At 39.2% G+C, this 60,209-nt stretch overlaps 5 protein-coding genes across 11 annotated transcripts; 3 read left to right on the top strand and 2 right to left on the bottom strand.

Moving 5' to 3' along the window:
• The first annotated feature begins 1,298 nt into the window (after window positions 1-1,298).
• Window positions 1,299-15,594, top strand: si:ch73-60h1.1 (calcium/calmodulin-dependent protein kinase type IV). Its single transcript, XM_036522810.1, has 11 exons — window positions 1,299-2,260; window positions 4,922-5,000; window positions 5,080-5,142; window positions 5,363-5,445; window positions 6,252-6,324; window positions 9,901-9,991; window positions 10,197-10,271; window positions 10,754-10,829; window positions 12,335-12,461; window positions 12,830-12,982; window positions 13,615-15,594. The coding sequence occupies exons 1-11, from the start codon at window positions 2,154-2,156 to the stop codon at window positions 14,128-14,130; spliced, it is 1,443 nt and encodes a 480-aa protein (XP_036378703.1). The 5' UTR covers window positions 1,299-2,153; the 3' UTR covers window positions 14,131-15,594.
• Window positions 15,595-16,152: 558 nt separating this feature from the next.
• tspan37 (tetraspanin 37) lies at window positions 16,153-22,916 on the top strand. Of its 2 annotated transcripts, XM_036521830.1 has the most exons (7): window positions 16,153-16,596; window positions 17,970-18,161; window positions 18,468-18,542; window positions 18,928-19,026; window positions 19,602-19,754; window positions 20,562-20,645; window positions 21,103-22,916. In XM_036521830.1, the coding sequence occupies exons 1-7, from the start codon at window positions 16,537-16,539 to the stop codon at window positions 21,187-21,189; spliced, it is 750 nt and encodes a 249-aa protein (XP_036377723.1). In that variant the 5' UTR covers window positions 16,153-16,536; the 3' UTR covers window positions 21,190-22,916. The 2 variants fall into 2 exon arrangements, with proteins under 2 accessions (XP_036377723.1, XP_036377724.1); XM_036521831.1 differs by lacking the exon at window positions 18,468-18,542.
• Window positions 22,917-24,844: 1,928 nt separating this feature from the next.
• LOC118772662 (ELAV-like protein 1) lies at window positions 24,845-36,073 on the top strand. 2 transcript variants are annotated; one of them, XM_036521191.1, is made up of 8 exons: window positions 24,845-24,990; window positions 29,269-29,328; window positions 30,597-30,677; window positions 32,445-32,646; window positions 33,663-33,766; window positions 34,731-34,884; window positions 35,050-35,275; window positions 35,419-36,073. In XM_036521191.1, exons 2-8 carry the CDS (start codon window positions 29,293-29,295, stop codon window positions 35,741-35,743), a joined length of 1,128 nt encoding a protein of 375 aa, XP_036377084.1. In that variant the 5' UTR covers window positions 24,845-24,990; window positions 29,269-29,292; the 3' UTR covers window positions 35,744-36,073. The 2 variants fall into 2 exon arrangements, with proteins under 2 accessions (XP_036377084.1, XP_036377085.1); XM_036521192.1 differs by having other exon boundaries at window positions 32,445-32,622.
• Window positions 36,074-41,545: 5,472 nt separating this feature from the next.
• Window positions 41,546-49,910, bottom strand: LOC118772583 (excitatory amino acid transporter 5-like). 4 transcript variants are annotated; one of them, XM_036521044.1, is made up of 11 exons: window positions 49,659-49,910; window positions 48,432-48,511; window positions 47,723-47,938; window positions 45,877-45,919; window positions 45,491-45,701; window positions 45,025-45,124; window positions 43,439-43,672; window positions 42,976-43,170; window positions 42,474-42,608; window positions 42,102-42,186; window positions 41,546-41,692 (listed from the first exon to the last, which is right to left on the bottom strand). In XM_036521044.1, the coding sequence occupies exons 1-11, from the start codon at window positions 49,908-49,910 to the stop codon at window positions 41,546-41,548; spliced, it is 1,698 nt and encodes a 565-aa protein (XP_036376937.1). The 4 variants fall into 4 exon arrangements, with proteins under 4 accessions (XP_036376937.1, XP_036376936.1, XP_036376935.1 ...); XM_036521043.1 differs by having other exon boundaries at window positions 42,087-42,186; XM_036521042.1 differs by having other exon boundaries at window positions 41,546-41,668; window positions 42,042-42,186.
• A 6,100-nt stretch (window positions 49,911-56,010) lies between these two features.
• Window positions 56,011-59,632, bottom strand: LOC118772941 (zinc transporter ZIP3-like). Of its 2 annotated transcripts, none has more exons than XM_036521628.1 (3): window positions 59,568-59,632; window positions 58,356-58,735; window positions 56,011-57,758 (listed from the first exon to the last, which is right to left on the bottom strand). In XM_036521628.1, exons 2-3 carry the CDS (start codon window positions 58,560-58,562, stop codon window positions 57,021-57,023), a joined length of 945 nt encoding a protein of 314 aa, XP_036377521.1. In that variant the 5' UTR covers window positions 58,563-58,735; window positions 59,568-59,632; the 3' UTR covers window positions 56,011-57,020. The 2 variants fall into 2 exon arrangements, with proteins under 2 accessions (XP_036377521.1, XP_036377520.1); XM_036521627.1 differs by having other exon boundaries at window positions 59,511-59,588.
• Window positions 59,633-60,209: the final 577 nt, after the last annotated feature.

Raw genomic sequence — 60,209 nt, forward strand, 5'->3', positions numbered from 1 at the left:
TTATTAAATGAAAAAGCACAAACGTTCCATATAAAACGTCAGCAGAGCATTATTTTCCAAGCAGCCTTAGACCAAGCCATATATACTTTTCTGTTTGTACTTGGTTGAGTTTATTTTATCGTTATGTGTAATTATTACGTTGGTATTGGCATTTAACTCGAACAGGAAAAACGCTCAGTAAATACGATGTGCAATCCAACGGGAGTCCAGCTGTAATATATAGCTCAAATCTAAAAAGAAAAAATAGATTGCTTGAAAAGTTCAAATACAGTTCACGTCTTCCTGCATTCATCGTCATTGAAGCACTGTGAAAGCATTGTCGTTTTTAAATATGAAACCTCGGCTTACATTAGATTTATAGAGTGACATCAGAGAGTCTCCCATAATATGGACTGTTGAAACTGCTGATTATGTTAAAGCGCAGAGTCTCCCTGATTACATTTTCCCTGATTACAAGAGCAGAAATGAGCGTGGTCCACCCCCCCACTCAGGGTATGGATTTAATACCCCGGCCTGTAGGCTCTAATCCGGAGCGCTTGACTGCGGCCGCATCTGTGCACCTTATTCAGCGCCTAACAACAAGAGGATCTCCGCCTTTCAATATCTGCCATGCCACATCTGGACACGATAGCATGGGCATCCCGAGGACTGGGCTGTATACTAGACAGGCCTTAGTGCGGTGATGAGTGGGAACTATAGGATGCTTTTCCCATATGATCTGTTTATATCCGAGCCATGAACACGCGGTCAAAGCAGTAGCAAAATACATGGTTGTCACTAGTGTAGATGTAAGTGAAACAGTAAGTAAAACTGAGAGTAAAACAATGCCGAAATACATCTTTGTTTTATGTGCTGTTATTGTATTTAGTCCCATCAAAGCCTTGCTAGCTTGTTGTTAAGGGAGCTGTCCGCAGTACTGAAATCTGCTGCACGCAAAAACGAAGTGTTACAGCTACGTATTCAGATTTCACGACAAAGAACTGTATTCATAAAAATGCTGCGATTAATCAACACACTCCATTTTTTACTTTCCCCAGAACTTGAAATTAAGACAAAGGTGTTCACATCTCCTCTCGGGTAGCTCTAAAATTTTACATCCAAGCGGATACAATACATGCTGCGCAGGCGTATGTGGTATACAAGACTACGGACTGCATTAAAGCTTAACATGGTTTTGATGGACTGTTTGGTTTCCAATTGCAACCCGGTTCGCTTTTACACTGAACGTAACGGATTGGCGAAGTCTGTGGAGGGATTACACGCCCCCCCTCCAACGGAGATGGAGGGCGACAGGAGCACATAGAGAGGTAGCGGAGAGTATGTTGGGTGCTGATGGGGATGCTCAAAATCAGGGTACAGTAGTCATAAATCTAGAACAAATTCGTTATTTCATGCTTTACCGTCGTGAGCTGATCTTTAATGGGTGTGACAGTTTCACATCAGGAAGAGATTTTGTCTTCTGCCATTTGTACCATTAATCCTCTTGGAATGCCGAAATGAAGCTGAATAACGCTGTATTTGTTTACGTTGAAGATTAGTGAAACGCTTTGCTGCGTCGCTTTGTTTGCTCAACAATCGACTAAACGTGCACTTCAGTCAAATCGCGGGGTGATTTTGAGAAAGCTGCAGAACAAATACGTAAGCGGAATGGAATTGTTTACTCCTTACGCGGCGCGGCCCTGTGGACGCTGAAGCAACTATCTCAGATGTGAAATTGTGAAAAAGAAAGCGGCGAAGAAGAATTGTTGTGGGGACTAGTAACAAGAGTTCGAAGTCAGTATTAAATCTGTCAATCACATTATGGGTGTCGAGGCTTTAAGAGAATTATTTCTGTAGTTTGTCTGTAGTCGGAGCTGAGCATAGGGTTGGAGGTTTTATTTCAGTAGAGATATGAGGATGGAATAACTTTCAAGACTATTGTCCTGACTGCACTGAGGGGAGAAAAGGGTGTTTTTCCTTAAGATACTCAACATAACGTTATTTACAATGATTTGAAATTCAGGTGGGTTTTGGTGGAGATCTGGACACAAAATAGTGCGTTTCTTGGATTTTTTTTTTATTTGAGTTTCGTTTTACTCGCTCACAAGAGGAAGAAGTGTGCTTTTTTGTTCTGAACAACTAAAAGAACACGGTGTGTTGTACTGCCGGACAACATGCCCACTTCACGCTCCGGCGCCAGCTCAGTGGAATACTGGGTCGATGGATCTCGGCGAGACGTCTCCATAGAGGAGTTCTACACCATGGGCCCGGAATTAGGAAGGTAACGTATGGAACTACCCTTACGTATTTTTTCCTGAGATCTCACTTGATATCACCACAATTTGAATAGGAAACGGGGTTGCAAAATCTGAAAAATTGGACCCCTGTTAACATAACTCACAATATAAGAACACCATTGAGGTGGTCGATCAATTGTCAGTTCTCCTCCGACCAAACGCTGAACACAGGTTTTCCTCCTATCTCTTAAACACCACATAATAGCGGAATGGATCGGGACAGCTACGGCATCCCTTCCACGCTGGGGTTAATGCTGTGCTTTTAACAATATTGCTATATCAGAAAGGAGTTGTGGAAACGCACATTTTCGTTGGCACAATACCCACGTGGGTAGGAAACATGATTGGCTACAAACCACAGCCATCCTTTAATTGATTTCTCTTTTATTTTCAGTCGGTAATTTCTGCGGGAAAGGTAGGCCTGAGTTTGCCTTTGCGGCCAGCGTGTGCATTCTTTACCTGTTATTCATTCGTAACGTTTACTAGGACTAGTTTACAATTCAGATTTTGCTATAGGAATTTGCTACAGGTGACTGGAATGTTACTGATGGCTTTTGCTAGTTTTAGAGAGACATACTGTAGTGGTCTTGCAGAAGCAGGTTATAAATGTGAATTTGTAACCTTCGATTTTGGGAGATCAAGTCAGGAAGTAAAACCTTGACTTTAGCGATACACTAAGACAAATCTGTATGAACTCGCAATTTTTACTCGCGTTTTTCATTGCTGTTCAGTTGAATGTACATTACTCGTTGACGATGAACACGGGGAGAAACCTGCTGATTTGGCCAACCCATTGGAACTGATGCACAAACTCCACTCACTGATGCTTGAGACACTTGAACTGCTGTGGCCAGATAATGGCTTTGAATGAGATTCTGACCCTCATAATGTATATATCATTGAGAGCTGAGAAATGAAGATTGGCATGCTATTTTGAACAGTTTTATGTTTGCATATATGAATTTTTGCATTGGCACATCTAAGCAAAGCAGCCTTCTGCTCCAAAACAACTTGTGGGTGCCTGGTGGGCTATCCTGTGGTAGTTTGGCCCAGAGACCTGGATGTACAGCTCCCTAAAAGACAGGCATCATCTGGGAGGGTGAGATAAGGGTTTCCACCTTCTCTCCCAACCCCATCCCTCCTATCACTGCTATTTACTGTTTACCTCTATGAATATCTGGACAGAGAGATAGTGTCTGCCTGTCCCATGTCTCCAAGTGGACCATTTAAGGAAACAGGATGGAATTTCATCCAAACAGCTTGCCATATGAACATGCCAAAGATGTGGGTCATGCAAACAAAGAATTGACAGAATTGATTTCTCCTGTGTTCCATCGAAACTCGATATTCTGCATCTATTTTGATTTTGCAGCGGTGATGAGCGTTAATCTGTGCATTGCATCAACAGGAAGAGTGTCAGCAAGTTTGACAGCTACTTGAAATAGTTATTCTCTGAAATCGTACATTTAGTTGTTCTGTGTTCCTTCTTCATGCTGGGAATAATAAACCTTTACCACTGATGCCTGCTTATCCATATGTACCTCTTTGCTTTATTCCCAGCTGTGAAGGCTGTTGCACAAGGTCCCTCCAGTCACCCCATATAAGGATGGAGAGGGACATTAGAGGATGTGTTGTGGAAGAAGCGTCCTGGTTACTTAGGAGACGCAAAGCTGTAAGGGTCCAAAGGAGAGGACTGGGGGAGGATTGAATTAGCAGGACAGCTGGAGAGACAGCAATTAATTAAAAACCGGAACTGGCCAAATGTTGGGCGCTTCTTCGGGGATATGGTGTAGAGGACGTGGGAGAACAGGTGGCGCTTATTACTGATGTGACTACTCTCACTGACTGCTATGTGGTTGAGAGCTGCTTCATCAAACACAGAGAGTATAATCTACCTGGTTCTGTTGATTTGTGTTATCTGCTGCTTGTGCCTGAGCAATTCTGAGATAAAAAGCTCATCATGAAAAGAACTCTGGTGTGAAGATTAGCCTGTGTTTTGGTATGCACGGCTTGAGGGTGACTTCTTTTTGTCAGGTTTTTGAGATCATTAACCTAGGAGCCAAATAAAGCTGACTTATATGGGTCAGTGAGAACCAATGTAGAAGCAGAGAATGTGCTCAATCTGTGGAGCGAATGAGAGTCAATGAAGCAGAAATAGCATAAGCTGGGAGCTTTGAGCTGTCCAGGGCAGCACACATCTTCACTCTCTCCTCTCTCCTCGGATAGGCTCAAATAATGAAAATATACATCTGGCTGCAGCATTATCCATAAAGGAGATTTGCAGACCTGACATTGTCCTAGCACTTGTCAAGGCCACATGATGCTGTCCACTGCACTGTCCATGTCTTAAAAAATGCTGGGAAAAGGGATAGCTTTTCAGAGTGAAAGACAATGAGGTCAGGAGATGGTTAGATAATTATTAGGGCACACCTCCTTCCCTCACCCTAATTAGAGGACATTTCCAACATGTAAATTATGTTTTTTCACAGTGCTGTGTTCTCTCAAACATATTCATAATATAATCTTTATCTGTCTTGTGCATGTTCAAGGCTTTACTTTACTTTTTAAACTGTCTGTTAGACATATGTAGCATGCGATGAATAGTTAAATGGTGCATAAATTGTGTTGCTCTGCTTTCTTCCAAGGGGGGCTACATCGGTGGTGTGCCGCTGTGAGGAGAAACAGACGCAGAAGCCATACGCCGCCAAGGTCTTGAAGAAAACTGTAAGGAGTTCTACCATTTTCCCTGACTTCGTTTCACATGAGTAGCACTCCCGTTGGTTTCACTTTATTTCTGTTTCAGATTGACAAGAAGATAGTGCGGACTGAAATCGGGGTTCTGCTACGGCTCTCCCACCCAAATATCGTAAGATGAGTTTTCTTCTCCAGCTAATTTATTTGTCAGACTACTACTACATGCGCCATCAATTTATACTCTAAAATTCTTCCTATTTAGTGAAGAAATTACAACTTAGAAGAGCCGCAGTCCAATGTATGTTTTTCCGTTGTACCTGTAGCCTTGCGTTACAGCCTGTTAAGTGAGTTGTGGAAGATAGTAAACCTCTTTCCATCTGGCTGGTTCTCAGATCCGACTGAAGGAAATCTTCGAGACGGAGACGGACATTGCACTCATCCTGGAGCTGGTGACTGGAGGGGAACTCTTTGACAGGTTCTACCCCCATAAAAATCCATGACAGTCATGACCCATCATCACAGTTGAAGGTCACTGTGCTTTTATGTTAGAGCAGAGGGGGATCAATCCTGTTTTTCAATTCCAGTTCCATTTCCCATTATTTTATAAAAAATCAATTTATGAAACAGCTCTATTGAGACTCGAGTATAAAAGGGACAGGAAATGAAATTTGCAATGACCCCATCTGTGTTGTTGGGAGACGGATTACAACAAGCTGTTTGAAGCGTGGGCCTGATGTATTTGTGGAGTCGTCATAAATCTGGATCAATACTCTTGGCACTGGGTGATGGAGTGGCCAAAGCTTCTCTGATTTGCACTCTACCTGAACACTTACTTACTGTGCCTCATTTGCAGGATCACTCCAGAGCCACTCAAGACCCTAATCACAATCTAAGAGTTACAGAAATTTTTAAATTTGATTGATGTGATTTGATTTGATTTTACTGACTTGATTGAATTTTAAAAAATCTGATCAAGGCTACAAATATCCATTTTTTACCAGTCCTTTTTAATTGAGATTTCACTTACTTGCGTGGTGACTCTCTTGTATCAATTCGCTTCTTGTAAGTTGCTCTGGATAAGAGTGTCTGCCAATTGAATACATGTAAATTTAAATTCCTGTGCAATTTCCTGGCACACCCTGAATGTAAATGTCAGAGTAAACATCCTGATTTATCCCTCGATAACATGCTGTAGTGAAAAAATTGAAAAATGTGACATTGTGGATTTCAGTAGTGTGTTGATGCTGTGGTCCATGTAAACAGTGTCCTCTCTGTTCGTAGGATTGTGGAGAGAGGGTACTACAGTGAGAGGGATGCCGCCCATGTTATCAAGCAGATCCTGGAGGCAGTGGCGGTAAGACGGGGAGCGGGCGGTTTTCTCATGGGCTACTAGATCAATATCATCGACTGTTCTGCAAACAACCATCTCGCGTTACATTTCCGACTGTGTATGCCATACCTGCTTTCTCACATAACAGGCCATTTTGCATGTCTGTATCCTACAACGGAAATTCTATATGCTGAACATCGGAAACAGCAAATTATGCAAAAAATCTCTTGTGGATTGCATGGTGTAAAGTTTCATGTGCCTCAGTGGGTGGGTGTGTGCGTATTTTTCAAGGTGAATGACACTGAGCATTGAGACTTTTGAGCAGGGATGGGGGAAGTATAAAATTAGAGCATGAATGAGGACAAGATTATGTACCAGGAACACCGTTTTAAGGTTTAGATGAAAGCGGTTGCATAGAGGAGTGGCACTTTTGTATGCAAATACAATTACGTTGTGATGCCAGCCTCCAGGGACAGGGTGGTGTGTGTGTGTGTGTGTGTGTGTGTGTGTGTGTGTGTGTGTGTGTGTGTGTGTCAGTTTTTCATCCAGGCAGATGTGTGTGGAGAGCTGCAAATGTGAAATAATCTTCTCGGAAAGCCATTGCAATTTTTCCCTGTTTTAATCTTCTGTCTAAGAGCGCCAGCAGGGATGTGGGTGAGGCTGTTACATAATGACGCTGCGGAGTGTGTGCCTGCCTGCAACAGTGAACCTCTGCAGCGCAGGCCACATGTGTTTCTGTTTCTAATGCATGCTTAACACAGCGCGTGTGGGATACATTTAATCCATGCATGGAAGAACATTTTAATCTGTAGAAAGAGAGAGAGAGAGAGCATATATGCATGTAGGGGGAGATTCATTTGTCTCTGAGAATCTCCTCTCTAAACCCTTTCCCTCAAGTCCTCCCTCAGTACATATAATGGCTCCAAACATACAAGCTGAAACTCTAAGCTCCTAGCAATCTGAAGTAATCACATGCATTACTACTGTGATGTTTGTTCACAAACAAGTATTGAATGTGATGATACATTAAATGACTTTGATCTGCATAGTTGCTGAACTTCCACACAGCATGCCTGTACAAGTCCCATTATGCCCTAACACAACATTATCCAGACGGGTACGTACTCAGAGAAATTAGAATTCTGTGGCTCATGACCAACAATGATGTAACACTGAGACTGTGGTTTTTGTACTCACTACAGGTATGAGTATTTGTAAACACTGTGGACATGGTCTGATGAATATGGTTGGAATTGTGTTTTTATTTTTATTTAAAAAGTTTAAAGTTTGTTTTTTGCATGGGTGAAATCCAAAGGAATACAGAAGTGCCAGTCAGTACTGGACAAATGTTAGCTCGCTAGCTAACAGTATAGTTACTTTGCTCCAAATATTACTAATGCTTTTTGTCATGTGGACTGTGTGGAGACACCATCTAATATACATTTACCCCAGGGAGCACATGTTGGAAAAATAATTCAGAAAATATTACTAGAAAACTCTTGTTATCTGCATACTGTAATGAAAGAGTCAGAAGACCCAAGCTCTGGTACTTTAATAAAGCAGTCCAACAAATCCAAATCAGAATCCAGAGTCAAAAGCCAGAGTCAAAACAGCATGCAGAGCAAAACAGGGGTCCGACTAAACAATCCAAAGCGTAAGACAAAGAACAGGGTCAAAAAAAGACAGGCAAACAGGTCAAAAAAACAGGAACAAAGTAACACGTAGAAACACCGATGAACCCATTCAGTAGAGCAAGCTCAATACCCCACAAGGAGGTACCTGAAACTGCAGTCCTTAAATACCCCAGTGGTGATTAGGTGAATTTGCTGCAGGTGTGGTTAAAACTTAGGTGAAGTGTGGGCGTGGCTGAACAGGGAGTTGGCTGGGGGCAGGTCTGACACATACGTTGTCATTTCATTCATTCTTCTGTTTGTAATTATTGATTATTGATTATTTAACGCTATTTAACGCTATTTGCCTTTTTAAATCTACATTAACACCCATTACGTACATGCAAGTTGGTATAATGTTGATATCAGTGCTTTGAGTGGCAGACCACTTTTTACAAATGTGTATGGTTGGACATAGAATATATAATTTGTACTTGTGAATAACTTTGGAAACCAGATTTTGGAACCAAAACCAAAACCATGTATAAACGTTGTTGTATATACAGTATGTTGTTCAGCAAATACATATAAAAGATATTAATACAAAGCAGAAGTATATTTGCAACATACAAAACAACTATAATTTACATATTCTCAGTACATAGATTGAGCTAAAAAAAAAAACATTTTCTATTAAAAATAATCTCAGTATATTTTTGTATAGGTTTTGAAGTGAGACTTTTTCTTCTGTGTGTGGTAGAAACGGAGTTGAACAAAATGTTGACACTGATATTCTTTTCCCCTTTGTTTCGCCACCCAGTATTGAGAGTCTTCTTTTTGTTGTATTGAAAAAGCCATTACAGCCTAGTACATTAGCACGCAAAACTAATTAACACAGCCTGACACAGTATCATTTAGGAGATTCAGTGACTGGTGAGCCTGTCCTGATTGGTTGAAGCGCGGGAATTCTTAAGAGAGATTGGCTCAAAAGGTCCAAATCAGGCCCGTCAATAGTCACCAGGCAGGCAGTGAATATTTTTCCATTAGTGCTTAACAGCAGTTAAGTCAGGCACTTAGCTGATGGAAGCTAATGGAGGAGCTGAGCCAATCTTAACCACAGGCTCTCTCAGGAAGTCTCTGCTAATTTGTTGTACTGAAATGAAACACTGCCCTGGAAGAGCATGCTAATGGAGAGGGCTTCAATGCCTGTCTGAGAGCGGCCCAGCAGGGCCCAGCAGGGGCTGCTGTACAAACACAGCAAATATTGTGACTGCTGTCTTGGGTTTCACAGAGAGGCAGTGGCTGCCCAACTGGCTGCACTGGCTGAGGTAGAGCGATGAGATCCGGGTGAGTTCCACTGCCCAGCGTAATGCTGCCAAACTGGTGTGTTAATCACTTCTGAGCTGCTGTGTGCTGTTAATCGGTGTGTCAGACTGCTGGGTGACAGTGCATTCACTCGGTCAGTTTTCACACACTTGTGCAGAAGCAGACACAAAAAAAATAACTGAATGAAATAAAAACAACAAACATCATCCACCAATGCAAGAATTCAGAATAATGGGAAAGGATTCTCAGTGCTATGAAATAACCTATAAGCTGTAGAAAAGGCCCATCTGTTGTATCTATTTTGAGTGAGGGCAGGCATTTAAAGTTACAGTTAATCCTGCTTGGCAATGCGCTGATTTAGCCAAATCACACAGGGACCACTGATACTCTTTTATCTGTATCACATTTTAGAGTTTTATGGTTCTGTTTTTGCTGCAACTATCGGACATCAAGACCTCTTCAAACGTGATCTCCACATGAGCATGGCACTGACACAGATTCCACCAGTATGACATTATAAATCACAACGTGTGGCTTACTGGGGAATTGTTAGTCCTCAGAGGGCACAGAATTGCAAACTTACCCAGGTTGTGGGGTGTCTGTGACAGACCCTTGATGTATGACTGTATCTCTAATGGTGTCTGTCTTTGTGTGTGTGTTGCAGTATTTACATGAAAATGGGGTGGTGCACCGGGATCTCAAACCAGAGAACTTACTCTATGCTGACCTATCGCTCGACGCCCCCCTGAAGATAGGTAACTACTTTTCTTTCTTATTGGTATAATTGAATACAGAATGCTTGCACGGTATGGGATACCTGCCTATACTGTAAAGGGGAAGTAATGAGTCAATATACACACTGACACAGATTTGGAGCTGATCCGGAGAAGACAATGTCAAAGTCAGAGCTACAGCTAGCCAGAATGGTTCAGTGTATTTAACACCCTTTTGTATTTACAGCGGATTTTGGCCTTTCCAAGATAATAGATGACCAAGTAACAATGAAGACAGTGTGTGGCACCCCTGGATATTGTGGTGAGCTTTTACCTGAGGATCACAGATTACATATATGTGTACATATATATGTGCATGTGAATGAATTTGCATATATATGCATGTGTGTGTGTTTGTGTGTTTGGTATTTCATTCATAGGATAGTTTTATAGCTGTTTGATGTGTCAGTTGTGCAAATCTTAAGGAAAATTTATTTTGAAGTGCATATATATGTCAAAACAAACAATGATGATTTATTGTGTCAGTATTTCTGTATTATTTAACCATGCATAAGTAGGCATCACCCTTTTTCGCTTGCATCTTCAACTAAACCTTTTTTTCCATTGATCTGGCAGGGTACATACTATCTTTCTTCACTATCAGTTGTAAAAACAGATGTTTGTATAATCATGCATTGAAAGTGAGGGAAAGAAGATGTCCTTTAATGCTAAGAAAGACAATGTTTGCTCATACATTTTTCCTATGAAACTGACAGTTGGAAACTTTTTCTGTCACTCCCCCAGCTCCAGAAATTCTCAGAGGCAACGCTTACGGCCCTGAGGTGGACATGTGGTCCGTGGGAGTCATTCTGTACATATTGTGAGTTGGAAAAAAAAACACTTCAAATCACAGCCTGCTCTGAGATATGTTCAGTTGTACATGGCTTGCTGAAGATCTTTCATGTTGCTTTACAATTCACCAAGAGTCCTTTTCCAAATTCCCATTGCCTTCCTTTCAGGGCTGCAACAATAACCGCATCACTGTCATACTGCGATGTTAGGAGGTGTTGAGCCCGTCGCCGCCATTACCGTCATAACAGCTTTTTTTCCCTTATCTGAGGGTGCTGCCATCCTCATGTAGCTTTTGGCTTGGTCTGTGACCTTGTCTACACATATCCGGATATTTCTGAAAACACACTTTTTTCTATCAGTTTTGAAAAGGATCACGTCCACAGTGCACACATTTTTTTTTTAAATCTCTCCACACGAGAACGAGAAAACAATTCTAAAACACCCAGACCTCTGCACTGAGCATACACATAACATTTAGCGCAACAAGCATCTCACGTCATTGTAACCGTCTGGTCGACTGACCAATGAAATCAATTGAGAGGACTGACACTGAGGAGAAGTAGTTTGCAAGTCTGGTGTTGAAAACTAGTGAGCAACTGCAACTGTCAATAAATAATGTTATGGAGGAAAACATTCAATGTATGATAACCACTGTCTATACCCATGTTTATTAATTATAATGCATAACAAAACTCACATAAAATGCTTTTAAATGTGTGTAATAACTATTCCTTTAGTTTTAAGTTAATCAACCTAATGACAACATAAGGAACCATATAACGTAACACACGCACTACATAGTGTAAAAATAAGTTACGTTGAAAGGGTTAATACAGAAATTTCTGCCTCTGTTACATGGCTCCATTTGAAATTGCCAGCACCTGCTGAGCATAAGGAGTTTAAGAAATTAAAAACTGTGAGTAATTTATATAGCCTATTTTAAAATAGACCTAGTGTCCCCAGTTCTGGGAAATTAAATCCTTTACTGGTTATTGCGAACGAGGCATGAACAAGTCTGCGATGGTTGCTATTTGGTGTAACAGTTCATTAGTCAAAATAGGGGGTGGCCTAGTTTTTCTTTTTTTGATAAAATTCAAGCCTGAATTAGCCTATTTACAATAAAACAAAATAAGTGTAGGCTTTAAAAAAACAAGAAACAGCAAAGCCAATAAACAGTTGTCCTGTCTTTGTTGGTTCTTTTTTAGCGATAGTAGCGCTAGTGATAGTGATAGTACCACTATATCACGTTAAGGGACAAGTATCATCAAATGAATGAATAATTAAACATAGGGGGGTTTGGGTGCAGTATTACCGCAAACCGCAAGGTGGCATTCTCCGAATACCGTGGTAAGGAAATTTCTATGCCGCCGCAGCCCTACATTCTTTCAAATTCCTGAGTGATATGTATTTGATCACTGGCATAAATTCAAGTTCAATTCAACCTCAGAAGTAAAGACTTGAAGATTTCATTCAAGTAGATGTGACAGTCAAAAAAATAAACACAGTAGGATATTCTGTTTTCTTTCCCCTCAGGCTCTGTGGGTTTGAACCCTTCTTTGATCCAAGGGGAGACCAGTACATGTACAGCCGTATCCTCAACTGCGACTATGAATTTGTCTCCCCCTGGTGGGACGAAGTTTCCCTCAATGCCAAGGATTTGGTGAGATCTCCCCTTTGTTCTACTTTGACGTAGAAAACTATGAAACTATGAACTATGAAACTACTTTGAAAACTATGACACAATGCAACATTTTCAACGTGGCACAACATTCCTTACCCCGTTGAAATGAGCTGAATATTTCTAACATCTAAATTGCCATTGCAATCCAAAATTTGAACTTTTGTAATGTAATCCCTCTTCAAATGAGATTGTGAAAATGCAGTCATATGAGGCTGAGTGCGTCACTCTTAGCACCAGTGTTCCTTAGCTGCCCCCCCCCTTTCCTTGCCTGTATGATGCAGTCTTAGCGTGCACCAGTGCTTCTTGGTTCTCTGTGTTTACTCTCTCCCTCTCCTCTTTGAGTGCAGGTCAGTAAGCTCATTGTTCAGGACCCTCATAAGCGCCTGACAGTGCAGCAGGCACTGCAGCACCCCTGGGTGCTGGGCAAGGCTGCCCGATTCTCACACATGGACACCACCCAGAGGAAGCTACAGGAGTTCAACGCCCGTCGAAAACTGAAGGTCAGCAGAGACTTCTGCCGGCATTTGTGGTTATGGGGTGAATTCATTGATGTCAAATAAGGAATGGGGTGGAGTGAAATGCAATGCAATAAATGAAAAAAAGTGAATTTTCTAAATGTCACATTCTTTAAAAATGATATCTTCTGGATACACTATTATTACAAAGCCCTTTTAAACTAACTCTGTCAAATATCGAGATGATTGCTTTGGATTCACATTGACATCCAAAATTACACTCATGTATTTTGTCGTTAGTTTCTTTAACATGATTATTGTTTTGTGCTGGATTGGTCAATACTCTGTCATCCAAAGAGCACCTGGACCAACCTGAGTTACTTAATGTAAACATTTAATGGTTGAATACAGTTACAGTTTTGAGGAGACTGAGGATGTATTCATACAGCAAACCAAGAAGACATTGAAACAATGTATATTTTCCACATAAATTTCTTAAATGAAAATAATTTAAAATTCAGTGTAATCAGTCAAATCTATGTCGTCCACTCTTAAAGCTAACCAAATTGTATGTTGTTAGATATGACACCCCAAAATTTATGTAGCAAGGCAATTAAAAAGCAAGGGTACATAAAATGTGCGCATTTTTGTGACCAATATCTTGTCTCCTGTTGCAGGCTGCTATGAAGGCAGTTGTGGCGACTAGTCGCATGCATGAGGGCTCACGGCGGCGCACGGACAGCTGTGAGGGGACTGGGTGTGACAAGACCTCTCGGCAGAGCAGCATGCAGAAGGAACCTTCCCAAGATTCCCAGAGTCAGCCAAGGCACACTAAGAACACTCCAGAGCTCACTGAGGAAGAGCTCCCCCAGAGCCAGGCCACCTCCAGCCCTCACGCCCTGCCTCCTCACAGCTCCAAACAGCCTTCCACCCCGCCTCGCCTACCGGAGAACGCTGCTAGCCCCATGCCCATCCGGCCACCCCTAAAACCTGAGGGCCTGAAACAATCCTCAGTAATCCCCAAAACTGCTGTTGTCCGACCCCGAACGCCCAGGAAGACTTGCTCTGTGGTAGATCCCTCTGACAAAAGCGAGCCCTCGCCCGTCCTCACCTCTCCACCAAGCCCCAAAAGTCTGAGTAATGGCTTTGTTGTGGGGGTGGAGTCCAGCAGTAAGACAGCCCAGTGCCAGTGAGAGCTGAGCACCAAAGACTTCCTCCCTTTGGTGCCAAGGGCTAAAACATGAGTGTGGCGCTCAGCTAAGACTGTGCTAAGAAGGATTATATGGAAGAGGGAAAAACAGACAGATTGGGTGGGTCAGCTGCTTTCCCCAATTTTTGTTTTATGGGGGCACAAAGAATATTTCAGACCTTTCTTTTTCTTCTTAGTGTAAGACAGATTCCAGCCAAACATTAAAAGCTGTCGGTGACATTTTTGAAGCTCCATTTTAAAACTGTTGACAAGTGTTTGACTTCTTGACTCTGCTACCAACTCATCAGGTTTCCATTTCTCAGCAGTTTTCCTCACCATTGCATCTCAGTCTGCTAACAATGGAGAGAATGGAGAGATCCTCTTGAGATGAGACTTGCTTCGTACTTTCTTGGAAAACCATAAGAATAGACTATTTGAGCTGTTCTTTTTTCGTTTATCTTTCATGCATCTTTCCACTATTAAATATTGGACCTAACTGACGTTATATGCAAATACATGCATACCTACTGTAAATATTTTCCTTTTCATGTTTTAAAGCTTTCAGATAGTATGTGTATTGGGTACTGTATTTGTGAGCTTATCAATATTGTAAAGGTGCACATGTACATTTGTTTTGGCAACAGCTGTTAAGAAAACCTTGCATTTATACTGTAAATATTTAATTCTGTACTTTCCCAAGAGCTGTCATCTGTAACTCTTTATACCCCCTGCATTCCCTTTTTTATTGGTTGAAGATAGTTACTGAGTGATTTGTCCACTAAGACACTTTTATGCTTATGTGCCGCAATTCTGGGACTGTCAGTGGTTGTGCATCATGCTCATGATAAGCTCATATTTTTTCAGAGGAGATATCAGTTGTCCATGTACATTGAATTCAGGACTTTCCCGCACTCTTCACAACCACACTGTCTACCTCTTGGCTGCATTGGGGCTTCCAACTGTGGACAGCAGATTCTGTAAGAATAAAGATAACTCTCAAGCATGATCCAACCTTTCTGCACCCACCCTTAAAAGAACCGTAAATAATTAGTTGTATGGTTTGTAATATCGTTTTTTATCTCACTACCCCTTCGCTTCTGATGTCAAAGGGCTGTTCTCTGTGGACCTCAAATTATTGTTAAAATTAAAAATGATTATCTTTTCAGTACAAAGCAATTGCATCTGTACATTGAAGCACTAGATATTAGAGCAGGATGACATACACTCTTTTGAACATATAATTACTAAACAAGATAGCCTTGTGAGAAAGGTTAGTGAATTGATGACAATGGCGCTAGAAAGAAAACACGACTGCACACATGGCAGTTAGTATATACACGTACAAAATGTAACATGTATAGAAATGCTCAGCAAATATTCACCATTGCTTATAATATGTTTAAGACAAACATGGCAATGTAGATGTTTTTTTTCTTTCAGTGTTCCATGTTTTAATTAATAAATCTAATTATAGACACATTATTGCAGTCCAGTGTATTTTTTGGGGGTAAGTGGGGTGGGGGTCAGCAAAAAGGACGTTTTCAATGTCCTTTTACTTTCTTGGGTAAAGGGCATAAAATAGATGTTCATGGACCCTTCAATAAGCCCATGTTATATTTCTTAAATTCAGGATGTGAACTGATCAGATGAGTAATTACCTCCTCACAACATGAAATCAAGTTGTGGTTTACCTGTAAAAGGCTACAGGGACGACAATAACATGAAATATTAGTATGCTATAAATTAGGCTATAACATTTATAGCCATCAAATTATATCATTAAAGCCTATATACAACATACAATTGATGGTTCCCCTGACAGAACATTTTCAGAGGCTTAATGCTAATTGTAACTTCCCATCTGAGCAACAATCTTGAAAAGCCCTGTTTAGTTAAATGCGCCCTTTCTTTGGATAGATGCAGCTAAATTCAATCAGGAAAGAACAACCTTACCTCTCAGCTAGAGTCAGCGTCAACAGCCCTATCAAAACGTACTTCCGCGTTCATTCATGCCGCGTCTGTTTAGAGCTCAGAGGCAACAGCAAGCCACCTAACGATAGCTAGGGTACTTTATTTCCGTATATTAGAGCAACTAATTTTCATGGACAGGTCTAAATTACAATTGTAGCAGTAGATTTGTAGTAAAACGTAATTATGTTATCAGTTTAGTGTAAATGTTGCTTCAGACTGGATGTCATCGCTTCGATGCTATTTTGCACTTGCTTGTTAAAAAAGCGTTTCGAGTAGACTATAGGAAGCTACCGAAATGACGTTAGGTTACATTAAAAATTAGGCTAAATATAGATAACTCTCATGTAAAGTTTAGAAGCACGGTACAACAACAATTAACAAACGCTTTTAATATCCGTGATCTTTACTGGAAGGAACTAACTGTTCAAGTGTTTGCGTCATGAGCGAAAGAAGAAGAATTTTTAAAGTTGTTCTTCAAATAACATGTCAATTATTCTGGGTAAGGTATATAATCATTTAATTTTACTGTTCCGGTGTTGGTCTTTCATGACGTGAGATGCATAGCGATTATCGTTTGCTTGTTCAGAACATGTCTCGTGATGCGTTGCTTGATAAGGGCTGTTGCGACACCTTTTAAAACTGCAGAATTTATAACATTAGCCTGTATTTCTGTTAGGCCTACGTCTATGCAATTTTATGTGTTTGTTACTTGTGTTTGTGTGTCTTGCGGAGTGGATTTATGGTATTAAACCCTGGTAATGGAACATTTCACTTCTCAGTAAATGGAGAAATTATTTAAAGATCGTACACTAATGTCTAGCGGTATATGAAAATTGTCGTGAAGTACAACATTAGTTAATAATTAGGGCTATAGCTGCTTATGTGTCCTATAGCTAAGAACCACTGTCATTTGGCTGATTGTGAGCTATTTGTGTTAATCACAGGCATGTTGCTGAATTCATGTGACTTTGAAAAGAATATTGCCCCTGTGTCTTTTGAAGCAGGCTAATCTTTCTTTCCGACGGGAAAATTCCCGACCTTGAGAAATGGCAGTAAGAATAAGCGGTGGTGCTTTAAGGAGCTCTTTTAAATTGAAACTCCCGTAAACTGTACACACATGAAATGAGACAAAAGTGAGAGAGACATGCATGTAATTCGGATGCGCAAGTGAAAGAGACATGCATGTAATTCGGATGTCGTGGAAGTGACGTTACTTCACGTCGAATTATATCCAACCTTAATAATCTGTCAATTAATTTTAATAACATGAATTAGTCCGCACCAAGCATAATAATTATAAGATTTTGCGTATTCTAAAAGACGTTCCATCCTCCAAAACATAGCCTACCTAAATAAAAATTTCGGTTTCAGCTTCACTCTGTTGTTTTAAGAAAATGGAAAAGATTATGGTAATTCTAGGACTTTAAAAAGTATCCATCTAATAAAACAGCTTCTGGACACTATGTAAGCAGCACATTCATAGCTCATCTGAGATGTTTCATCTGCCTTTGCTGTAACAAACAGGAACACGTTACAGGAAATATCGCAATTGTCATACAGCCAACAATTCAAAAGTTCATTTTGTGGTCTTAAAGAAGCTACATATATTGATAATCTGACTTGGCTGATGTTTCACCTCCAAAACTAAATCTATGAGTTACCTTGCTGAAGAGGAAAGGTGCAGAGGGACAGCCAGTGAGTCATTAGTTCTCCATATTCTGATCCATATACAGCACAGTTTTGATTCTCATTGGAGCAGTTTTGTGTAACCGCTTTGCTCATTTTCAGATAGAGCAGTATTGGCATAGTCCTGTCCAAAACATGGGCATCTCCTGTCACTTCACCTCTCATTTTCTCCCGCACTCCTGACAGCTTGCTGGGCTGGTAGTGGGCCTCAGCGGTGTTTACCTCCTGCTGAACTTCAAGCACAGCGGAGTCTTCTTTCGCAACATCTACATCATCCTCCCTGCTATACTGGCCATAGTGAGTGCAGTAGCTCTGCTCAGCAGCGGAGGCATTGGCTGCTGGGTATCTGTCAGAGAGTCCAACTGCCTGCAGGCAACAGTAAGTGTAATTGCAATGAAACAATGCATATGTTATTATATATGTGTTATATATGCACATGACATTATACTTACAATAAAGTGCAGGATGATCAAATACTGCTGAGGACAAAAGAACAGGGCTTCATAGTTATAGAGACCTATTAACAGTAAGTACAGAAATGGAGTAACTTTATATGAAATATTAGTCAGATAAAGGTGAACAATGAAATTCACACAGAGAACGTAAGCAATCCAACAAAGATGTTTTACAGTGATATAGAATTATTATGCTCTCCTAAAGTATTTTTTGCTGTCTCCTTTGCAGTTTGTGTATCTGCTCGTCATTGTATTTTGTCTTGAGGCTACAGCTGCCACACTGGCTTATGTAAACATAGGAAAGGTAAAGTGAAAAAATTGTTTTAGTGAATTGATAATCTGACATAAAGACTAACAACATTTTCAATTACCAGCACTTGGCTATTTGGATTAATTAAGTATAAGGATGAATTACGGACACCATTAAACATCTTTTTTTATGTTATACTGGAGTAGTTTCAGTCATGAATTCAGTTACCATAAAATATGGTATGGTCCTTAATGACATAACAGTGCGAATCAAAATAGATAACAAAATAAATATTAAAGAACAGGAAATAAGCAGCAATGCATAGTGTTTTGTCATATGCTATGACATATGAGAATAATTTCTGTATGTGATATTCCTGAATCAAGTATGGTGTCTGTCTGTGCCCTCCAATTCATGAACATATTGCTATCACTTTTAGGTGGACTCAGAACTTGCACCATTCAGAAATATGTTCCAGAATTACAGTGGAAGAAGTCAGGACCCTGGTACTGATGCTGTGAATTCTGTACAAGAAGAGGTGTGTTTGCCTATCATCAGTATCTGTGTATCATTTACAGGCTTAAATGGTCCCATTTTGAAACCAGTGTTACAGTCTGAACTATTGCTGATACACAATGTGATTTTTGATTATATTTGCAAAGACTAGACCAAAATACAATACAAATAGACAGGTGATTATTTTGTGACCCAAGTGTTTATGCTCCCAAGTGGCTCGGTCAGTTAAAGTGCTTGTTCCAAGCAGAAGCTGTGCCCTATGGCCTGGGCTTGAGCCCAGTTGTGTCATCTGCCGAAAATGACAAGGACCCCACAGCAGCGGAACAATTTAGTATTGTTCAGCTGGGGACAGGAGTTCCCTTGATCAAACTGAGATGAGCCCAATGTAAAATAGGCCATTACAAAATTAGCCAAAAGTTAATGCAATGTTAAAAAAAAAACATAATTGCAAACAAATTGTGTCAGACCAGCTATAAACACCTAAGATTGTGTGGAGATCCTTGGGTGGTTCTGTTCACCGATGATGACATCGAATTGAAATCTGACTCCTAATCCACATCTGTGCTGCTATGGCCACAATTTTGTTTTTGTTTGCAGCTGCAGTGCTGTGGAGTGCATGACTACAGGGACTGGATCACCACTGCATGGTTTAAACAAACTGGAAAAATGCGAGTACCTCAGAGCTGCTGCAACTCCACCTTCCACACCTGCAATGGCACTCTGGACCAGCCACACATGCTGTACTCTGAGGTACACTATTATAATGTTCAAGATTGCAGTGTGCTGCAGGAATGTGCTGCACAAATTTCCAAGTAGCTGGAGATCCATTATTTCATTCATTAATGGACCTCAGTTTCTTCAGCTCTCTTTAAGGACAAATGGATTCTGTTAAGTTTAAAAGAAAATCTCTGCTGGATCATGTTTGTGTGTCCAGAAATGATACTTATTTCCTGATAAGTGTATTACCATTTTGTGTTCCAAATTCCACAGACCATTAAGAAAAATTAAACCGCTAAACAAATCTATTTTTAATTTGTTACTTACTTTACCATTTAGTGGTTATCCAAATGAGTTACACCTTGACAGAAGAGGATTAAACCCTTTTTTTACTCAATCTGAGACCTTTTTCCTTATCAGTGGATTAGTGAATGTACCCTTTATTTCAGATTCCCTGCAACAAGTATTTTTTTATTAGGAGCTTTCAAAGCATGTTCAAGGCGTTTCATCAGTTAAACCAACTTTGATCCTTCAACATTGTTCCTTTTTTCCTCCATTTCAGTATGCATTGTGACTTTGTTCAGTGGGGGGTGGGTGCATTTTTGGGGTTTGTGTTACACTTGCATTGCTGCAAAGAAGCACAGAAATTTAATATTAATGTCTTTTATTATTATATAGAATGTTACATTTTATAATAATTTATATATGGGCTCCTCAGAGAGTATTCCTGTTGTGCTTGTTTAAAGGTGAGGAATAATTCAGTTGTAAATTCGTAATTTGAAGTATGCTTTGACGATACTGAGCCTAGTTCCACTGATTGCTTATGTTTTGCATATGCAGGGATGCCAGGTGAAACTGGAGGGTGCCATGACCTTTATTCTACACCTACTCATTTATTCAACTGCTGTGGTAGCTGTGGTACAGGTAGGCTGAATTGCTAATGGAGGGAGTATGGATGCTCAGGGCTCTGCATTGCTGTCTTCTCTTACCATTGATGCCTGAATTTAGGAAAATATTCCAGAGTATATGAGTCACAGACACTAATTAAAATAGAAATAATTTGAAAAGGAAAAACTGAATTTTTCAGTTTGTCAGTCAAAGGACAAATTACAAAAAAAGGATTTTTATAGAATGGACATATAGTATGCATCTTGTTTGATTGTATTTCTTTCATGGTCGCTTGGCCACAAGTAGGATCAATGCTAAAAGAGCAAGTCCACTTAATTCAATCAAGTTCAAATAGTGTGGAGTGTTTGGCAATTTGTATGTGAGATAGTGGTAATCATGGCAAGCAGAAATATTTGTATGATTATGTGTGATGTATATTGATGTTGATAGTCATGAGGCAGCGGATTCCACTTTCTTTGTTGCTTGGTCCTAGATGGTGGGACTGTTCAGTGTGGCCCAACTGATGAAAGACCAGCCTCTGCAAGAGTATCGAATCCTGGACAGAGACACCATAAATTAGTGAGGCATTCGATCAAATAGGAATGCTGAAATACATTGCCACATTAATCTTGTTTTCTTTCAAGGACTCATGAATTCATCCTTCAGGAATTTTGTAGACATCACTTGTGTGTCCCTAAGCCTTTTGATGCTCTCAACTTAAAGATTTGCTGCAACATATTAAAGATATTTTGCAGCAAAAGAAATAGTTTTCCATTTTTATTAGATCGCGGATGAAGAGATGAATGTGATGTTATGCTTTTCACTCCATTGACTTGGGTAGGTATGTCAAAATTGACTTCAAATTAGAAAACATATTACCTCTTTACAACAGAGAAACAGAAATATGTGCTTGAATTGAAAGGGGAAATGAAACACCAGTAAAAGTGTATTTCATATTAATATGTAATACAAGGTGCATCTGCTTGTGATTTTAATTTTAAAAATATGTTTTGAAGTGGTTATAGCTATCAGACATTAAATTGTGAGTGCTGACCAGGCATGATACTTGCCCTTCATTGCAGCTTTATAATCTCACCTCTCAGGTGGTTTTCTAGCCAGATAGATACCATGAGAGCAGAGCAGAACTTCACACTTTTGCACAGTTACACTTAGCTAGCAATGTTACTAACCAAATGGGAAGAACACATCGGAGTGACAGTACTATCATTGAACAGGTAGATGATGTAATGAGTCTGGAATACTCATTAGATAGCCAGCTAGATGACTATTTAAAATTTACCATGGTGACATCATTTGAATGTAAAGGTGCCATATGTATGTAGTGTTATATACGTGACTAGTTACCTAAATGAATGGCACTGGGTTCTGATAGCCAAGCCAACCTAGACAGTAGGCAACATGACCTTTTACTAGCTAGCTAGGTATACTTACAAATATGTACACACATAAATATACTGAGCAGATGCTTAAGTTTTCTTTGTATATGTTTAATCTTTATTCTTAAAGTGATCACTACATAAGTTACTAAGATACCGCTGTTCATTTCTGTTGAACGTAGCCACTGAACAAGTTAATAATGTCACAGATTGCGTATGCAATAGGTGCACACATATGATCCGCTGGAGAGAATTTCTGAATGGAAATAATGCCAAGGGAATATTCCAAGCAATTACCCAATTTACTGTTGATAACAGCATCCTCTGGTGTATCAGTCCTGTATGTAAAAGTGTTTCATTTCCTCCTTAAATTTACTGCAGCTGTTCAAGGCAAAAGATAAACCGTTGAATGCTAAAACATGCACAACATCAGTTCAAAACAAACCATATACTTTCTACACTAGCATGCTAGCTAACTTACATATCCACCAAGCAAGATATCTGAATTTGTAATAATATATTTCTAAAACTGTTTTTCCAACTTATCCACCTGTCAGCATAAATGTGATCCAGTTAGCACTGCAAATATTTATAGACATGCATGTTAGGCTTGCGACATACCAATGTAGCGCATCTTAAGATGTGTGGGCACAAAATATTTTGCAGTAATCATTCTGTCAGGACATGGCTTTGTGTCTGACTAATGTCTCAGTAAATTGCAGAATTGCTCCCTGTGTCTTACTTCTAAAGTAAAAATTGCTTGGGGGCAAAACTTTCACTGCAGTCAAAAGTTTTATACCAGTCTACACAGTTTTTATGTAATACACAAAAGCACCTAAAAGTGAATGTTATGTATTTCTTTTATAACATAAACAGTTACATCAGTGGTTTATAATTGTGTAATATTGTTGAACTAGAAAATATTAGCGATGGAAACTCAAAGTAATCTTATTTTAATCAATAAAAGCAAAAAAAAATAAAAATAAAAATATAATTAATATTAAAAATGTGTATACATGTCCTGTTTGTTACATTAATGTTGAAGTGTGTAACTATCCTTTTGTCACAGATTTTACAGCATTCCCCTTTATTAGTTTTGTACATAGCCTGTCCTTTGCCCTTGCATTATTTGGTGTGCTTCATGTGTATGCAAGCTTTGTTGATACCATTCACTATCTATATGTAGTCTGTGTCACTAATGAGATGTTATTGATCAAACTGTATTTTAAAATGTGAAGCAATACATTGAAGAGACAATTACTCTAATCCTGGACCCTCCATAATGCAGACTTTTTTGTCAGGATTGAGTCAGCTGATTTCACATTGGGTATTTTTCCTCAGAAGTATCATTTTGTACTTCTGACTGAGAGGGCATTCTGGTATCAAACTGTATCAAAGTCATTTTTCACAGTAGCTGTTGACTGTAAAAATAAACAGTTCTTAGATATTGAAGGGATATCTGACTTGATTTACTTTGTTTTAATAATTAGTAAAATTCTGTTTTGTAGTGTAAATGTATCAGTTCATGTTACATTTTAAGTGATGGAATAATACACATTAAAAAAAAAAAAACAGAAATGCACTACAATAGTCATTGCTGTAGATGATATGAATAATATGATCATATGTATGACCATTCTTAATGTACTTTCTCATCCATTGAATTGTGGTTTGAATTGTTTAAACAAGCTTTTCAGTTAAAGGTTACTTATGTATCCTGCCTGACTGCCAGTGTTAGTGCTATTCAAATGTAAGTATCCCTTGTACAGGGTCTAAGAAGGCTGTTCAATTCATATCTGAGTTCAGATAAAATGTATACTTTAAATTCTTTAAGGCCTGAATCACTGGAACAGGGGCTGAAAATATATCTTTGTGTGTATGTGTGTGTGTGTGAGAGAGAGAGAGAGAGAGAGAGAGAGAAAGAGAGAGAGAGAGATGCTAGCTAACTTACATATCCAGAGAGAGAGTTAATTTTTAGGCTGGCATTAAGTCAAAAAAAACCCTCTAATTTGCCATAAGACAAAACTGTTCTGACATTTACTTCCAGGAGTCTCCTCTTAAAACCCCTCTTAGTCTGATGCTGAAACACTGTATTAAACTGTGTTACTGTAAATCTTTTAATAAAAAGTTAGAACATCTCTACAGCTCTAAGCTTTTTAACTGCTTCTTGTTTATTGATTTTTGAAGTCCACAAACAAAATCTTGAATCTTTTGTAAGTACAGTTGTGCACTTCATATTTTGTCCAGTAGATTATGAATAAAAAAGGTGCATTCTTCTGATTTTTTTAATTCTGCAGTATTATCACATTATCTTAAAAAGGGTATACACACAGTATATTTGTGAATATCCAAAACTAATGCACCAAACAGATAAGCTATCTGAGGCATGAGAATGTGCATTTTCTTAGTCTGCTGTCCATCTTCTCCCAGAAATGATACGGATCCGCCAAAAATAAAGAGAGCTAGCTAGCCAGAAGTAATTTCCGCCAAACATTACTCAAAACCTCGTGCCATCTGATTAATTCATAGATTGTATACGTAATGTTCTCTACCTCCAAGCAACCACTGTTAGTATGTTATTTCACACTGAAGACACCACAGTCACAGGGGCTATGTCGCAGGAAAAACGTTTCAGAAAGAACCCATCCAACGTCACCATTGTCATATTGACAAACAGACAAAATATCCAATCGGATCATTATAATACAAGACGGCGCCTTGTAAAATGGCAGTGGCAATAGTTCCAACCAATAGGAGGTTACCTTACAGGAACGCAATAAGGGCAGCGTCAAATAATAAACCGCGGCAAAGGAAAGGCGGGCTTTGTGCGCACCGTGTTGTCTACCAAATTGTGAGAGGGTCCCGGGGTTAGTCATTGTGTGTTAAGGAAAAACTCATCCGCGATTTTACAACATCGAATTAGGTGTCGTTGGAGCAGGCCCGCTGGTCGAATTCATAAAAGAACCGTAGTTACGGAGAAACAGGTAAAAGGTTTTCAAATGTTTTACTTTGTGTAATTTGTTGGTAGGGCAAATTAGGGAGAATCAGGGTGGCAGCCATGCGGCGAAAAGGGAGGCCTAGTTAGGCCTCAGTGAGACTCCGCCGCCTGCGCGCGGTTTAGAGTTCTGAAAGGAAAGCCGTCAGTACAATGGCATACTCGCTTGAATTGTTAAGAAACAGTGAGGATGTAAGGCCTGATGATTCGGGTCGATATTTTAATTTCCCTTCAAGAAATTCTGTCCTGAACCGATACCTTTTTTCATTTGATTAACGTTTTACTATCAAAATCGTAAGCATTTTTTCACGCCGCTTAAAACTTCATGTTAGCAATGAAGCTAGCTAGCTAGCAACGTCATGTAAGAATACCATCAAGCAGCTAGCTATGTGGTTAATGTTTATTTGTTGGTAGTTATTGGAGCTAATAGTGAATACATTATCTTACACGTCCATAACAAGTTATTGCATCGTTAGCCAAACAGTTAAAGTATGAAGTTGGGCTGTGTTTGCTAGCCAGCTCCGAGCGCACACAATACCTTAGCTGCCATTCATTTAGCTTTGTGTGCGGGACGGCATGAGTTGGCTGAGTTAGCGTCTGTAGTTTTTTGGTGAGATTAATTTTTATATGTTTGCGTGGTAAAATGGCTAGCCAGGTAATTTTTATAGCGCGCTAAGTTTGCTAACGGTACTTAACTAAGTGAAAACGATGGTATCTTCATTGCTCAGCTGTTGGCTTAGTTTTTGTTGGGGTCTCATTAAGTCGTTACTTTGCCAACATTAGTTACTGGAAAGCCGATGGACGACGAATGGTTTCTTGGCTACGTTTGTTAGCGTAACCAGGAAATACTAGCACAGAGGGATTGTCGGTGTTGATCGAGCTAAACAGTTTTGGATATTAGAAGCAAGTCCTTTCAGTCTTTCCTCGAAGAATGTAATAGTGTTCTAGTTAGCTACCCCCATGGCGTGCTGGCGCCGTCATTTCGTTGCTGAATGCCACGAAAATGGGCTAGCTAGCTAAAGTTAACAAATCTTACAAAAAGCTGCAGAATTGTCAACGAAGTTGTGAACCTAACTGGCGTGCTAGTATAGTAAGATCAGGACATGTTTCTGCTTCATTGGAGTAAATATTTGTAATGCAAATCTGGAATACTTTTGCATTTTATAGAAACGATATTGGGGATCTTTGACTAACCAGTCAAAGTCCTAATAGAATGATTGATTAGAACATTGTTCAGGTTGCAAGTTTTCCCATTATAAGATGGTTAGTAGCATTTATAAAAGCAGAGTACAGTCCAGATCAAGTCGTTGAGACGAGTTTCAAAATTTTCATTAAATCATTAAAGATTTTTTCACAGTTCTTACAAAACAGGAACGGACACTGTAATAAATTAAGAATAGCTGAATTATCTCTAATTATCTGTGGAGCAACATAGTTTTGTAATACTGAATAAAGGCCCTGCATTATTGGGGCCAGGCACTTTAAGGTGGGATCACTCTTGGATTCTTATAGTTGGACTGAGGGATCCCATTTTAGTGGGTGTAACTATTAAGAGGTTTTGTTTGTTGTGTCGGCTCATTTATTTTTGCGTCATTTTATTACTACATTTTGTAAAACAATATTTCCCTTAGACTTTCAAACTCCTTATGAAAAATTCTATTGATAATGGGGAAATGTTGTCATAAAAAATACAATTAGGTGAGACTGCTATTCTCCTTTTTAATATTTCACAACTGTTATTTAATATATACCCAAAACCACATTTACACTACATCCTCAAATTTGTACATAATACAAACATAACATACAAACCTTGTGTGTTTTAGTTTTTTGTATACATCCTGTCCTTTTCCCTTGCATTATTTTATAAGTACACTTTTTAAAGTGTACTTCACGCAATTTCCATGAAGTACACTTAAACCACTCTTAAATGTATGCTTATTGATATGAACACCACAAATTGTGTATAAATGCCAAAAATGTGTTTTTGAATTTGAGCATTGAAAAATTATGCATAATTACTGTAAAGAGCTGTGGTTTAGAAATTCAACTGTATCCAGCAGTTTGTTGTATGATACATATCTGGCTGTATTTGGTCACATGCTTTGCCATTTATAATGGAGTTTTTTATAATGGGGTTCACTATAGGTTTGGGCAGGTATGCTGTGTAACTGGACACTGCTGGTGTGTTCATTTGTTCAGAGTATCCAGTGGTTTAATAAATAATGGATCTGTACTGATCTGGAAGATCAGTACGTCTGTGAATATACACCATCTGATATGCCGGAACACGTGTGTCAGCCACTAACCAGATTTGCTGGGGTGCAGTCTTTGTGCAACTTTTGCCTCAACAAATTGGTGATTAGTTGTGCCGCACAGTACATTTTAGTGCTAACCAAAGCATCCTGTCTTCTAAAATAAGCTTTTTTGGGGAGATGGAGGTATGGTGAGATGTTAATATTCTATCAGTGTTTTGAGGCATTCAGTTAGGTTAGTGAAAGGTATGTTTATTTTTGTAATCATTCATTATTAGGCATGAGACAAAATATTGGCCACTGATGGCCCTTAGAACCCACAACTCCAAATGAAATTACTATGTGACTTAAATTAAAACTTCCTAGATTCTTTTTTTTTTTTCTGAAAAAATATGCCAATGAAATTTTTACCTGCTTGACTCATTCTGTCCATTAGTCCTCTGCAGTGTGATAAGTACTTCAGAAAATTAGTCCTGATTCATTGTTCCTGGTTGCATTGGTTTGCATTCCAGCTTTTACAGTATTCACTGATGTACAGATTTTTTACTCATAGTATATCATTTTAATATCATTGACACTGTACTTTCATCAGTGGTGTCATGTAATCAGTACATTTTGTTAATTTTGGTCTCTTTTTTTATTTAGACCCTAGATAAGTCAATTTCAACTTGAAAGAAATATGGCACTCAAGCCCTTGGTATGTCTTAAATGGTGATACAGATGGGGGTTTGATATCTGAAGAAAGGAATGAAATGATATCTGAATGAAACTTCGCTTCACTGTGTTTATATAATATATAATGAGCTGAATATATCATCTCATACCTACTCACCTTTGAGGGACCACTACTGCTATTTACTTCATTTGCACTGTGATAGCAAGTGTTAGCCAGTGTTTGTGATACCATAACAATATTATAATATAAGTCTACAGAATGCCTTGATGCTCACAGTTCACTGCAGTTAAATTGTTTTGCATTGTATATGATCCAAATGCCAATCCAAAATTGACTAGCTACTTAGTCATGTTGTCATCTTTCAGAAGTTGGCTTCACAGAAGCATAAAACTAAATTCAGACTTGGCGTCACCAGCTTTCAGTCTTAAATGTAACCGGCCTTAATTTATGCTGCTGGCCGTGTTTTTTCATGTGACATATCACTTGCTGCATGTGGGAATAAATATGCATAATTTCATTCGTGGTTGGATTAGTGATTCTCTAATTTGCTTCCTAAATCTGGTATGGAAATGGATGAGGTTATACACAAATAGTGATCAAAATTCAGACCCAAATCTAATCTCTTTTTTGGTGGTTTATAAAATTCTCAAGATTAACACATCATCGATGTAAAGTGTGGGTCCAGAAACTGGCCTGGAATAATCAGTTTGAATCATTCATTTCAATGTGACAGTTGACAGTTGTGACGGTGACAATGTTTGAGATTGAGTACACATTTACAGGTCTATGAGATGTCACCATACCCATTTTCACAATTATTTGTCTGGTTTTAGAGATGTAACAGATGTAAGAGATGTTAAACTACACATTCATGGGACTTGCAGAACATTTTCTGCTTGCTGTATGGATGAACTCAATCATGTCTGAGTAGAAGCAGCCATTTTGAGCCTTTTCTGGGGTCATTGCTGCTTGTAGCTGTATTCTTGATTTTGTAAAGCGTATTCTTATTTGATGATGACACATTTGACATTGAGTGATGGTGTTGACTTAACTCAAGGTTTCAGTTTATTTCATAGGTGAGGGATTCTGCATGAGCTCTACGATGAGTCATCAGGAGGTGTTAAAAATACACGCTGATATGGAACCAGTCCTCAAGGCTGATAGTTGTCTTGTTCTCTCCACAGGTATTTCCTGAAGAAGGCTGAACATCTTGCCCATTTTGTTTCGTTTAATTTCATTTGAAAACAATACCCTACCTTGCCCTACCCTGTGTTTTTTGTTGTTTTCTTGTTCAGCGTGTATTTTTATTACCTTATTTTGTTTTTGGTACCTTCAGATTCGGGATCTGTGAAGTGTCTACATGGCAGTCAGAAGGGGACACATTAGATACTTAAAAGTGAGTAGCAGCTTTGTATGTCTACTGTAATGCTGTTTAGCAAGATGCCTTTTTTAGTATGGCAATGTTATTTATGATTCAGAAATCGTGTTTTAGGTTCACATTAATAGTCACTGAACTTGCATGAAGTGCTTTTTCTCTGGGAGCACATTTCCACCTCCAGTCTTACTACTCTTTTGTAGTTTTATTTGGAAAATTGCCACTTAAATCAAAACATAACTGAATGTTCATGAAGAAGACAATTGTTAATGACCCAAAATATTTTGAGTTTGTTCTGTTTCACCTCCCGGTAAAGTTTTGAATTAATCCATCTCTAGATAGTTCAGTGCAAGGTCTTACAAATGGCCTCCTGAGTAAATACTGTTCTTGCATATCTGACTCTTCATTAGAATGAAGGGTAAGATATGCAAGAATAAAACCCAAAACCCTTCATTTGAGGACTTTTGATAATGTGCTGAGAGGTATATTCTACCTCTCCTGTTGCAGTTAATAACATTAACTGAATAGGACAGTGGCTAAACTTCACCTGCTTATGTTTTACATTGCAATTTCTTTTGTGAAATATTTTAAGTAGTTGCCTTTCCCTAAGAGTAGTCTTTCCCTAAGAGCTAAAAGTGGATGTACAGTGCTGCTCCCCAGATATTAGTAGTTTCCACGCTGTATAGTCCAGGAAACACTTTTATGCATTGTCACTTATAAGCAACAAATATGTGGTTGAGAGTCAGAAGTCTCGCTGTATACAACAGCAGTCATCCCTGTGGGAATATGAAGAATCACAGCATCCAACCAATCATTCACACAGGACAGATATGGGAAAGAAATGTATGGCATTGTTTTTCCCCATTCATCAAAGGTTTGACATGTAACACAGTATGGGTGTTGAGATGCAGAGCAAATGAATGTTGTCTCATGTGAATGTATAATTTTCAGTGATTCATTTTGCATGCAAAAATCTGCAGCACTGCATTTTACTTCAAGGTACTATTTGAACATGGCGCAAACGATTCAGCAAACTCACATGGGGAAAAGCCTTGTTGGTTTATTCTTGTGTGTGTGTGTTTGCATTTTGTATTTTGGTATTATACTCCTGCCCGTTCGCGTCACTAGCTCATGAATGCAGTTGTTTGTGTTTTGGGTCTGTACCTGAAGACACCGTTTTGATCGATGATTTGGCATGGGGAGCTGCCCACAAAAAAAAAAAATCTTAACGAAGCACCAGGCTTCTCAGACTGATCATGAATGATGGAAACCAAGTGTTGCCATTGCAGGTTTGCGAGGTTCAGAGCTGCCAGGGTAATGAAAACAGGGAGGCACAACAGCACGGCAGTAAGGGTGCCGGTTCACTGAAGGTATGTTCACAGGGGGGAAACGCGAGCAGTGCTGTTATCCTTCTCATTGATTCCAGTTTCACTCATCAGATACACTTTTCATCTACAGTCACTGTTTAATTTTCTACCTAGTTTAAGCCACACAGTTTGCATGGGTTACAGAGGGAGGGAGGAAGCCTTGTTGCTGTAGTAAATGATTATTCCTTTGTTTTGTAAATGCTAGATTTAAAATACTCTTTCCACTTGTGACAGTGCAGACTGATGTATATTTGCCAGGCTCATTTTATAAGTCAAGAGTGTAAACAAGTAGCATAAATTAGTCCAATGTCCAAGTGATATATACTTTAGTAAGTAACAAATATGTAGAGGGCTTTGTTCAAAAACTGTGTGAGAGTGTGTGTGAGAGTGTGTGTGAGAGTGTGTGTGAGAGTGTGTGTGAGAGTGTGTGTGAGTGTGTGTGAGTGTGTGTGAGTGTGTGTGAGAGTGTGTGAGAGTGTGTGAGAGTGTGTGAGAGTGTGTGAGAGTGTGTGAGAGTGAAGATGCTGACCTTCATATTTATATGAAAATAAAAAGAAATACCCTGAACACAAAATATGAGTAACTGCAGGCAGTCTATATCAAAGTTGAACGTTTGATACCCTGCCTATCGATAAAACATCTGCTTAATGGGTAAACCTCAGAAGATCTGGCCAGCAGGTTTGTATCACCAGAAATCTAGTCGCAAGGTTGGAGGGATTCCTCCTTGCATTGTGAACACAAAAGTAAAGTGAACTCTTAAACATAAATGTACATCAAGGGCCCCTCAATGACTGGGTCCAGATTTAGCATATGAGCAGCTATTTGAAGAGACTGGTCTAGATCAAGACAGACTTGTCACAGGCCAGAAAGAGTGGTCATGTATATTGTGCAGTACTATGTCATGTTATTCAACAGCTGCATTTTTCTTTCAGGGTAGGTACAGATTTAAATTTTCCATCTATTAGATCTGGACAGCAGTGTTTTAATGTCCCAGAAATGATTTGGAAGGTATTTTGTGCATTGTCTAGAATATTTGAATTCTGTTTTAATTGACCTGGGAAGATGTTGCTTTTTTGTTTTTTTTTAAACAATGTGCTCATTTGTGTATTTTAATTTACTGACACCTGTGAGGCACAGATTTGTCCAGACTACCTTGTGTGTGTTGGATGGTGTGTAAATGGTTAGAGTACTCCTGTGCAAGTAACAGATCTTGAATTTGGTATTGGTAGGATGATATTGTAACATTTTTCTACTGGCTGCATGTTAAACTATTGTTGTACCTTTTAATATTTTTAAAGTTGGCAAAGTAAAAGTGTAATTTATTTCCTTTGAACTAGAGACCAGCTTTGTATACATTGCCATACATGTCAATAATGAATGATATACAGTTAAAGTTGTAACAGAGTTCCCTGATAATATGCTGGCATTGCTGTAATAGTTGATTTGTTGGTTGGGAATTTGTCATTTCTTGACACATCTGTGCTGTTACCTTGCCTCAATTTTTCATTTTTTTTTCTATTTGATAAGTGGTGTTGAGAGTTAGGGGTTCAACACTTTCTTTTTTTATTTAAAGCCCTGATTCTGTGGAAAGAGATGTATTTGAAGAGTTACATTACAACAGAGAAGTGTTTTTAGAAAGAAAGTCTAAACTGTATTTCTGTAAGCTGGAAATAAAGGTTTGTGCTGTGGCTTTACTACAATAAGCTCCTCTCATTTTACTTGAGACCAGGCTGGAGGAAATATAACCCGCCTTGTCTTCCTTCTTTCCAGGAAGTTTATGACATGTCTAACGGTTACGAAGACCACATGGCAGATGAACCAAAGGATGCCAAAACGAACCTGATCGTCAATTACCTCCCTCAGAACATGACCCAGGACGAGCTCCGCAGTCTGTTCAGCAGCATTGGGGAGGTGGAGTCTGCCAAACTCATCCGCGATAAAGTGGCAGGTAATCCTTATCACAGAAACCAGAGTGAGTCTGAACCTTTTTTTTTTAAAAGCCTCAGTCATTTAACCAAATTAATGTTACCTCTTGTTTTTGCTGATTACATAATGTGTTTCAACCTTTTTAAACAAATGTAACAATATATGTGTGTTACTGTTACTGCTGAGTCTGTCAAATCACTGACTCTTCCTGTCTTGTTGATCCTCTAAATACCAACTTCAGAACAATGGCTGGTTTTATGCTGTTTAGGCTGTTTTCCAAATAAGGATGATGTTTGCACACTTTATCTGACTGGATTTGTAAGGTTTCTCACAGTAAGGCTATGTCCCTTTTTGTGTGTGGCTTGTTGTAGACCCACAGAGCACTCAATATTACCACTTACAGTAATATTTCTACACTATCTTTGCATATCCTGTGAGTGGAGATGTTCATTTCTTTAAATTCTCTTTCTGTATTTTATTTGTTTCTTTATGGCGCTGTTGAAGTTTTATTTCCAAATTATTAATACCGATTGATTTGGCCAACAAAGTTTTTTTTCTTAGGGTTTCTATGATCATATTATTCAGCAGTGAAAGTGGTGTCCTTTGCAGAAGCTCAACACAAAACTGTCAGCTTGGTTTGGTTGCTTTCTTTTTGTCGTTCAACAGATTTGTCATGTCAGAGTTTATTATTTAAAATTTATTTAAAGTTTTTTAGTAATTGTTATTTATTTTGGAAACCTGAGGACTAAAAATGTATTGGGACTTAAGGGTCTTGCAATACTTTCATTGAGTGGGTTGTTTTGACATGTGATAAAAGGCTAATGCTTCTCCCCAGTTTTAATTTACAAGCTCATCCCTTTCAACAGTAAGTGTGGGGTCCGTCCTTTCTTCTACCAAAGCTCACTTGAATGTATTCAATTTTCTTTTGTACCTGTTTAAACTTAAGATTAGCATGCATTGTACAGATTTGTTTTGTGAAAAAGAACTCATTTGTCCAGTCTGCAGAATTTGGAACAAACGTTTTTTTATTTTATTTTGTTGTTTTCCTTTTTTTTTCTCTAGGCCACAGTTTAGGGTACGGATTTGTTAACTATGTTAACCCTAGTGATGCAGAAAGGGCAATCAATACACTCAATGGGCTGAGACTACAGTCTAAAACTATCAAGGTAACGTGCAAAGAGGTGTTCTTGTATACATGTGTCAACTGATAGATGTGACATGTCTTTGAAGTTGCCCCTGGCTCTATTACAGTGTCTGTTTGTAATGGAGGATGAAGGTATGGAGTCATTGGCCCAGCAAAAACGTGTAGTTGAACATCAAGATGTAACTGATTTTGTTTTTCCTGTACATTTTGCATTAGTTTTGTCTGCCAGTACGTATTCAGATTTTTTTGATTTACAAATCAACAAGAGAACGGGCCTGTTATTTTCGACACAGATTCATACTTAGCATGTTGTTCTTCTAAAGTGTTTAAAACTTCTGCAGTCCCAAAGTCGGAGCATATTGAGAGAGCCCGATTCAGTGTGGCACTGTATCGAAAGGAAGGCCCAGTTTTGAACCATTTCATTTAGTTTTGACATTTATTTCATAGGGGTTTTGGGTTTTTTTTGTTTTTTTGTTTTTGTTCAGTGTTCTTTTTTTTGGTTTTTTTTTCCCTGAGGTCGTTTTTTCCCCCATAATTTTTTTTTTTTTTTTTTTCCCCCTCGAGGCTGTAGAGGTCTGCAACATGAATAAAATGTGGGGAATTAATTTTTATTTGTTTTGTTTTTATATTTTTTCTAACCTGGCAAAGCCCGGTGGGCCTGGGGCACAAGTCTGGAGTGTCATTTTAAAAATTGAACACACAATATTTTCTATAACATGACAGGCTAATATTAGAAGGTGGTATGTAATGAAATGTGTGAATACATTTTGCAGGTCTTTTAATTTTCTTTATGAAGGAGCATTTTTGACACGTTTTCGTTACAATTTTTATGAATTCAGCAACAGACGTTATATATCAATATGTTAATATGTACAATGACATACATAGATTAACCAGAGGGACCATGTTAGTTTGTAGTGCTGAGTTTTTTTGGAATACATTTGGAATACATTACTTCGAACTAAATTTTCTTCCCCTTTCGTCAGGTGTCCTATGCACGGCCGAGCTCTGACACCATTAAGGATGCTAACCTGTACATTAGCGGGCTGCCCAAGACCATGACACAGAAAGATGTGGAGGACATGTTCTCGCGCTATGGCCGCATTATTAACTCGCGTGTGCTCGTCGATCAGGCATCAGGTAGGCACAAGTGGATGCAAATGGATGGTAGCAGGTAGGATCTGTTTGAAGAAAAGCATATCCTGCTGCAGAGGGAGCATGCACAGAAATGGCTGTGTCCCCACAGCAGGGAGCGAAGTCATTTACAGTGAAATTTATGAGTGTGGTCTTGAATTCCCTTATCAGGTTTGTCCAGGGGTGTAGCCTTTATTCGCTTTGACAAGAGGGCAGAGGCAGAAGATGCCATCAAAGATCTAAACGGTCAGAAGCCACCTGGTGCCTCAGAGCCCATCACAGTGAAGTTTGCCGCCAATCCCAACCAGGCAAAAAATTCCCAGCTTCTGTCCCAGCTCTACCATTCACAGTCCCGCCGCTTCGGGGGCCCTGTCCATCACCAAGCGCAGAGGTTCAGGTGAGTCTGAGCCGACCGGGCATGGCTCACACACACCCATCTGTCCAGTAATTGTTAAAATCAAGAAGAGCATTTTATTCCACACTCTAAAACTGTGCTTTGTAGTATCCCTCCACTGAATTTGTCTTTTAACCCCTCCACAGGTTCTCTCCAATGAGTGTGGACCACATGAGTGGCCTCTCCGGAGTTAACGTGCCCGGCAGCTCCACCTCGGGCTGGTGCATCTTCATCTACAACCTGGGCCAGGATGCAGACGAGGGCATTCTGTGGCAGATGTTTGGCCCTTTCGGAGCCGTCACCAACGTCAAAGTCATCCGCGACTTCAACACCAACAAGTGCAAAGGGTTCGGATTCGTCACCATGACTAACTACGAAGAGGCCGCCATGGCCATCGCCAGCCTCAATGGCTATCGCCTTGGGGACAAAATCTTACAGGTGTCATTCAAAACCAGCAAGTCTCACAAATAAGTTCGAGAGAGAGAGAGAGAGAAAATTACTTCCTCTCAAATTTTGTACAGGAAAGAAAAGATGGAGAGAATTGACACATTGAAAAAGGCTAATTCTTTTTGTTAGTGTAATATCAGTTCTGCACCAGTTTTTACTTTTTCTTTGTCCTTAGTCTTTAAGAGTAGAACATTTTCATGCTCCGGGATGGAACGAACATGCTCAATGTTTTTCTTTTCTTTTCTTTTTTTTTCTTTTTCATCTCAATCTTTTGACCAATTCTGAGTTTAAAAATTGATATCTCTGTATGGATTGTATACACTTGGTAATGTCATTGTGCCATATGCATGGTTTAAAAAAGACTTAAGCAAAGCATGCCTTGTCTTTAAGACTCTGATTCCTTCAATTAGTCTGTAGACCTGCATAAATGACATGGAACAAAAGTTGAGCTTACAGGTAAGATGCCTTAAATCCATTTCCTTTAACCTTTTCACCACCTGTCCCTCATCAGTCTCATAATTTACTGTATACTAGTTTACACATACCCTACACGCTCTGATGTAATAGTTTCGTAAAATCCTTTCAAGCTACTTTTTTGTAAAAATGTAGTCAAACACAAATCAGAGTTTTTGGCACAGCATGCTTGGCAGTCAGAAGGTGTAGTATTGGTAATATAATGGCAGTGTGAAGCTAGCAAGGAGGTTTTTCTTTCTTCAGATGGAAACCTGCTCTGAAGAACTAGATTGCTATGTTAAGAAGGACCAAAGAGATTAAAGGAAATGTTGAGTCCTGTGATGACCACCCAACAGTTAACCCCCCCCCCCCCAACCACATCTTTTATAAATTTCCTCCCTGATATATGTAGGAATTGAAAACGAGCTCAAACACACCTGCTTGTATTTACATTTTAAACATTGGAGCATCTTTTCTGTTGCATCCCTCCTATCTGATTTTATTTTATTTTAAATTTTGCTTTGTTTATTGATTCTCTATTGAGAAAATTGGAAAAGTACCGGAGCTACTTTATTCCCTTTGCAGTTTAGTTCAGCACAAGTCTTTGTTTAAAATAGGACTAGTTCTTTTATATATATATATATATATATATATATATATATACCCTAAGTTTGTGGAAAATGCCTTGTGACATATTTTGGTTATTTTTTTCTTGTTTCATTTGTTTTACTTTTTCAATTATGACAATTAAATTTGATTTTGTTTTGCTGAACTTATGTTTGTTTTATTTTGTACATAAGACTTCCTTTGCTCTTTTGGTTTTATTTTTGTTTTTCTTTGAGGTGAGAGTGAATTAATTGTCAGAAAAATGACATTCAGTGGTATTCAGTCTGGCTACTTTTATGGGTCAGCAGGTTGCTATGTGAACAGCGCCAATGATTTTGGCCCGCTATATAACATATAATCTGTAGTTTTGAGCTTAATGATGCATTGGTGTTAAACTGTTTGATATTTTCTGAAGGACCAAATGTTGGAAGTGTGCGCTCATGCATTTAGTCATTCCTGGAGTCAGACAAATCTGTCCTACTTTAAGTGTTGACACTCGACAGTTCCAAATCACATCATTTAATTTTTTTTCTCTCTTGCCCTAAATCTCCAAATTTTGATGAAGCGGGTTGCATGAAAACATGCTAGAATGTGTCTTAATTTGGGGAGACTAGACTTGACTCTACTGAAATTAACAGGTTAACAATACTCATTTCCTCTTACAAGCAGATGTAGCTGTGAGGAATTGTCCTTTTTATGGGTGGTTACAGATGTTTTAGACTTCGTAAAGGTAGGGTTCTGATTTTCTTTTGAATTGTACAGTTTAAAATCACAAGGAACATTTTAATGGATGTAAGAAATTGATTTCAAATAACATTTTTAAGGGTTTTTTTTTTTTTTTGCCTTAGCAGCCCATTGTGTTTGAAGGGAAATATCTTCAGGTTAGTATTTATGGAAATGGGCTAATTTCATTTTTCTGCACTTTGTTCTAAAAACCTGTATTATCTGGATGTAATTTTGATGGCAGTTTTCACTAGTCTTAACTAGGCCAGTTTAATCAAATACCATCTTGATTGTTGGTCGCTTAGTACATAGTCTGTCACCTTTAGAAATGTATATATTGTAGTTTTCTTGTAGCTGACATCTTATCCATAAAACTATACTATATGTATGTGTATATATACATTATCCTTAAAAGGAAGTGTAAGAAACATACAGACTGATTTACTTTTCTCTGCTATGAAAATCCTTTAGGTTTATAAATATGGATATGATCACTCCCTTCCTGTGACAGAAAAACCCCAAATTTGCATGCAGTCCTGAAGGCCTTTAGTCAGTCCCATTTCAGATTGTTTTTTCATTCATCTTTGTTTAGACTGCATTACTGACATTTGGAGGACACACCAATGTGAAGTTGAAGTTATAACTTTAAAGTAAGCAGTCTAATCCTTTCTGTTGTCTTTAATCAGGTGCAAGGTTTCATTTCATTCAAGCTTTCTTGGAGCTTAATGAAATATGTTCTTGCTCACCTTTTCAGTCATTTCAGATTTTTTTTTCCAAGCAAGGTCTTAGATCTCTTAGAACTGGATTTAATAATTAACATCTTTGTTGTAGCCTTAATTTACATGAGGAAGATCAGGAACTTGACCGTGCTTTGGCTGGAAGCAGCATAAGCCTTGGAAGGCTTTATTTTTCACATTGTATATGGTTACACATTTTTGTAAATTTTAGGTTAACGTGTTTTACTTTTTAATTGGTTAGGTTTTAATTTGCTTTTTTGAAAAAAATATTTATTTTGAGGTATTTCTGTTCAAAGCTGTATTGTCTAACATGGAATTAGATAAGTCAGACACTGTTTTTCAAAGCTGAAGTAAAATAAAGATCGTTTTATGGTGTCTTCGTCTGGGGTGTAAGTGGTGCTGGCATCGGAATACTAAGGGAGAGACTCAGTGGCTCTTGTCACGATTTTGCTGGTGTGCCTTCAGCTGGAGGGGATCCATCACAAATGAGAATTTATGGTAATTCCTACCTCAAATGGGTTCAAAGGGAAAATGTGTTCCTCTAATGTTGCATGCCATTCGTTCCCACTCTGAAAGACTCTGAAGGTCTTGGAGCTCAGTACTAAATGATCCTTTATGAATTGCAGCTCTTGCTGGTTGGCAAAACTCCCTCAGCCAATCGATGAGGACAAAAGTTGTGATTTGAAAGTAGCTCTGTCTTTAGCTTAGTAATGCTAATTGCAGTCATAGGCAAAAGGTGGGCAGATGATATTTTTATTCATATTTATTTTAAGCCACACCTTCTTTAGATTCCTGCACATGGCTCGGCAGAGTCTAGGTATATCCTTGGCATCTAACCCAGCACACAAATGACATCTTTCATCAGTGGTGGACAGTTGAGGCTTCAGTGAGCACATTTCCACTAACGTTCCTTTTTTGTTTCTAGTAAGTGAAAGGGCAGAAATTTGGAACGCAAGTGGATCTCTTGTTTTTAAAATATGTAATAGCATTTTTACCTTGATATAATGTTCCAATATAACTAATTATTTGAGTAAAATTGTATATAGGTAGAAGTTCTGCCTTAAGCTCTTTTGTTGCTAACATCCTGAAGGAATCGTATTGTAATGTAGCCATTGCTAAATTAAGAGTATAAGCATCAAAATCCATGGAAAATCGTTCAGTTGTTGCTAAATTAAAACTTTGAGAAGAATTAATCTATGTTTGTTGAAATTTTCTCCCAACAGATAGAGGCACCCTTCTTTTGAGCCTTAAATGACAGCAGTTAGACCTGCCTTTTAGGATTTGCAGCCATTTTGATTTGAGAAATATAAAGTTGCTTGACAACTTACTGACCAAATGGTCTGCATCACTGCAGCACTGTGTTGTCATCGATATGGAGAGGGTAGGCTCCAACTAAGGCTTTGGGGAAATAGGGCTGGCATTTGAAGCCAACTGTCTTCGTTGCAAAACAGAACATGTATGGTTTTGTATAATTCTCAAACTAAGTAATACACCTTTACCTAGTTTGCTTACAATGATAGGAAAACGTGAATTGCTGTCTTGATTAGCCCAAACAAATCACATGCTCTTCCTGGGCTGCTTTATTTCAAGTATTTGCTGCGTACCTGCTCCTCAATGGATGCGTTTCAGTGCTTTAAATGTGGCATTTGCTTATTCTTTCCTCATCCACTAGAGGGAGCTGGTTGTTCTCGTGGACTTCCTTGCAACGTGGAAATCTGGAATACTGCAAGGACTTCATTCTTGATTTGAGGAACCTATTCAAACCATGCATTCTTTCATTGATTTAACTACCTCTGTAATTGCCTGTCCAGGAGATCTACTTAGAGCACACTACTGATGATCTTTACCTACATTTCTATTTTAAAGAATAAATAACTTCGGTTGTGCCAGTGTATTTCTTAGAGTAATTGGTTGATTATTACAGTTTAGATTTCTCAACATTTACAGTGCAGCTTTTAGGGGTATGAAGTCACCTTGTTTACCCTATGAAGATTACATGACCAATTTGTCCTTTGAAAATCTAGTCTGTGCCATAACACACATCATTCTGTAGATGTTTCACAAACGGCTGACTTTGAGCTCCTTTCACGAGTGCCTGATGGGTATATCTATCTTAATCTGCCTCACTAGTTTGCCATTAGTGTCCTTGAACACTAAGCTGTTAAGCCCAGAAACTTAAAACCTAGGGACCCCATCTAATGATGTCAAAGTCCTTGTTGTTACTCTGTGTATATTATGACTAAATCTGTTGCTAACGCCAAAGACACCTGCTTCTTCATGCGCTGTTGGCCGGAGCAGTCTCGTGTTGGCTCATGTTTTCCCTCCACTGGTTTAAATGAGACACAAGTTCCTTATTGCAAACTTTTGCATTTTATTAGAAAATATGTATTTACAAGTGATGTAAACAAGCACCAAAATTATTTTTCAAATGTAAAAAATCTGAACTTGACTCCCCTTGACTTATTTTAATGCACTCAATTGCAGTGTAAATGAGCAGGTTGCATATTAGTTTCAACCCTCCCATTTGCATTTTCCACAAACTGCTCCAAAGCAGCACAGAATATTTCATGACTAAAATGAGTGTTTTGGGCAACTGGTCTCCAGTAAGGCCACGGGTCATGATTTTTAAAAAAAAAGCCCACACAACTTGGAAAAATGTGCAAGCAAGTCGCCAAAACCATACAATATGCTCTTGAAAATATGAGCCAAAATATTAACGCACAAAGCTATAGCTTTAAAGCAAAGTGGTGCTAAATGCATGCCAGCATGCATTTTTTTTCCTCTGTATTTACAAATGAACACTAGCTCCAGGAGCAAGGAAAATGCAATCCAACACTACAAGACCGAGCCTGTCATTCTCATGACAATGAGATGGCATATGCAAAATTGAAACGGAGATATGCAATGATAGTTCTAGTGCAAGAAATACTGAAATAAAAGACCAGCCTCATGGTTCATGGGCTGCAATTTTTTGGTGGAGCCTGTAATTACCGCCTCTGTGCCATCTAGTAGTTGTATGACTGTATTGCTGTCACTTTTGGAGGAGCTGCTCAGTGCTCTTTAGTGGTTAGCCATAGCCCAAAGCATCATTTGTGGGACTGCTCCTGAAACTTTTCTGTACTTTGCTGTTATTTCTACTTGAGCCATTGTTAAAGTTAGAGGTGAATATGCAGTCACAGAAAGACTGGATACAAGAGGTGAAGACAACTTCCACTCAGCATGGCATGATGGCACAATTGTGGAAGAGTGCTGAAGAATTATCCAGCACTCCCAAGAGTCTGGCTCCGTCCTGACCCCTCCGCCAGGGTCAGACTTGGCAGAGGTTGTAGTAGACTGTAGGTTTCTCGATCACGGTGTCCCCAATCACCTCAAACACACTGTCCTTGCTGGCCAACAGTGGTACCTCAGTCATGGGTATATTCTGCATGTTCTGCATGCCACAAGATATGTCCGGCTGAAACACACACAAATTCGTGATTAACCTTTGCACATACATCAGGTTTCAATGTCCAAAAAGCATGTCTAGTAATATTCATGGATGGATCTACACCCAAAATTTAACAAGAGCTCTGAAAGTATTCCAGATCTATGTGTCCCTTTACCCAGCGTAGTCATAGTTGGCCTAGGTTAACTAAGAGTAATGATGCTTGCTCAAGGAATTGTGTTCATATCCAAATTATCTGGTAAAGGGTGGATCTGTAGGATGTGGCTGCTCTTGCTGCTTTACTCATGTTACAAACCATATTAAGAGGTCATGGAAACATTTCAGACATTTAGTAAGGGCAGCCTTTGTGGACAAAAACAGTCCATCCCTGTCTTGATGCTTTATTTGGGATTTGAAAGGGTACCTTGTCGTCAGACGCAGGAAAGTCTTTTCGACACAAATGAGCAATGATCCCAGCTGCTAGAGCGTCTCCCAGCACATTGATCATGGTCCGGAATCGATCCCTGGAAAACAGGTGGGAGCGATGAGACGAACCTTAGTTTTCGAGGCATTGACTTTTAATTACTTTTTATTGCTTCCAACTACAAAAAGTGACCATTATATCTTAGCTCTTGATTCTTTACAACATGCAAGCTGCTACATCTGCTGGTGCATATGCATTTGGCTTTGCTTGAATAAATTTGGTATCGTACTGCTATCCACTGTCACAGAACTAATCTTTAAAGCTGGAGGAACCCAGAACAAAGCTTCTTTTAACCCAGAGAAGGACCGTTGATCATGCCTAACTTACAGCACCCAGTCGATAGCCACAATGAGCGTGATGTCATCTGGCGGCAAACCCACTGACGTCAGCACAATCACCATGGTTACAAGGCCAGCCTGTGGGATACCAGCTGCTCCAATACTGGCAGCTGTTGCTGTTATGCTGGAGAAAACAAAGGAGCAGGATGAATTGACACATTTGTTGTGCTGAGATGAAGATTACGCTGTCCTTTGGCAGTGTTTGTTGTTGCAGAGTAATCACTGTTCCTTGTGCAGCTGTAGTGAAGCATTCACCATTATTATGGTTCCCACTGTGTGGCTAATAGCTAACTGGAGACTGGGGGACATTGTTTACACATTAAGTACAGTCCAAGGGATACCTTGTGCAATCATGCAATATGACAATTGAGGACTATACCACTTCTACACCCAGAGGTCTAGGGTAAGGTTCCACTGAACCGTTAAAGTGCTGTAATGACAGTCGACGCTATATTTTCCCTGCTCTCAAACATTTGGTTTAGATTGCTCACCTGATGGTGACCAGCTGGCCGAAGTCGAGCTCGTAATCATTGACCTGCGCAATGAAGATCGCAGCCACAGCCTCGTAAAGGGCAGTGCCGTCCATGTTGATTGTGGCACCCACAGGCAGCACAAAACGCGCGATCTGCCGGTCCACGTGGCAGTTCTCCAGCAAGCACTTCATGGTGATTGGCAGAGTGGCAGAGCTGCAGAGGATTATTATTATTATTATAGGACAATTACACAGTCATCCATTGGAGAGTTCTAATGGCATACATTGTCATATTTTTTTTTATGTCCATATTTTCCTGCTTCATGTCTTGCCTCATAATGCTTTCAAACTTATACAGTTGCTCACTCTGTTAGTAGAATCCTCTATCCAGTATTTTGACAATGCGGTGTGTAAAACCTGTCCTGCTGATGTTAAGCTCCTGTCCCAAACCATCCTCTTGAATTTGATACAATGGAATTTACCTGGAAGAGGTGGCCAGAGCAATGACTAGTGCTTGTAGTAGGCCGCGGATGTAGGTGAAGGGGTTCTTGCGTGTCAAAAGGAAGTAGAAAAAGGGAAGCAGGATGAGGCCATGGACAAAAAGCCCCGCCAGGACTGTCACCGTGTACATCCCCAGCTTCTTTCCAAGGCTGGATGGGTCCTGCATGTCTAGGATCTTTCCAGCCACAAGGAATATGATGCCAAAGGGAAAATACCTGCAGCCACATGGGAAAAAAGGCAGTATGAGTGTGGGAATTTCATTTTTACCACAATGACAACAACCAGTTGGATTTAATTGCAGTTAGTACATGTTAGTAGCCACCATCTCACAGGGGAAGCCTTTCCACTGTGAAGAAACTGCTCACATGCAGCAGACCTCTGGCTCTGGCAAGAAGTCACCTTTCTGTTTCAGGAGTCGGGAGACATGGGCTTTGTAGTCCTGATAGGACCTCGCCTGACATTGCTAGCTCTTTGCCAGCCCTGCTTAAACGTATTCCACCAAGGTAGGAGCAGGAGATAAATACAGCAAAAGAAATGATCTTGAGCGCGGGGTTACGTCTCTTCTAATCCTCAGCCACGAGCCACAGTGCGACACGGAGGCCGATGGCTTCAACAGTTCCTCTCTCTCTCGCTGACGTCACTTTTACAGGGCTCTGAGTACGCGGGTCAGTCTCCACTCCTATAGCCTTTAAAATGTTCAGCAGTCTGTATCTGATTCGGTTTTAACAAAGGAATCATTTCTTTTTCATCAACTGCTCATTGCTTTATAAAGGCAGACAATGTGGCTTGAATTTGAATGCCTACCATTGTCCTATCATCTCTCATGTAAAAGAACTATACACTGAGTCTACACTGGTTTTACAGCAGCTGTCAAACCTTGATATACTGAAAAATAAATAAACTCATTTTGGAGTTTAATATTTTACCACACAAGACATATATTACATCTGTTTTTTCCCTAAGGAAAAAAGACTCAGGTTTAGTCTTATTACAAAGTGTTTTGCCCTAAACTTTTTTAAATTATTTTGTCTTTCCCATTGTTATTGCAACACAACACAACTTTGGCTGTGCCTGAGACAAATGCACCTTGACAAAGCCAAATATAAAATGTGGTTAGCTTTAATCTGGGTTATATGATATGCTATATTGATATGCTCATGTGTTGTCAAGTTTAATAATTAAAATTTCATTTTCGACTGTGAGAGGAGGAAGCAGCCCTAGAACCTGTTGTGTCCTTAACTTATATATGAGTGAGCAGCTCCCTTAAAGCAACAGCAGCATCTTGTTTTACCACTGTATGACTAAACAGCCATAAAAGCAGTCACAGCCCCTGAACAGTTCCTGTAAAGACATCTCATTCAAGATGTCTTTAATACTGTACAATTTTTAATGATCACTTGACTTTTTCTGGCCAAAAGTGATCTACAGACCACAATTTGACAGTAGCTGATTTAAGCAATTATACACTGTGCTACTAGTATGGACTACTATAATTAAAATTTTCAAGTAATTCAGTACAAGTATATTAGAAAGCATCATATATACAAATACTTTGTTTTGAACTCACCATACTGCAGCATTAATGATCTTCATCACACATTCATTGATACACTGACACACATTGACCAGCGGGGCACCTCTCTCGCCCATCTTCCCCAACAGTAGGCCTAGTAGCCAAGGAAAGATACGGATTTCATTTCAGAAAACATGCATAGCGTGCAAAAAGTAACACTGTTGTCTTCATAACATTACAATGTTGTCATTTAAAAGGTTCTCTTATTCAGAGCAACTTACATATGCTACAATTGTCACATGTTATCCATTTATACAGCTGGATATTTACTGAGGCAATTGTGGATACCTCGCCCAAGGGTACAGCGGCAGTACCCTATCATGGACTCATACGGGCAACCTTTTGATTATGAGTCCTGCTCCTTACCACTGTCCCACCCCATGAGCAAAATATATTGAGCATATATTTTACCACCATGTCCAATAATACAGTCCACTGGTCCATGTAGGAATGTGCTTACCCATGGTAGCGGAGAATATGACGATGCCCAACACATTCATCTGCTTGCTGCTGCCTGGGACGCTCTTGTAATGGATCTCTGGTGGAGGGGTAAGTTCCAGAAACACGGGCCGACCCACTTTGGGGTTGATGTCATCCGGCATGATGTACACATAGCTGGGCTCCGCAGTCTTTGGGGTGGTTTTGAGTACAGGCACCAAATCTGTACTATACTGGAATTAACATGTTCAACAGGCAAGAGTGTGTCAAAGAACATTTTATTTCACCATATTCACAGTTAGTAAACAACAGTTTTATCGTGGAGGGAAGTATACATTTGAAATATTAATTAATTCTAAAAGGGAATGAGAATTGTGAATATCCATATTAGTCCTAGAGTTATCTTACCTGCTGAAATGTTGCTTCAACCAGATTAGCTGGTACCATGTTCCTACAGAGACAAAGTAGTACAAGGTGAATTATGCTGAAAGCATCACGGAAATATGCATATTAAAATTTCATGCTTAAATATTACAAATATTCCTTTTCTGAGTTTTTCTTGTTAATGATATTAATGAAAAACATGGTAAAATGCTCTTATGTTTCATAAGTATAAGCCTTGGCATGATATCAGTTGTCATAAATATCACCATAAATAGATGAAAGTGATCTGAATGCCCCATATGAAAAAGCAGATGCCTGCACAGGGGGATCGGGGGGGGGGGGGGGCGGGGTATGGCTCGAGCCCCTGCCGTTTTGGTCCTAAAGTCAAAGTGCCTTTTCCTACTAAATCAACATGCCCTTTTTAAATCTCAGCCCCTACACATCTGAATGTTTATGTCTGGCCATGTCTAAAAGAACAGTCTATTTAGTGATGTATGTTTTATTTTATATTTAATCAACTGACATACTGTGTCATCAGCGGGGTGCTTTATTGCCAACAATGTGAACATTTACAAGGGCATTGTTGCTTTATCAGCTCTATGGGTTCATCTTACATTTATTAAATCCAAGACATTTTAACAGTTTAAACAATAAACCTGAGAAAATTTCACCATATCTCCATATGAAATGGAAGAACGGGTATTTTACAACTCAGAGGAAATGGCAGAAACCTCACATGCAAAGTTCTGTACAATATAGGTGACTGAAGGCCTTAGAACCCATGCAAAGTCACGCATGTAGGCCAAGAAAGCCAGAGTCTTTTGAACAGGAGTCAGTGCTATCTGGGCATCCAGAAGTGAACAGAACTTCCAAGTCACGTTTTTCACACCGAGTCACAGCGCGCCGTTCCGCCAGAGGAGCCGGGTAACTCTGTCGGACAGATCAAACGTATCTCTGGGACCTCTTACTTAGCTGTCCCGTAATGATCCTTTTGGACGGATTACTAAAAATACCCTAATCCCCCAGTTCTTTAATAGGATTGTATGGCAGGGGCGCTGAAATTCCAAAGATCTGGACGTAGCCTCTACGCAAAGCGTCTCTAACCTGGAGTCAAGGGTTCTTGGAAGAGATGAGCGGTGCACGCCGCGCTACTTTCCTAGACTTCCGTTTCCTGTATTTCTGGTTAAAATAAAGCTGCCTCCATGGAACTGTTTCTTTTCCAGAGTTGTTTTTTTTTTTGGCTGTTTTTCCATCATGTGCATTTTAGTGCCCTCACCAAATGTGCAGTTGTTTAACATGACCAACAATCAGAGGAGAGATTAACAGGTTATGCAGAGATAAAGGAGATGCCCAGGGCACCCACAGGTGGGCCATGTTCATCGCACTGGCCCGCCTGTTTTATGTCAGCCATTTCAGCCACTTACTGTTTGACTGAGTATGGGAGTGACTGTAACCTGGATTGTTTAATGAACCATGTTAGCTGAAGCAATAAGACTGTTTTCACAAGCTAACCTATTTCATTAATTTTAATTTCTTAGAGGTATAACCTTTATCTAAAGCAGGCATCAGCAACTTGATTTGTCAAAGGCTGTGTTTCAGTTCATAATTTTTTCATTGAAATCATTTTTTTTTTTGGACAGGACACTATGTCACCTGGTGCTTCAGGAATAGACTAGTTGCTTTCTGAAACATGAATAAAACCTGCTGATTTCTGTCTCCTGCATCCTTTCTTGTACTGAGGCAGCCAGAGCTTAAAAAGAGCATAACTCAATGCCCGATCTCCATTCATATCTCCCATTGCCACTTACAATTTTTATCAAGTTGATGAAAGTCGACGTGCCTTTTGCTGTTAACTCACGGTGTGAATTACCTGATGAGATCTAGCAGAGCATCGGCAGAGGTCATGACAGGTCCTCCCCCGAGCCGTGTGCCCTCCATCTCTGTTCCCGTGCCAGGGTGAATGATGATGACCAGAATGATGCCCACGACAACCGCGATGAAGGTGGTCCACAAGTAGTATGTGACCGTGAGCAGGCCCATGCGGCCACAGGCCTTTGAGTCCATTGATGAAAGACCTGACATCAAACTGCACACATGGCAAGGTGTTAGTGCCATCCATACTGTAGCTTTCGCTTTCATTTCTTTTCACCATTATACCATACACAGAGTTAAGGGACACCTGATGAGCTTTTTCCGTGTTACCCTCTGATGCAAAATGAAGCGTGAAGAATTTTGAATATGTAAAACTATTTGCAGTCTTAAGGTTTGTCATGTAGTTCTTGTTAAAAGAACTTTTTGCAATGAAAGAAATTTAGGAAAGTATAAAATATGATTTAATATGAATAAATACAAATATATGGCTCATGATCATTTAAATGCTGAAGGAAATAGTGAAGCACATGACAGCCGCAGGGACGTTTCAAAAATTAAACCCAGACCATCCAGTCACATGTACAGAACACCAACTGCCCTTGGTTCTGAGTTCATAAAATGTGTGTAGCTTATTAAATGTTAGTGTTACAAGGACTCATAAAAATCCATTCATGTTACTAGTAGAGGTTTGACACTGAGATCTTTACCTTGATGTGATTAGAGGAAGGATGAGCATTTTTAATATTCTCATGAGGAGTTCTCCAGGGAAAGAGAAATAGATTTTTGCCTAAAAAACAAAAAGGAACACACTTTTTCAGCTGCTGGAAAGCCATTTCTTTGATCAAAATCAATTTAAAAACTAGTATGTTCATTAGTTTAAGAGCATTCACACATATTGTCTAAGATATTTTACTATCATATTCAGGACAGGCATCCCAGAAGTGGAACATTAAACAGCCATTATCTAAGTCATAATCATTTATCTCTATGCTCTGTGACAGTATTTGTATCATTTGATTACTGGATTGTTGGTTTCCTCTGAAATGATGTAGCTACTGATTATAAGTGTTACTACTACAGTAAATTTTGCCTTGAGCAGGACCTAGACTCAGTTTGGGATTAATTAGCCTGGCCTGACAGACAGTAAGTAAGAGACTGAGCTTGGATTGACCTAAGGTACTTCCTGTATTTTAGCCCTTTTTCCTGTCGCACACTGAATGAATTGTTCATTGACACAGCTTTGGGAGAAATAATGCATCTGCATTTGTATTCTTCATCATTTTACATTTCTTATGTAGCAAGAAGCCAGGCACTACTGAAACTGAATATCTTACGTTTTTCAAACCTACAGATTGAAAAAAAGAAAAACAGTTTGGAATATAATTTTGCTTATTTTGGCCAGTGAATGCAGAGGTCTGCCTTCACTGGCCAGTCACCCGACACATGTGCACTAATGCTGTTCTTTGACTAACAGCCCATTCAGTCAATGGAGGGGATTGTTCCAATGCACCACAGTGCAGTCAGCTTGATCAAAGAGTTTTGCACAGTCTGCTCAGAAACTAACAGAGAATAGAACATACTTTCACCCCGTTAACTGCATATTGAGGCAACATTTACTGAGGGTGTGTTGTTTGTCTATCCATGATATCAAACCAGAAAATTCAGAGAAATTGTCAGTAAACTTTTACTGATATGATTCAATGATATGACTGATAAATGATATGACTCAACTTCTGTCCAGCAAAACCTGGAATTACTGCACAGGTCTGATCAACAGATAGCTTCACAAAAATGTATATAATTATAGTGTACAGTACCACACGTTCCAATGTGAAATGGTTGCTGGGACTTTTTTTTCATTTAATATTTTCATTTACTTATCTTTTACTTTTCACAATAGCCTCTTAATATAACCATAATAAAATTATACATACCTGGGTAGAGAGGTTTTGATTCCTTAACATGAATCCTAATACACAGCCAGTCACTACTGCGAAGACAGAGAGCGTCAACAAGCCATTACGTTTGCAATACTCCTTCACCCATTGCTTGAAGTTTCCAGGGAATCTGCCGTGTAGCAAATCTTTCAAATATTCCAGGATGCTTTTCCCGGGGTCTTTTGGAGAAAAGGAAGTGCTGTTTGAAGCTGATTCCTCGCCTTCTGCGGGAATCAGTAACTCGTCCATTCTGAAATCTTCCAGGGCAAGAAGTGATGAACCGGCCAGTTTCTGTTAACCTTTAACAAAGGCTTTAGCCATCAAGGATGCATACAAGCCAAGGCCCCCCCCAAGGAACATAGTCAGCGAGACTTAGCGAGGCTAAGAGGATTACAGGCACATAATAAAATCTAACACTTCTCTGTTGTTGGTGGCTCGAAGCCATCGGTTGGGATTTGGACCTTAACTTTGTTGTTGTTTTGGGCAGACTGTCTCAGACAGGTAACCCAACAGATGTGCTCACAATTTGTACAGGCTTATTTCTCATACTGAAATAAATCGTAGCCTACGTTGGTTCACTGATAGCTGTGTAAGGTTGTCTGCTATGTTGTCCTGTGAGGAGAGGGAATGTGTTCCTGTGTCACGGCTTTGTGTGTCGTGTCAGTGGCGTGTAAGAGAGGGCAGGGAGGACGCTGGCATTTTGTGAGGAGGTACTGTCCCTTCACCCATCACTGCTGTCACGGTAGCCTCATCAATGACAGCATAAAGTTCCATTTCTTCTACTTATTTCTATGCTTGCTTTTGAACAGCATTAGTTCCACTGGGAACTTTGAGTGCACTTACTATTTTGAGAAGAGGGGCATGCTCCTTGACTGGTCTCACGTCATGGCTTAAAGGATTTTCGCCTGATTGCCCATGTCGTAGCTACTGCTCTATCTACTCATGTCATACTTTTGTTTGTAAGCTAATTCATCACCATAAAAGCAGCGAAATTTCATTCATCATTCACCAACAATGCATTTCTTAACTGTTTTTTATAGATTTTGTAGTTTTTAGATTTTGTTGAAGTCATCCATTTTTTAAAGCTTTATCTTGTTGGTGTAATGGCTTTAATTGTATTTCAAGTGAAACATTTTGTAATGAAAATGAATTTTAATTACATACATGAAATATATTTTCTTATTGGACACAATACAATAACAGAAATTGGTTGTTGTCATAAACTAAAAAAATGGCAAAAAAAAGACTGGATGATTATTTAATTGTATAGAACCGTGCATGTGCTGTTAATACACACATATATAATATATAACAGACACACACATATACATATGTGTGAATAAGAAAACCCTTATGCAATACGTTGTTGGGATTTAGCAGACACTCTCATCCAGGGCAATTTACATAGGTTACAATTTTTACATGTTATCCATTTATTCATCTGGATATTTACTGAGGCATTTCTGGGTTAAATACCAAGGGTACAGCAGAAGTGCTCAAGTGGGGAATCGAACCAGCAATCTTTCAGTTATGAACCCTGCTCTTTACCACTATGCTATACTGCCACCCCACAAATAAGCCAAAACACAGATATTACCTCTAGAACTACCTCCTTTTTGAAAAACTGAATGACCCTGGAAAAGTTGATTAAAAATAATTAGGATTGCGTGCTGCATGTGAAACTGAATATTAATGGACAGCGGTTCTATGACAAAATAAAACTCAGTAAAAGCTGGATGCACCAGACACTACTAAATCTTTATCTGGCAAATCTTTGACTGGTGTGTGCTTCATACACACTGCACTCATATCAAGCACTCAGTCATTCACTGGAGATGAATTTCCAATTCTTGACAACCTTTTCTAGAAGATGCATTTTATCAAGTTCCAGTATGTATACATAATAAGCAATAACTCAAGAAAAATAAGGAATGTTTTTTGAGAATAATATGATGTGCCCTTGAATTCTTGCACTTGACTTATCATTTTACCCCAAACCCTATAGCATTAATCTAACAATGAACCCTCTTCGATTTGTCAATGTCAGCTTGATAAAAAAACCTGTTTTTCTGTCATCCTATAAAGGGCAAGTGAGTAGTCAAGGAAGATAGTTTGCACCATGGATGGAACATTGCCTCACTGACTACACCCCTGTCAACAGACACACAAATACACACACACACACACTCCTCATCATCATCATCATTATCATCACCATCTTTGCAGCAGGGCACATTTATAATGGAGAGATCTTCATTTGGGTGATAACCTAAAGACCCGATAACACTAAATGATAACACCCGATAACGCTAAATGCTTGGCATCTTATAAATGTTGCAATAAGAATTTTTATTGGGAAGAAACCATTGAGTGATTATTGAGTGACCATTCGAATATCATCTCAGTGCAGGCATTTCATGTTGTGGCCAGATTTCAGAGTAATGAAAATGGCACCTTGGATGGGGCTTCAATCCAATCAAATCCTAATCCTTGCTTTTAGAATCTAGTCTAATCTCCAGAAAAGGGGGAGAGTGGGGCAATGGCAGGAAGTGTGCACAGCAAACTGTGTTTATCGCCTTGCCATCTGATTCCAATGATGTTAAAAAAAGGTCAGTCTCAACCAGACAGTACGGGAAAAATTCATGTGTGTCGAGTGCTTGAAGGTAGCGAAGGGGCTGAACTGATGCAACCCCTCTGTTGTGAGACATCCGTGTGATGAGAGTAAAACACCTCACGAGGGCCTTTTCGACACAACAATGTGCATGACCTTTTGTGACATTATACATTGAGAATGAATCTGCTTGAATCTGCTGTGCCTTCTAGAAGGACAGAAACGGCACCTGAAACACAGTTTACTGCTTCTTCAACACTGTACTTCTCCTGCTGACAGCAAATATTGTTAGCTTTCAGTAATTATAATTCAAAATGTATTTGTTACATTGAAAATGAGTTTAAAATGTATTCTTTGTATTATCATAGTATTCTTATGTAGTTCAGTGTAATACTATTGTTTTACTGAATTTACTTATTTGATACTTATAATCAGCACTTGTATGTTGTAACACTAAGATATTAATTTCAATATTATATTCCGATATTTACAATATTCTGATACTAAACTCACCTCTCTACAACACCCTTGATGCTCCAGCAGGAGTGCTGAATCTTCCAATACGATAGTCATCAGCTATTTTTCACACTCTACATCCCACAGTACATCACAGCAGAGACACGGTCTGGAGGATAGGCACATTTCCACTGAATCTGGCATAACCCACCCTGTCTTGATGATTATTAAACCCTACGACAGCTTTTAGCCAAGGTTAAGTTTCTCTGGGAATAATACTATGCAGTGGTTTATTACAGTGATTAATGATTTGAAATTACACTCTTACAGGTGTGGAACAAATTAGCAGTGTTCATCTTACCAACCTTAACAACATGCATGTGTATGTGTGATATTACTATAGCTTACCTAGCTAATGCCTGTAGTAATGGTTTCAATATTTAATTCATTTTAGAAATGAACTATTTCTCTATTTCTTTGAATGCAGCTGCAATACCCTGACAATAACCAGGAGTGACACTTTTTTGACACAATAGATATTATGGGCCAGTTGACTCTCTGTGGGAACTATAACAACAGAAGACAAAAAAACCCCAGAATCATCAACTTCTTCATTGCCATGTTACAAACAATGAGAAATTTTTGCCATTTTCTCATAATTAGACAGCTGTTTAGTCTCATCGTAAGCTGGGTGAAGGAAACTTTATAAAAATCAAAGCACCAGCATTACACAGTGTGACGTGACTGGTGATTCTCAAATCTCATTGAGGGCCCTTGGTCTTTTACAGGATCAGGGAGTAAAGAGCAAACAATACTATTGTACCACTGATGGGAAGACGTCAAAGCTGATTCATAATCTTCCCTGATTAATTGAGTGATTCTTGGACAGCTTATAGGAAAAGCGGATAAGAAATAAAACCCCTGCCCTGGATTGGTGTCCATTGATTTATCGTGGCTGCTGGCACAATTGCCTATTTATTATGCCCATTGGCACAGCTTCTTTCCTTCTGTCCTGTCCTCATGCTGCTAATCAATCTATGTGTGTACATTTATGGAGGGAACTTTAAAATTGCATTAAAGTGTAGCCTATTTGTTGGCACCTAGTACCTGAATAATAATAAAAAATTAAAAATTAAAAAAAAATAATAACAATAATAATAATAATAATCATCATCATCATAGAAGTCAAAGTCAGGTATTACTACTTCTAATATTGTTGTTGTTGTTGTAAGCAGAAATAACCAGAAACCAAGTAAAATCAAATGCCTCAATGTTCATACAAAAATATTAATCAAAAGCCTACAGATTTGTGCTAATAATGTAAGCAATCATGCTAATATGATGATAATCCCAATAATTATGATAACAAGTAATAATGTTAACAATCACAGTTGCTATAGCAACCAAACCAATATGTTAATGTTACTTATAAACAGTTAAATGACAGTAAGTTATGTATTTTCCTGTCACCATAACTTCAGTATGGCTTGTTACTGTTGGTATAAATTAAAAGTAACAGTCATGAGAGAAATACAAAAACAAATGACAGTATATGGCTTGACTATTTGGAGAGCAACCCCAGTGATGATGATTGACATGCAGGTGGATAAAATAACATGGTCAGGACCAACTTTTAAGGGATTATGACAGACCATTAGTGCTATTGCTCAACTCAATCATTGTGATCTTTTTCTGTGATATTTGACAGTTGGAAAAAAACTTTGTCACCTACTTGGGATTACTGACAATAGCTCACAACCATCTTGTTGGATTTTATCTTCTGCAAATCTGCTACTATACACAGAGCTACTTTCAGAACCATTAATGTAAAACAGGTTGACATTAGATCTTCTCAGCACTTTATTGCAAACAAATGGCTGTATAATGTCTTTCTCTGTGTCATGCTTTTCCCAGGATGAAGTGCATAATCTCTTTTTTTGACTGTCAATCTCTCCAGGATCTGTTCTAACCGGATCTAGCATGACAGGAGACCGTAAGTGTAGCAGTTACCTGTTAAAAAGATTTTCCAGTGGAAATGCATTCAACCTCTTGGTACTGGAGCAATACCAAGAGGCTGAATACATTTAAGTTTACATTTATTCATTTAGCAGACGCTTTTATCCAAAGCGACGTACAAAAGTGCATATAGTGGGCAAACAGGCACAAGGGCAGGATGTGTACAGGTCATACAATGTAGATAGTGCTGAAGCTGAGCACGGTGTAGCGAGGTCGGTGTAGCGAGACGTAACTAATCTGATCTAAGGTTAAGGTTAAGGTGAATACTTGTTCAGACCAGTAAAGTCGACAAAAGTCTTACAAAAGTTTCACAATTAAATAAAACTATTAAATTGATTGAATAGAATTGAATTGAAATTGATTTTATAAGCCATCCTTTTATTTGTCATGTTTTAGTACATTTTATTTCCATAGCAATTTTGTACTTCTCCAAAATTTCATTGTGACAATTTTGGCTATTTTATTACACAAAACAGATAAAAACCCAGTGTATTAAATACATTTCTAGTTTTATTCAAATGTCTGTCCTGCGTAATCAAAAAAAGTTACTTTTTTATATAAAAAAATATACATGTAGAACCATCAAGTCTTTAACCCCTCACTTTTTCATGTAAGCTTCTATAATATTACAGCAGACATTGTTAAGTATGTGCTTTACCTGAATCTGGCACATATTATAATTTTAGGTGAAAGAGCTTATTAATGCGGAAGAAAAAAAATGACAAAAGCTTCCGAAATTCCACCTTACGTTGGTGCATGTCAACTGTGCCTCTCCCAAGAATAAAAAACAATAAAAATGGCAACAAAATGCTAATGCAATGCTAAATTTCTGACAAAGTGATAATTAAAATGGCTGCAATTATACATATGTAAGTGTACAAAAATAACAAATGGCCACATTGCTATTGACATTTCACTAGACTCCCTTTTCCAAATATCGATTTTATATTATACTGCCAGTAAAGGCTACCAATGGAACAAGCCTCTGTTGAAGCCTTGATATCTACTACAATATGTCCATTAACAGAAATATGACCCCTGGTTTTGTAAAACAATCACAAACACCTACTCCTAGTCATTAGATTTACACCACTGAAGACCACAGTAACAAACACCATAATGATGTGGACACAACATCAAAGAATAAATAACACTCAATCACAATTATCAAAATAAAACAGCTTACACTTTTCTGTAAACATAAATAAATACAAACACACCTGATTCTTCTTCCACCAAGTTTTCATTTTCTTTTGTAGGCCAGAAAGTAGCTGACTGACTTTGGAATGTGGCGTGAAACCTGTATTTCTGGGGAATATTTGTACAAAAAAATGTAGCATTTCAGGCCTACCCTGGGCTCAGAGTCATTACTCAAACAGTCAGATCATAGATGTGCATACAATTAATTTTACATGACTCTGCTCTTTCTAAAAATAAAAAATAAATACAGAGTTTTACATTCAGCAAGGCAAAATGTCTCCAATTCAAGGAATCTCAATGACAGTAACACAGGTGCTTAAAACATTTTTGCGTGAATGCTAATGAAGGAGGGGAGAATATTTTCATATCAACAGAGAGTCAAAAGAGATACTTGCTCCATCTCATCTCACAGCAGCAAGTCAGGTACAGAACAGTAAGGTTACCTTTGTAATACATAACACATACAAATATTTACAGTACAGATGTGTATATAATTTTCATTATTCTCCTTGATATACTTCTCTGCATTTTCCAAATGAATACAGCAGTTTACAATTTTCTTTTCAAGCTACCACCACAAGTAATTAAATAATACAGAAACCATCTACAACGGACCTCTACTGATGACCTTGACACTTGATTTAAATATATACAAATTATTTTTACAAGAAAAGGTTATGAGCAATTCAGTCTTCAGTAATGCCTTCATGCCCCCCCTTCCTCAACAAACATGGAATACCCTTACTCATCAACCTTATTCTGTATTAAAATATCATGCGGTGTTAAGCTAACAGAATAATTTCTATGGCTCTTCACCATATAACTGATGAGCGCAAAAAGGTAGCATCAAGGGGTGAGTCCTTAATTCAGTAGATCCACACATCCAAAAGGGTCTGCAGTATCTTCACTAGCAACTGACAGGGAGACAAGATCCACTGAGAGAAGGGTTTCAAACTTGGCCTTTGGTAATGCTGGTGTACTCACAGCCATGTTGGTGCACTGTGGTTATCTGTATTGACAATTATGTTAGTAAATTTAGGGATATCATATCCTTTTCTGATCTTTCCCCCTGACCTTCACCACTTAATGAAAACGAGGCCGGCTAGCACACCATACCCTAAGATGAGGAACAGCACCTTGAGCAGCCGGTCATGCTTGTCCTCAAGCTCACGAGACAGGATTTCAAAGAAAGTGACAAAGAGGAATGTGCCTGCAGCTAATCCTTGGAGCACCACAGAGATGATACTGCCGGCCAGGTTTTGGGCACTCTCAATGCCCATTCCCAGTCCAATACCCAGAGGGATCATGAGGCTCACAGTGATGCCCAGCTTGCTGGCATCCCGCATAGGCAAGCTAGCTTTGGCCACATTGATCCCTAATGCCACAGCTGCCAGGGTTTCGTGGATTGCCACCCCAATAAAGAGGCTTCCCAGTTTAGCCCCATCCTCCTGCAGCCCCAGAGCCAGCCCCTCAAAAACAGAGTGGGCAGACAGGGCCAGGACCAAGCTGGCAAGACGCAACGGTCCCGCCCGTGCCAAATCGGAGGGGCTGAGGTGCCCATGATGATGGGAGTGGTGGTGCCCTCCGGCCGAACCCCGGGGGGGTGCAATGAAAGGAGTGTCATACTCAGAGTCGCTCCCAGCTTCTGAGCCCCCTGCATTGAAGGTCTCCAGGTCGATAAAGGATGGCTTCTCTTTGCGGAAAGTCAGCACTGCCTGCTCCACAAATACTGTCAGAAAAAACCCCAGCATCATCATAGTCTCTGCCAGAGGGTAGTTTGTCTGAATCTTCACTAGCTTCAGGACATCCTCCACCTGTGAGAAAGCACAGGGACACAATACACATCCCGGACCTTTATGTACATTCAGATCTTTTAAATGCTTTTTCCCCCTTTATGCAGCCCTTTTTTGGAATTGGCAATTGGAAATATTATGCTTATCTCACTGTGACAACTACTGTACGCACACACACATGATGCAATCCCCTCATACATTCACACACCAAATGTGACTATTTTCACACTATTTCTTTATCATGCTAGAGTGAGCTAAATGCAAACTGGAGGATGGACATGGCATCACTGACATTACCCAAGCAATCTGCAAATGATGCATCACAAGTTGCCTGAAAGCAGCGAGATGAGCAACCCCTTCAGACACAACAGACATACCACCCCTATACACAGCGGAATGAAGCCAATTTATCCCATTGCTGTGGTCTCAACCCAGGGCATAGAGCTCAGCCTGCAAACTTAGCTAAAACGAAAGCAAATGCAAACTCCTTAACCACTGATCTTCATGGGATATATTAATGTGTAATTTACGCAACAAAACAATCTTGGCTTTTCCAGTGCTACCAAATAGTACCACTAAAGTAAAAACAATAGTGCTGACTCTCTCTCTACAACATACCTTATCTCTTACAGCAGGCAGAAGAGCATTGAAGCATGTGGCAAGAAAGACGCCCCCACCAAAAGAATTGGAGAGGGCTAGAATCTTCCGGTATCTTTGGGCTTTCTCATAGTCCACCTGCATGACCCGCACTGGGACGAGGATACCAGCCAGCATGAGAACAAAAACTCCCAGCAGGCAAAGCACTTTGGCCACAACAATCTCCATGCTGACAAGAGAGCGGACTTCACCAGCTGAAAAGGGATGAGCTGAGCCACTAGAACAACGAAGCCAGTATGCTGAAGACTCTCTCCCTCTCTCTACACTGGATCACAAAGGGGAGAAGAGAGGGCAACCACTCCCAAGCAGGGCTTCAGGAAACATCCCAGCTCTGGCCTCAGCTGAGGGTGAAAAACAGAGTTAATTTTATACCGACACACATTTTGTTCTGATACACACTCGGAAAAGGCACCTTGCCAACACCAACCCAAAACAGCATCAAATAAAAGTATCGCTTGTTCAGATATCATTCAGCAAGCCAATTTCGACTGATATCTAGTCTAGCTGGTCTGCTATCTATGCCTATCTGTACTGAGCGCTGTCAGAAATGGTCCCCTTTATACCGAATATGACAGTAAAACTTTATACCATAAAATACTCCTTGATACTTGCGAGTTATAGTACGAATTCAGCGTCTAGCCATGTCTTCACTAATTTAGTCACTCACGGCATCCTGGCGATAATTAGCTAGCTAAAATCTGAGTTACATTACAATAATGTATATTGCTACAGTGCAGTCTCCACTAGTAACTTCTATCGGCCTGGAGTGGCACGCTTTACGGTCAGCTCGATGTGACAGGCTAATGAACGTTAGCTAAATATATATAATAATATAATATATAATCGTATATCTTACAGTTTTCTCAAGCTTGCTAATTTAGACAGCTACCAACACAGTAGGTTGCCAGCGAGTAGACAGCCTATGTATCGCAAGAATTTCATTAAACCGATATTGCACACTCGACCTCAAATTGCAGCCAGCTAGATAGCTAACGATAGCTGGTCTAGCTACCTAATGTTTGCTAGCTAATATAATATTAATTGTAAGTACCATTAGTAAAGGCACATTCAGGTCAATCACAGTGGCATAGCTAGATTATAGCATGTGTCGCCTACCCATGCAGACGCATCCTTCCTCATATCAATGTTTTTGTTAACTAATTAAAGATTCACCTTTCTCCCCTTTCCTCCTTCTTCAACACTTCCTTTTTCTGGCTACGTAACTCCTCAAACTCCTCCTCCTTCATCCAAGTCCGATGGTACTGGCCAGTGTGAACACCAACCTCCGTTCTGGTTTCTGATTGGTTCCAGAGGCGGGTCTATTACTGTTCGTCTTCAATAACAACCCCCGTGATTCTGAAACGACAAATCTTGTGTTCCGTGTAGTGCGATTCGTTTTTTCCATAAGATTTTAGGCGGCTCTGGTTTAACTAAGTTGAAAATTCACATAACCGGGATATTCGAACATTCGAACTATAGCATCCGTCATGTTAGTCCGTTATTCTGCTAACCATAACCCGAATAAAACATTATTACCGTTCTGAAAAACAGCGATAAGATGTGGGACATTGCTCTATGAAAGGGAATATTCTGTTAAATAATAAAAAACATACCCGCAAGTTATCCTACATAAGATTACGAGTGCAAATGTTCAATGTTGAAGAAGAGGTCATGACGACTAGTTAAAGGAATATGAGCGGTGGTCATGTTGCACATAAACACCTTATTCAGATTATGACCAAGCAAAGGACTATTAGCCGGATTTTGTATATCTTCCGTTCATCAGAAGCATAGAGTTGTAGGATAAACAGAATC

The sequence above is a fragment of the Megalops cyprinoides genome, chromosome 2 (assembly GCF_013368585.1).
Source record: "Megalops cyprinoides isolate fMegCyp1 chromosome 2, fMegCyp1.pri, whole genome shotgun sequence".
NCBI classification, from domain to species: Eukaryota; Metazoa; Chordata; class Actinopteri; order Elopiformes; family Megalopidae; genus Megalops; species Megalops cyprinoides.

What these genes read in the sequence shown, in the direction of transcription:
- si:ch73-60h1.1 (XM_036522810.1), top strand. Translation starts at nt 2,154, where the DNA reads ATGCCCACTTCACGCTCCGGCGCCAGCTCAGTGGAATACTGGGTCGAT. An exon ending in TGGCACCCCTGGATATTGTG is followed by an intron (nt 10,272 to 10,753) that starts GTGAGCTTTTAC and finishes TCACTCCCCCAG; the next exon opens with CTCCAGAAATTCTCAGAGGC. An exon ending in CCCTCAATGCCAAGGATTTG is followed by an intron (nt 12,462 to 12,829) that starts GTGAGATCTCCC and finishes CTTTGAGTGCAG; the next exon opens with GTCAGTAAGCTCATTGTTCA.
- tspan37 (XM_036521830.1), top strand. Translation starts at nt 16,537, where the DNA reads ATGAGCGAAAGAAGAAGAATTTTTAAAGTTGTTCTTCAAATAACATGT. An exon ending in CCAACTGCCTGCAGGCAACA is followed by an intron (nt 18,162 to 18,467) that starts GTAAGTGTAATT and finishes TCTCCTTTGCAG; the next exon opens with TTTGTGTATCTGCTCGTCAT. An exon ending in CACACATGCTGTACTCTGAG is followed by an intron (nt 19,755 to 20,561) that starts GTACACTATTAT and finishes TTGCATATGCAG; the next exon opens with GGATGCCAGGTGAAACTGGA.
- LOC118772662 (XM_036521191.1), top strand. Translation starts at nt 29,293, where the DNA reads ATGGCAGTCAGAAGGGGACACATTAGATACTTAAAA. An exon ending in GACACATTAGATACTTAAAA is followed by an intron (nt 29,329 to 30,596) that starts GTGAGTAGCAGC and finishes TTGCCATTGCAG; the next exon opens with GTTTGCGAGGTTCAGAGCTG. An exon ending in TACAGTCTAAAACTATCAAG is followed by an intron (nt 33,767 to 34,730) that starts GTAACGTGCAAA and finishes CCCTTTCGTCAG; the next exon opens with GTGTCCTATGCACGGCCGAG.
- LOC118772583 (XM_036521041.1), bottom strand. Translation starts at nt 49,910, where the DNA reads ATGGACGAGTTACTGATTCCCGCAGAAGGCGAGGAATCAGCTTCAAAC. An exon ending in GGCCAGCTGGTCACCATCAG is followed by an intron (nt 42,609 to 42,975) that starts GTGAGCAATCTA and finishes TGTTTTCTCCAG; the next exon opens with CATAACAGCAACAGCTGCCA. An exon ending in CATCAAGACAGGGATGGACT is followed by an intron (nt 41,693 to 42,041) that starts GTTTTTGTCCAC and finishes TGTGTGTTTCAG; the next exon opens with CCGGACATATCTTGTGGCAT.
- LOC118772941 (XM_036521628.1), bottom strand. Translation starts at nt 58,562, where the DNA reads ATGGAGATTGTTGTGGCCAAAGTGCTTTGCCTGCTGGGAGTTTTTGTT. An exon ending in TGCCTGCTGTAAGAGATAAG is followed by an intron (nt 57,759 to 58,355) that starts GTATGTTGTAGA and finishes GCTTTCTCACAG; the next exon opens with GTGGAGGATGTCCTGAAGCT.